This window comes from Haemaphysalis longicornis, unplaced genomic scaffold, assembly GCF_048455015.1.
Source record: "Haemaphysalis longicornis isolate Haplotype H1 unplaced genomic scaffold, Haemaphysalis longicornis Haplotype H1 scaffold_4, whole genome shotgun sequence".
Classification (NCBI taxonomy): Eukaryota; Metazoa; Arthropoda; class Arachnida; order Ixodida; family Ixodidae; genus Haemaphysalis; species Haemaphysalis longicornis.
In genome coordinates this window covers 214,182,932-214,255,020 of record NW_027526361.1, presented here as the reverse complement: position 1 = coordinate 214,255,020, position 72,089 = coordinate 214,182,932, and the positions used below count along the sequence as shown (strand labels likewise).

The 72,089-nt window shown below is 50.7% G+C and overlaps 1 protein-coding gene across 1 annotated transcript; it reads left to right on the top strand.

Annotated features, from left to right (window-relative positions):
* Positions 1 to 28,367: 28,367 nt before the first annotated feature.
* On the top strand, positions 28,368 to 60,882 carry LOC144180209 (uncharacterized). Its single transcript, XM_077708591.1, has 2 exons — positions 28,368 to 29,337; positions 60,626 to 60,882. Exons 1-2 carry the CDS (start codon positions 28,368 to 28,370, stop codon positions 60,880 to 60,882), a joined length of 1,227 nt encoding a protein of 408 aa, XP_077564717.1.
* Positions 60,883 to 72,089: the final 11,207 nt, after the last annotated feature.

Below are 72,089 nucleotides of genomic sequence, written 5' to 3'. Positions count from 1 at the left end.
CAAAATGGTGGCGCCCAGGAGAAAACCAAATTGCCTATCAGTCCGCTCCCCATGAAGATCGCGACCTGCGGCGGCACTTCGGGTGTTTCCTCGGCCTCTTAACTGGTTGTTGAGCAACGCGAGGACAACGCAATGCGGTGAGAGCAAAGCAATTTGGTGAAAGGCCAAGAAACCGGCCGCGCGGCTCCTGATCGCGCAGCTGGACGCCGGCACCAGCCTGTTCTGTCCGGCGACCCGAGCTGCCTTCTTCCTCATACCATCGAGGGAGGCGATCGCCCGCGAGCTCGCCGCCACTCCCGGAGTCTCCCAAGCGAGGGTGAATACGCCACTGAACGTAGTTCCTTCCGACGCCGAAACGAACGAGTGTGTGGCTGCCCTCCTGGCCAATCAGATGGTGGCTGGCTTTGCTGTTCGCCCCGGACGTCCCGCCAGTGGATCCACCATTCGCGGACTCGTTTTTGGCGTGGACCATGAGCTCACTGTCCAGGAGATCAAGGCCAACATCAACTGTGAGGTGGCGGTTAGTAGTGTGGCACGGAAGGCTGATGGTGCTGTGCTGCTCACGTTTGCTGCCCCTTGCCCTACACCGTTCGTGGCTGTGAACAAGTTGCTGCTGTCTGTGCGGGGATGTCGGTAGTGTATAACGCCATGTGCCCGCTGTGGTCGACTGGACAGCCTGCTGCAGGGAGTAACCGATGTGTGATCGCTGCGGTGGAGCCCACACCTGACACCAGTGCGTTTCTTTTACCCCACGCTGCACTAACTACAGCGGCCCCCCACTCACGGACCCCGCTGCCACCACTGGTTACACGAACGCAAGGTGGCCACAGCTATGGCACGCGCCCCGCAGGCAGTGAACAGAGCTGATGCCGCAGCAGCAGCCAGCAACTACCCACTGACTCCAGCAGAAGCCATGCTAGCTGGGCAGGCCCTCAACTGCCGAGATGTCCACAGCCAGTGGTGGGGCAGATGCACGCGGCCTCAGCCGCAACCGGTCAAGAGTAGCTGTTGCCCATCATGCTGGCCCTGGTGCAGAGCCTCGTGGGTGGCTTGCCTGTTGAGGGCCCCGCACGCCTGGTGGCCGCTGCCGCCATGGTACACCTGAAGCCCCCAGTCCCCAAGCATGCATAACAGACCCCGCAGAACAGGTCAGCGCCCACGCATCCTGCAGTAGACGTGCAACCACCCGGGGCCACGACATGCTGAATCAGCAGAGCACCTTCTTTGGCAGCACTACGATGTGCTGGCGCTACAGGTACCAAAGTACGTGGCAGCTCCGTGCCTGGGTACGTGTGTCTTGCCAGCGCAACCAGATGTACGCTGTGCTCCTACACCAACCATCCATGCCATGACGCCAGCCACCCACCAGGAATGCTGTCTACCTGAGGGCTTTTGCTTAACAATGCTCCAGAGGACCTGGCTCGGTCGTGGATGGCGCCATTGAATGCGCCGATGTCACAGTGCATATAGGGTCCACGGACACCACGGTTGCCAGCATCTACGTCCGCCCAACGCGGCCCTTTGGATGCCACAGCAGTGGGTGGCTGCGGACCTGCATGGGCCCAGACGTTGTCGTGGGCGGAGATTTTAACGCACGCAACCGAGCCTGGGGCAGCCCCCGCACCATTCACAGGGGAAGAGAGCTGCTGGATGAAACCACAGCCTGTGGCCTGTACGTGGCCTACAGAGCCAGCCCAACCATCACCCGCCCTGGTCCCTTGCGATCTGTTCAGCTGTCCATATTGACGTTACCTTGGTGTCGCAGCGGTGTGCCTACACCTGGAAACCGCCACCAGCAAGTGGGGGTCGGACCACTGCCCCATCCAGGTCACCCCTAGGAGCGATCGCAGGCGAGCAGACACCAGGGTCTACGCCGTGAACAACTGGAACAACTACCGCAAGGAGACGGCAAAGTGTCTGCAGGACCTAGAACCTGATTTCCTGGCAGCTGTCGTGCAGAGCACCAACAAGGCTATGGTACTACGGGAGGTACCCCTTTGCATGGCCATGCCGGACCTGGAGCTACTGAAACTACGGGCCAGGCACCAGCTGCAATGGCGGGCCATCTGGAGCCGGCATCCGGAAGACTGGACAGCGTACCGGTAGGTAGATGCCCAGTGCAGAAGGAGAGCCAAGCTGCGGCTGAGGGAGAGCTGAAATTCGCTCATAAATTTACTCGCGTAGGGATCCAGGCCTTGCTCCAGCCTGCCATTACCAACCAATGCCCTCTGCAAGACTCAGCCATATCCTTGGGCATCACAGAGTAAGCCTTGGCAGAGCGGCTAGCCGAGCAGTTCACTCCGGCTTCACCTGCCACTGCGGCCCAACTGCACGTGCTGCCGGCGATCCCGCAGGACCAACTGGAGGTGGCCATTTGCGGTGGCGACATCACACTGCGGGATCTGCGGGCTGCCTTGGATCGATAGCCCAAGTGGCGGAGCGCTACTGGCATTGACGGGGTGACATACCAGATGCTCCGGAACCTGGGCGCCACCCACTGGAACCGCTTCTGCAGCTCACCAACCTGGTGTGGAGGTAGAGCAGTCTTCCACCTTCCTAGGGGGTGGCACTTCTCTGGCCGATGCTGAAGATCGGTAAGCCATCCACTGAGCCTGCATCGTACTGGCCGGTTTCTCTGAAGTCCGCAGCGTGGAAGCTGCGGGAGAGCATGGTCCTGGTCCGCCTACAGTGGATTGCTGAACTACGGGGCGTCTTCCACGAGCAGCAGAGCGGCTTCAGAGGCCACCGCGGCCTGGCGGACAGCCTGGAGCAGGTCTGCCATGACAAGTAGGTACCTTCGTGCTGCTGCTCGTGCACATGAAGTCTGCTTTCGAGGCCGTCCCCCACACGGCCATCCTGTAGGCCCTGGAAAGCATGAGCCTTGTGGGGTGCCTCCGGACTTACCTGAGGGCATCCAAGGAGACGTCAGCTCTGGGTTTCCTCAGGGGAGTGTGCTCAGCCATTCCTTTTCAACAGCGTCCTGGCTCCACTCCAGGACTGCATCCCGGCTGCGCCTGCGGTTCCTGTGGGGATGGCAGTCTATGCGACGACATCGCCACCTTGGCACACGGACCAACGAGGCTACTCTCCAAGTTGAACGCGTGCCTCCAGGGGGTGCTGTGGGTGGTGGCCTGCAGCTGTCCGTGGCCTGCAGCTGTCCGAGTCGAAAACGCAGGCCTTTGTCTTCCTCCCGAGGGGCTACAGGGCATCTAAGGCGACACCGCCGCTCATCTCAAACGGCCAGTCTCTTCCGTGGTGCATCAGAGCCAAATATCTGGGGCTCCAGGTCGACTGCCAGTTGTCCTGGCTACCTGCTCTGAAGGCGCTCTGGCAATGCACAACGAGGGTCCTCCACGCCGTGCACACGTTGCTGCTGCGTGACCAGGGCTGCACACACACCATGACCTTGCGGGTGTTCCACGGGATGGCGTCGTCCGCTGTGCTTTTTGCTATGCTTCTCGAGTAACTCAAGCTGCACCGGTGGGAGGAGCTAGATGTGCATCAGCACCCGCCTATCCGCCTTTGCCTGGGTCATTCGAGCACATCTCTGGAGGCGACTGCATACACAGACGCAGGCTCCCCAGAAGAACTGCGAGCTGGGCGTGTTGGTACATGTTCATGGTGGGAAAAACGCTACAGTAACAAGGACAAGTGAGTACACGGGACAAAGCGCTACTAGCCACTGAAGATTTTATTACAGGAAAAACATAGATATATACAAGGAATAAACGCAACAGCCATCTCTTAAAATTTCACAAGCTACCATCTGAAAAGATCAAGGCGTACCAACAACCAAACATTTTACACATATTCAAACAGCACGTGTGGTAACAAGAAAGGCACCACACACTTTATCAACACTGATTTAAAAATGCATACTCAGTGTCAGACAGCAAGACGGATGGTTGGCTGACACATTCATTCCCTTCTTTCTTTCTACGGAAAGCTTCTATTATTTCTCTTGTTAGTCGAACTTAAACAACAGGAAAGAAGCACAGACAAGCGCTGACAAGCACAGACAAGCATTCTTTCCTAGTCCTTGTCTTTTGCGCTGTTGTTTAAGTTCAGAATGAATCAACTGGCCCCAGTAGAGACGCTAAATCTTGTTACTCGTTTTTTGTGTTTATCAACAATTAACGTATATCGCAGTTTTGGGCGGCATTTGCAGTCTCTGCAATGAACGGCTAAATGTGAATACGGTGACCCTTTTAGCGAGCTCTGATTTTCGCGAAGGCTTACGTTCAGACATCGGCCTGTCTGCCCAGGTATTTCTTTTTACACGTTAATGAAATACTGTATACTACGTCTTTTTTGCACTCCGAAACCTTCGTGCCGTGTTTCCTGCGACATCCCTTCTTCTTTGTCGCTTTCTTTTCTGTCAGCCTTTGCACCGCTGGGAAAATTTTCGCCTTGTTTTTCGCTGAAAACACCACGCGCACCCCATATCTTGACGCTGTCTTCTTTAGGCGATGAGACGTGCCATGAAGGTACGGAATCACCGCTATCTTCTCTTTGCCGGAATTTGCTTTTTTTCCCCTGCTCTGATCGGTGCTCCCTCGCCTTTTAACCTCTCGGCGATTCCTCTCGCACGCCAACAGAACACACTCATCTGGATACCCTCGGTCTTGCTGTCTGACAGGGTTGATAAAGTGTGTGGCGCCTTTCTTGTCAGCACACCTGCGGTTTGAATATGCATAAAATGTTTGATTGTTGGTGCGCCTTGATCTTTTCAGATGGTAGATTCTGAAATTTGAAGTGATGACTGTGGCGTTTATTCCTTGTATATATGTATGTTTTCCAGTAATAAAATCTTCAGCTGCTAGTAGCGCTTTGTCCCGTGTACTCACTTGTCCTTGTTATTGTAGCGCTTTTCCAACCATGAAGATGCAGGCTCCTGGCCTATCCCGATGCAGGTCCTGCATGTAGGGCTCCACACACACACCGCCTGCAGGGCACATGGGACGGTGTGGCACCCCTCCATCGCTACCGCAGCCGACACATCTCTCGGATTGGCCTGCTGCTCAGTACCTACGAGAGCAATATCGCGTTGCCGCAGCGGCCCCGCCTGGGGCGACCAGCCCAAGGCACAGAACAGGCTCTACACATCACCACCACATTGCCGTGGGTTCGTAGGAAAAAGTCGACGCCACCCCGGGCCATCTACCAAGAGGTGGCCGCCCCCTTGCTGGACGACGCTGCCTTACGTCTGCAGGTGTACACGGATGGCTGCATGGAACAGTCGATAGGCAGAGGCGGAACCGCCTGCAGGGCCCTTGAACTTTGCACCAGCCCGCTGTGCAGCCTGCCTTTCCCGGCCTCTTCCACCCACACAAAGCTGGCTGGACTCCACTTAGCCGCAGACCTCCTTCTACAGCAGCGGATCCAGGTCTGAGGGGCCATCGTCATCACTGACTCCCGGTCTGCCCTTCTCCGTCTGCGAGCTGCCGACCAGCCAGGCAGCTCCAGCGGCTACGTAGAGCGGTCGCTGGCGGCCAAGCTTCACGCCGTGGAGGCCCACGGGTGTCCACTGCGAATTCACTGGCTGCCATCGCGCGTGGACATCATGGGCAACGAGGTATCATACGCGCTGGCCAACGGTGCTTCTCACACGCCAGGGGTTCCATCCTCCCGGGACATGGTGCCATTCGACGCTGCAAGGACTGTCCTTGCCCGGGTAGTGAGGCCCTACATCCAGCTGCCCGAGTGGTCAGCGGTAAAACACCACGGGTCCTGCCCGGACGCACCAGCAGAGACGCCTGGTCGCTTCGACTTCGCCTGCGGCTTAATTGCTGCAACGTGGGAGACGGCCTGCTCTACCAGGGCCGCCGGGCATCCACCACCTGCGCCGACTGCCCAGAGCACGAGGCGCTAGAGCACTTACTGTGCTGTTGCCACCAGCATGACACCACATAGGAGGAACTCAAGGCCGCCCTCAAGCAAGTCGTTTCACTAAGCCACAAGCTGGAAGACTTCCTGTTCTCAACGGCTACGGATGCCTTCCAATTGGAGCTTTTCAAGCACCTCCTCAACCTCCTGGTTGTTACAGGACTAGTGCATCGTTTGTAGTCGTCGAGCCTTGAATGAGACGACTGAACTGTACCCCACTCACCTCCTTCTTCCCTCTCTGTCTTCCTATCATTTGAACCCTCTTTCCCTTCACTGGACTGGGTTGTGTGAGGGTGAACTCCCTGTTGAGTTCAACATTATCCCTAGTTCTTTTCTATTTCCTGCTTTTTTAAATAAATCACCACCACCCACCCTCCACTTCAGGTGTTCTGGGACCTTGTGCGTACGCAGACTTTGCCCTTGCCATTTACGCTTGCGCACAACGTATACGGTCTTGTATCGGGCCTTGTATACTTTGCTGTGAGGTTGTCTTCTCCGCAAATGCCTAACTTCGGCTTACAGTCGTGTTTGTGGTCTTCTCCCGGGTTCAGGATTCCGAAGCCGGGGCAGATAAGCTTGGTCGCATTTGGGAAAACGTCCATTCTGTGTCGCGACCGGCGACATTGGAAGCCCTTGTCAATTTCCTTCCTGCACAGTGAGCACTCCACCTGCAAGTTGCCGTACTTGACGTAATTTGGAACTTTCCTGCCGCTAAAGGCTCTGACAACAGCCAACGTTTTCCCGATTTTTTTGGCCTGCACGGCTGTTGGGTTAAACCCCTGGGCGATAAAGTTGTTTATCTCTGGGGGCAAATCCGTAAGCGGGACCCCTCTGATGACTCCTTTCACTGTCCGTTGAGGTTCCAATACGTAGGCACTAGCGCCGTGCTCGACGCCGTACACCTTGAGCTTCGACACTGCCGTGCAGCGGTGGGCGAAGCTAAGGGAGACACCATATGCCAAAACAAATGACCCAACATCGTCATATTCAGTAGAAAAAACAAACAATGAGCGATTGGACAAAAACCTTATTTCAAGAGAGCACACTGGGGTCAATGTTAGGATAGCTAATTTATACAATTTGCTGCGCTCTCTACAACGTGCACTCTCTACAACGTCTTTTTGCTAATTCTCCATAGTGGACGGGCCAATGCTTTCACCAAAGCTGACGTGGAACAGATTTTGAGTTTACTGGACGTGCTGATAGCCCCAGTCTTTCATTGGGGTGGTAGTGGAACCAGCCTCATGAAACAAAGTGGTTTTGGTAAAAGGTGCCATTTTTTCTCCAAGTACCCTGATGTGAGTCTTTTGTGGCTGGCCCGTTGCACTCAATGCAGCAAGATGAAGCTCGTGTCAGTGGCCACGTTGCTGTGGGAGCAGGTCACACTTGTTGGATGCGGAGGGATCGCTGTGTGGTGACAGCGAAAGTGTAGGAAGATGGGGGTAGAATTTGTGACCCTGGCACTCATGATCCTGGCTGTGCTGCCAAGGCAGTGGGCGAATTGAATCTAGGAATAATTTGATGTCGGTCAGCTTGCGCAACGTTTTCGAAAAACTGTCCGCGTGCGCCTTACCCCTGTCTCTCTCGTTCCATGCTATTACATCTTGGGTTGTTTACTGCTGCACCCATCTTGTGGTTATCCGGAGCCTGCCTGTGCCGGAGCGAAAAAATTCCTCCCTGGGCCGGAAACGTTTTTTGCATGGCCGGCTCCTTTCGCTCTAGGGGTTGTTGCCCTACTAACAGCTATATTTCTTCGGTTTAGGGCAGATGTTGACCGGTTGGCACCATTTTTGCTAGAGAATACAGTAATCACGAAGTTTTTGCAGGTATTTACTATGACGGACTTCGAAATGCCAGAATGTGACTGCAAATTTCTTTCTGTATTTTTTATCGCCAGTTTTGTTCTCTTCTCTCTCTATTCCTTTTTATCACAGCCATCTTTGAAGATTGCCTCCTTAGAGAATCCAATCCATCAATTTGAATTGTATGAAAAAGACGACATTGCAAAGCAATTTCTCCATGGAATGACAGTGTCGAACTATCAAACAACTAAAGAGTGGCTTAGGTTGTCCGTAAATAGGGCAGTATTAGATTTGCGGACGCTGCGTGCGCTAGCATCAAACAATCATGAACAAATCTAAAGGTACCATTCGTTGAATGGCTTTTCTTTAATAATTTATCAACCCGAAGATAAATAAAACACTTTTTAGACGAGAAAGTTCTACTCGCATGGTGACGCTTGAGAAAAATCTTTTGGAGGATCTGAAGTCACTTGCATCGCCCTGCAGAGCATGGGAAACGTCGTTATAACCTCTTATACATGATACCTAAAACGAAGGTGAACTCATGGTACCCCGAAGTACCTTACATGGAGCTCTTTACTGAGGTTGCGCGCTAGAACTCCTTTCAAACCACACGTAAGGGTAGATGAACTAGACGACTCCCAGCGTTATGTTAGATTTTGACTCCAGCCTGGTCACTGAAAATTATGTTGTAGCACCCACGTCTATTGCAGTGCAATAGATTTGTTTTGAATTGCCCGTCACTTTATCTGCTTGTTTGCGACAGCGACAAGCTCAAAACTCTCATTATTCCTCAGTTAGCTCTACAAAACGAGTGAATACGACCATTCTGAGCCATAGGATGCTTTAACAATCAATTTTGTAGTGTCGTGTGCCGAAACAATAAAAACTTGCATCAAGAGAACTTACTTGACAGCCTTGTGGGCACATGCCGCGCAAGCAGCCGTACTCCCTTATCCATACCGATGCCTTCATGTGTGCTACGGCTGTTTCAGGTGTCATACCTGCCCTACGTATGGCTTTACCAATAAACGTTACGTAGATTTACCGTGTGTGAATCACAAACGTACAAACTAGTGCTAACAGTATGGCACGCGCGCAAGCCAAGGTACCCGAATCAATCATTTTTAATGACTCTGATTGTCGGACATCAAATATTTAGTTGTAAATGTCGCGTTACGCACATCATCCACGAAATAATGACAGACTATGCTCAGGGGTGACAATAGGTGGCTTAATGTTGGTTACTGTAGCATATAGGGCATTGCGGGCGCTGACAAGGATGTTGCAGTGGCGTACTTAGCAGCGGCGGGGAATTTCTATGGTGCCATGCCAGGAGATCTGGACAATATCTAACGAAAAGATCGCAAGCACTAAAAACCACCTTCGAAAGAAAGGACCCATGGCAAACTCCAAAGAAATAAACAACTGAGTAAATTGCTGACAAAAATGGGCCCGCTAAGTATCTACCTGTAGGCGTAGAATAGTTTTTACACAGGGCACATATATTACCTGGTTAGCTTACTCAACCCTAAGTATAAGGCAGATAAGGATAATAGCACCAAGTGTTGGTATGTTAGTCAAATTTGGAGGCTACACGTTTTCACTCAGCGACAGTCAAGGGAGAGGCGAAGTCTTCCCGCAGCGCGTTTCCGACAACTACAGAACTCTTCTCATGAAGGCCTAACGGTTACAACAAGTCGCAAAGTACAGGAATACTTATAAAATACTTTGTTGTTTTGTTGGGTTCAACGCACATCATTTACGCGAAAAAGTAGAAAGAGGACAAGATCCGCATTAAATGCAAAAATTAAAATTAAGTGATGACGTGTTTCTCACAACAGCATGCTTTCGGTCTCTGCCTTCCCGGCCTGAAAGTAAACAGGTTTTGGAGGGTAACATTAGGGTTCTTCGGCTTAGATTATCGTGAAAACACACGCTTCGTCTTAACACTATGGGACAGATTCGATTGAATGAAGGTATTGGGAAAATTGTGAAATTGCCGCCCCCCTAGGATGACTAGGGAAGTGTCCGCCCCTTTTGAATCCCCTCTGCGGAAGCCTATGCTACAGTGTGTGTGGTTCCGAATATAAAACGTTTATGAACAGCAGGCGATGGCAGTGCTGGCAGGAGCCCATTGGATGTGTGGGACGAGGGCACGTGGCGTCATCTTAGGTGTGTTAGAACTACACAAGCTGCTAAGGACGCAATAAAGTGGACCTCTTTCTGTGTTGCCGCTTCTTGGTTTTCAACACATCGGTAGTGTGAGCAGCATGTACGACCCTACCGTTTAAGACCCCACCGAAGAGCGAGCCTTCTGAAGACAACGAGGGCCAGCAAAGACCCGCGGATCAAGACCAGCAAACCGGATCAGAACAACGGCGCGTATTCGACGTTCACCATAGAACGACTGCAGAAAAAAAAAACATGCGCATCGTCGAGCAGTGACAACCACAGTGATCAACGAACTGCAAACCGTGATGGACACGACACCCAATATTCAACGGTAAGCTAAATATATTATTAGACTCACAAAGCATAAAGTAGGTACACTCGCTGTTTTCGCCAAAGATTTTGAACAGGTTGTCAGGAATGGCGATTTAAATGAGAGAATCACCTCGGTAAACCCCTATGAGGAATGTATTACTGTCACTTAGTTTTATGTAAGCGCATTCTTTTGAGTGCTAAAACAAGGCAAGTGAAAGCATCAGGGGCTCCTCACGCGAATGGTGCGGTAGCACACGAACGACCTGAAGTCAGGCTTCCGTAACTACAGCAAATTATATTTTAAGGGGACTTTGCAGTGTGGAGAACCTTTTGGGACCAGTTTTATTGTACAATTCATAGAAAGAACACACTTGCAGACAAATGTATATACTCGGAGAGCTAGCCAAAAGAAAGTGCAGAAAATATTACTTGCCCACTACCAATTACAAACTAAAGCTACGAAACCGCAATTGACTTGTAACGCAACCATTCGGCAAGACGGCTCTTATACGATCACCTCGCAAAGTTCCTTAATCTCAGAAAAGAGGGGTTATCTGATTATTTAAACAGCCTGCAGAGACTGCATGAAAATGGGCAAGGTGGTGTGCCATCTCAAGAATTGTCGCGGCGTCCACAATGATAGAACTGGTCGTTTTTTGAAGAAACCACAACTCCGAGCCAGCCAGCCGCGGTTTTAGTGCAGTACAATCAACACCTTCTCATAAAATCAGTAAGAGGATCAGCAGAAAGATCATCTATTCCACATCAGGAATGTTGTAGTATGGAGCCGTGAATCTGAAGGACTGATGACGTCCAGTGATAAATGCTCTTCCTACAAGCTAAAGAAAATGAGAAAAACCGGCGACATACTTTTGAGTTATGCATTGTTGTCGACTATGCATCAGAACTGTGATACGTGCCGCCCTTGCAAAGGAAAAGATCATACGGCAGATGCCTGCACGTCTGAGCTGAACATTGACGAAAAAGACAGAATGCAAACACTTAGGAGAGCTTTTGTTGCACCAAACATTTTCATTGCGACGATTGGAGGACTGGGAAAAGATGGCATTGCATAAGCCGCACTGGACACAACCTTTCATCGTTGTATGACAAGTTGAGAATGGAAAATTCCAGATTTTCCCTAAGTTTCAATGGAACGTTTCGTCGAAAAAGGTGCAAAAGAGTGCAAAGCACTCCCTACAGTCAGTACGATAACCGACCGTTGAAATCGAAGCACATCAGTACAAAAATATGTAATATACATACATGTCCAACATACCGCCATGCATTTCAGCAAGTGGCCAATAAGCAGCTTGTCTTCGCTGCCGTTTCAACCTTCAACATCAAACCTGCCCAAGCGTAAGCATTCTCTTTGGAGCAAATTTTCACTGAACGTCCTTCACCGGTGACATGAGCGCTTAAACGGCTCACTAACTGCTCTAAACAACGGGGCCGTGTGGACTCTGTACGGGGACTGTAGCCGCGTTGTCCACAGTGTCGGAACCAAAGTAAGCACCAGCCTCCATGTGACCACTTAATCGAAAAGCAGCTGGTTAAGTGCTCTGCTGTTGGCACAGTTGGTAAAAAAAAGACAGTGAGCGCCTGTAAAACTACCAGTATCCCCAAGCGGGCATAGGTGGCATTCAGCATAGAAACTCGCGTTGGTGGTGCATCATCTCACGCTGCCTTGAATTTTCACGGCTCCCGGAAACACACGTAAACGCGGCGCGATGCCGACGCGTCGAAATCTAAAACAATACGCTGCATGTGACTTCCTTATTTCAACCAGCAGTGCGTAAGTCCATTTGGGCGAGTTGTATCTCACAATTCAGCTACGCTGAGAACCTGCACATTCACGAATGCCACCAGAAATCGCGTGTGCTGGCGTTTCCGCTCCGTTCATACCTAAATACTAGAAACACTTGTGTAGTCCTACCGTTGAAACAAATGATCATAGCACGGTATTAGCACCCGCAGTTGTTTTTCATTTCGAACACGTTTTCCTTCATGGAAAATGCGAAGTTTGTTGCGGTTGTATGAAGAAAGAATTCAGCATGCATTTGACACAGACCTACAAGTCAAAAAAAGGGAAAGGAGATTTCTGGAGCTTAAAAGTCGTCTCGCTCGTCGTAAAAACTGAGGCTACCGAGCCGCAGTCTGCAAGTGAAGACGCTCCACCCTGGGCGAAGGCAATTTTGATGTTTGAAAACTTCTAAGCCAAATGGTATGTCATAAAATGCAACCTTAAGATCAAAAACATAATAAAAAAGAACTTGTGTAAAGTTCTTTGTGCTGGAAAACGTCGCTTTGCCACCGGATTAGTTTTACCTGAATGAATTTCTACCGCATTGAAGACGCCCCTCGGCGTCCCGTAATGCAATGGCCTCCTTACCAGATTTCTGTACCAACTGAGGCATTGAAGGCAACTCGGAAGAAACTTTACAAATTTGTCAAATGATGAGTAAGTTCTCGAAGGTACACAACCTAGAATAGGGCGCAAATACCCACGAACTGGTAACAAGATTGTGCTCAAACTGTACACGAAAGACTCGCGGCGTCAATACTTCCGTGCCAAAATATTCGACAAAGCAGGAATCTCTCACTGTAGTTTCTATGTTCCTTTTGTTTCTCATTAGAGAAAAAGGCAGAGGGAGGGCTGCTCAGAGGACTCTATGCGGATATAACGCGTTGTTTCTCCTATGCAATGCTAGGCATGTCAGAGTCGTTGGTTGTGAGGGGATGGTGAATGCATCCCGGACTTCCAGATATTCGGTTTCTTTTCCTATTCGAATATGGTATTTAGGTTTGCCCACTTTAAAAAAAAAACACGCGAAAGGCTTTGTGCAACGTAGCGGTAAAAAGCGGGCTAGACGGAAGCTTAAAATGCTGACTTGCTGGTAGCTACATATATTATTACAAGTAACGCTGCACGCACAATGTGCCTTTTTTGCTTGTGCACGCTGTGATGTGGGAAACACGAGAGTGAGAGCAAAAAAAAGCCACAGGGCTGCTTACGGTAGTGTATACATGTGTTTTCGTCGAAATATTTGACCAACCGCCACCATAACCTAGTGGGTAATTCCATTAAAATCATTTTCTTTGCAACTGGTCCAACAAAGCATATACAAAATTAACGGTAGTGCTAGCGGATTGTGTTGTTGTGCCAACACTTTTTGCAACAACCGATACTTGCACCAATACCTTGTATCATCAATGTATCGGTTGGTACTCACCGATTGTGTTCGGGAGCCAGTCTGTACACTCCATCAAGGTTCAACGTTTTCTTGGTATTCTACAATGTTAGCCGGGAAAGTCACGGGATAACTTCTTTGTGCCGCAGGAACGCTGTAAATTCTGAATGTAAACTGTGAATGCCATTTTTGTGTCATAAACGCCTTTTAATTTTTATGGAGTCCACGTTCTCTTGGGCCTGTGTGGTGAGGCAAAACTTCTTCGCAGGTTCTTTCAGATATTTTGTGGCGACTGGGACTTGCCAGAGTGCCAATAATTAGACGGGGCGCTTCGTAACGGAACAAAGAAACACATATTCTTATGGAAACGCAAGAAACATCAAACCACTAAAGATTACACTCGAAAGCCAGTTACAATTCAAAGGTCTGCCAAATGTACTTAACTTTGAGAACAACTCGTTCTAAAGAGAATAAAAAAAAAGTCCCCACAAAACGTGCATGGCGTTGAGGCGCCGTACCCAGGGCGTCGTTGTTGCTGGGGACGGGGCGGGGTGTGGCGTCGCGCGGCTTTGACGACGGCTTCACATACGCGGGAGCGTCGAAGAGGAAGACGCACCGTTTTCGTCGTATACAACTCTCTGCTTGGCAGCCGCTAATTACATGGCGCCCTTTAGCAGTGGGCAGAGTGCAACCGTGAGTGAAACTTACGCGCCGGCACACTCAGGGCCGAGAAAGGGAACGACAATAGTGCTTACTATCAACTGAAAGATTTAATATTAAGATTTATTTCTTTGCATAGTACATATGTGTTTTCGGTTTTAATTAGCCTTTCAGTATATAGTAAGCGCTAATGTGGTTTCCATTTCTCGTCCCTCTGTCTGTGTGCGCTTAAGTTTCACTCATGAATCTTCGCCAAGTAGCTAGTCTCTTCATTTTGTTTCAGGGTGCAACCCTGCACTGCCGGTAGTCGACGGGCAGCCGGCGGCGGGTGTTTGCAGGGGTGGAGCCCGCCAACGTTCCGTTCCTCCACGAGTCAGGAGTCACACCTATACTCATGACTCGAGCTCAAGTCCCGAAAACCCGACGAGCTTCAAGTCTTCCTCGACCCCGCGCTCGTCGTACCTACTCCGTCAACTCCTCCCGGCGTTCTCTGTTCCCGTCGCGCGTCCCAAGCTCTTCGCGTGTGGTCGTCTCCCATTGGCTCGCGTCAGCCCACGTGTAGCTTACCAAATCTTCTTCGCGCAACCACCGTAAAAGAAATCCCCTCCCGAAATCGGCGTGGGTATGTTCCCACGACGTTGTAATCGTTGTCGTCCTTACCAGAGGAACGTCACCGCACGCATGCTCTCCCTTGGAGAAGTTTTTTGCAGAAAACACTGCACAGGGTGGTGAGGAAAATCTACTAGCAGACAATCGTGCTGCTGTATCCAGTCCAGAGCACCGTCACACACAATCGGGGAACACCAGACAAAACCACGCACCTAAAACTCTACCACGATGACATGAGTTCACCGAAACCTATAGCACTACATTAATTAACCAACACGAGAACTTACTGATGACACTTACACAGGAAATGCGCGAGTACACACAGGCAAGAAGTCAACCAAAATACAATATGGTAGGTAGTTGGTCCCTTTCCCTCCACTGTTGCGGTGCTACTCTCGGCGTCCTTTCTCGGCCCGGGGAGCTTACGACCTCCCCGACTCTGATATTACTGTTTCTTTGTAACAAAAAGGGGCTTGAGAATAGGATTGTCCGGACGACCAGTGTTAAAGTAATATTCAACCTCGGGTTCAACAGATCAGCAAACAGTTATGTTTAGCGTTGCCTGTCCAAGTTCAGAGTTGTCTGAATTACAGACCGATTGAAGCATTTGTTTCTGCTTCGCCTCGATTTCCGCAAGTGGCTCTCAAAGCTGTGAATATCGCTTTTCAATTTCTGCCGTCCCTTTAAGTGAATCAAGCTTTAGGCCTCCTTTCTCGCGCGCGCTTTCTTGCTTATCGAGCACCCACCACGACAGCTCCTCGCTGCTCAACCCTAAGGGCTTCGGAAGTTCTCTAAACCTGAGCATGAGCTGTAACTGCTAATTCCTTTTTCTCGATTCTTCTAGCTGGAGCTGCAGTCACGCAGCCTCGCGCTCTGCAGCTCTCTCTTCTCGCACCTGCGCGAGAGCGTCGCCAACTTACGCCAGCAAATCCGCGTCACGCATCCCGAGACGCTCTCCTGCTGCGAGTAAATCCTGCAAGTTCACTGTACCCTTAATCCTGAGCCGTTACCTTTAAATGTCGAAACGCCGTCGTCCTGTCGTGGACGTCAATTTTTGGGGGAAGAAGAGACTTCCTTGCAGGTTCTTTCAAGTATTTTGTGGCAGTTGAGACCTGCACATAGTGCCAATATTTAGACGAGGACGCTTGGTAACGGCACGACCAAACTTAATCAAACACAATCAAACACAATAATCATCAACCACAAAAGATTACACTCGAAAGCCAATTAGAATTGAAAGGTCTGCCAAATGTATACAACTCTGACAACCACCAGTTGCAAAGACAATACCAAGGAAAGTCCCAAACAAATGTTCAGGGCGATGAGGCGCCATCCGCAGGGCGTCGTGGGTGCTGGGGGCGAGCGGAATATGGCATTGCGGGGCGATGCCATGGCGTTGCACACACTGGAGCGTCGACGAGGAAGACGCACAGTTGTCCTCGTATACAACGTTCTGCTTGGAAGCCGCTGACGCTATCACTCCGTGAAGCAGCGGGCAGGGTGCAGCCGTGGACTGCCGATCACTGACGGGCAGCAGGCGGGGGTAGTCGCAGGGGTGTAGGACTCCAACGTTGCGCGCCTCCACGAGTCAGGAGTCACGCCTCGGCTCAAGGAGGTGAAGGCGCCAGGTACACCCCTCTCGAGCCCGGGACCCGAAAACTCAACCAGCTTCCAGTCTTCCACGTGGACTTCCACGAGTCTTCCTCGATCCTGCTCCGTCCACTCCTCCCGATGTTTTCCTCTGCCCCGGGCTCGCCTTCTGAGCTCTTCGCTTGTGGCCATCTCCTATTAGTTCATGTGAGCCTCTCGTGTGGCTTGCCATTCCTCCTTCTTTGCACAACCGCTCTATGTGCAATCCCCACACGAATGCTGCGTGGGTAGGTTCCCGCGAGGTTCTCGTCGTTGTTGTCGTAAAAACGGGAATCTCACCACACAGCCTGTTCTCACTTGAGAAGCTCAAAACTCGGAGTTTGTCGCACGCCGTTTGTGAGCAGACTCTACGGGGGCTTCAAAAGATGGGCATGCCCACTTTAGGATTCGTCCCGTCAATTAACATCAACGGACGGTCTCGCTCATGGACGTACTCACACAAGGATAAAGCGCGCACGCAAAAGTGCAGACGGACAGAGCATGCTCTCTTCGCACGAACTGCGGGTGCGCGATAAAAACCACACGTCCTACGTTAGTCCTCAAGATGAAAGTCAGCCAACAGCGTCTATACGCGGATGGTAATGGTCATAGCGTTGGCCCGCAGTCGAAAAGAATTAGCCGCTGTAATCGAACGTACGTGAAGTATGAAAACGCAGATATGCTTAACACACCAGGGGCATGTTTTCTAATTCAGCCGTTCTAGAACTTCTTATTTCTTCGCTGCCACTTAACCCGTTTTTCGACCCGCATTTTTTCATTTTCCGGCGAAGGTCCTCACGTTTTTGTAGGTTTTAATGCTGAAGACTGTCTTTTGGTATATTTCTTTCCTTCCCCTGTTTTTTTTCTCTTCGCCTACCTATCAAATGCCGTGACAAACGACGTTCTCACTCACTTGCTAGAACCAAAGAAAATACTTGACCAACTAGTTTAGCAAAAGAAATATTTATACTTTTACCTGACCGCTATTCACGCAGGGTGGAATCAGTTTGCTATTAAACGGGCCTGTAGAAACATATCAATGGTGATATGCAATATTTACAGAAATACATCTATTTACAGTAGACAAGACGTCTTTCGGCTATTGAATAATCTCCTTATGACGAAGTAATACTTACAGTGTGCGTCTGCAAAAAATGTCACCGCGCAAAGTTCACATATTCAAGAGACCAAAGGCGCCTTGAAGGGAAGGTTATTAACATATATATTTCCCGTGCCCTTCCCTTTTGGACAATTATTCGTATTTCTGGGCAAACTGAATGTTTATAGATAGTAGGAGGCGTAGTATACGCTTTGCTGGGAAGGCTTTCGCTGTTGAGAATCACACTCCTGGCTCCCTGTAACATATTTCTCTCAGCGATACAAGTGTTTACAGAGTCCGGTCAAGAAAACCAGCCGCGGTGGCTCAGTGGCTAAGGCGTTGCGCTGCTGAGCACGAGGTCGCGGGTTCGATTCCCGGCTGCGGCGGCCGCTTTTCTGATGGAGGCGAAAACCAAAACGCCCGTGCGTACGAAATTTCTCCGCACGTTATAGATCCCCAGGTGGTCAAAATTAATCCGGAGCACTCCACTACGGCGCGCCTCATCGCCTGCGTTGCGTCGGCGCGTTAAACCCTACAATCAATCAATCAGGTGAAGAAAGATTACTTTATTTGTACAGATTTCTGCTATATTTGGGGTCGGCAAAGAAATCACTTCAACTCCAGAGGTCCTTCTCGTCCAGTTGCCGAGACGGAAGGGCCGCGTGGCAACGTGCCCGATGGAAATCAAGCTGGCGGCTGTTAACAATGTGAACAGCCAGGACACATTCGTCATGAGTGTCCCCGTGTGATGACTGGTCGCCGAAATACAAATAGCCATCTAAATAAGAGATTGCAGCCCGAGGCAATAATGGTGACATCTATCGACAAGGCCTCCAGAATTGGCTGGTGAGGAGGACTCGTGTTTTTTACCCACAGCTTGCCGTGTAGAAGCGGGCTCACAACCCATAGCACCACATGTTTTGGTTCATGTGCTTGGAACGGATGTTTACGTGCTGGTTGACAACAGCGGCAGATTGTCACTATTCGAGGATACAGTCTACCAACTGTTCCAGTACGTAGAGTGAAGTTGCGCAAGTGATCATTCGCTTGAAAGTGGGTAATGGAGGTGTTGTTGAAGCGCGTGGTGCTGTGCGCTTGCACATTTCTTATGCACGCAGAAGGCGCCGGCTGCGTTTTACGTATTACCTTGCATTGGCAGTGCCCATGATTCTGGGCAGAGATTTCATAATCTGTGGTGGCCTACTGACCGACTTTGCGGGTCGTGTTTACAGATTGGGAAACGACGCAGAATTGATACCTTTTGTGGTGTCAACGCGTATCTCTACCATGTCAAGGTAAGCCGCAGTCGCAACAAAATCGGTGTTGCCTGAGCGAATAAGTAAGTTGCTTCAGGAGTGTCCTTGCAGTGAGTATGAGCGGTAGAAGGTCGATTATGTGCTGGAGGCATTTGCTAAAAGGTTGACGGAGACCCCTGGGCGGACAACCGTGCTCCAACATCGCATCGACATTGTGGACGCCCCTCCTTAGAGCTGCAATCCGCGGCGGCTCAGTATTCACAAGAAGGCAAAACTGGACGGCGCCCTCTAGGAGATGCTAAACACGGGAGGTCTGCGGCCGTCGCAGAGCGCCCACGCATCTGCGATCGTGTTGGCGCCAAAAAAGACGGCACTGCGCGTCGCTGCGAAGCCTACCGTCGTGTCAACGACGTAACTGTGAGAGACGCTCATCCTTTTCCTCGCTTCTCGCTTGGTGGTGCACGCGTGTTTGCCACTCCAGATTGCTCACGCGGCTTTTTGCAAATTCAAATGTACCCGGATCATATTCATAAAAAAGCCTTCACATGCTAATGGTGTCTTTTCGAGTGCGTACGCATGCCGTTTGGCTAAAGAACTCAACGACCTCGTTTTAAAGATTAATGGACACCATTCTTCACGATGCACGTTATAAGTACGCTATGGCGTATATCAATGACGTCGTCGGGTTTTCTCGTACCTTTATCGAGCATCTGGCTCATTTTAGGGACGTGCTTGACCGCATGAAACGCGCCGGTCTCACCATCAATCCAAAAAGATTCAACTCGTGCCAAGCAAGCTTGACCTGCTCGGCTTTGTCGTGGACAACGAAGAGCTTCGTCCTAACGATGCCAAACTGAAGGAAATTACGGACGTTAAGAGCGGCGCTTCTTGGGCATGATAGGCTTTTACGTAGCTTCTTCCCTCAACGTGCAAATCTGGCACGTCCACTCAACCAGCTCCTACGGAATGGCTTGAAATAGGAGGGGGGTGAACAGCAAGCTTTTGAAGAACTGTCTCGTTCAATCTCGGATACAGCGGCGTTAAGGATACAAGACCTTAACAACCATTTGTCTTGCTGGCTGATTGTAGCAACATCGGACTGGGAGCAGTGTTGATGCAGGACGTTGAGGCCATTCTCCGTCCGGTGGCATTTGGTAGCCCTACGCTCACTCCGGCTGAGCGCAATTACACGGTCACAGAACGTGAGTGCCTGGCAATCGTGTTTGCACTGAAGAAATTTCACATATATCTAGACGGTGCCTCTTTCACGATTCAGATAGACCACATGGCATAAACGTGGCTGCAGCGTTTACAGAACCCTGCTGGTCGTCTTGCGCGGTGGGTGCTTGCGCTTCAGCGCTACGATTTTACCATCGAGCAGAAGAAGGGTTCACAGCACCAAGTCAATGACGCGCTATCACGCGCGCCTTTGCCGTCATCGTCAGACGCAGAAGGGGTGGCGCTGGTGGCTGCAGTGGATGCTGACGCACACTGGGGCACGCTGGTAAGTAGGGCAGAACTTCACGCGGCGCAACGTACCGACGGACTCTCCCATCACATGATTGAGCATCTCGTGGTACAGGGCACTGCTCCCACCAGCAACACCGTTCAGTTTGATTCATTAGTGCTGGCGGGCGACGGTCTTTTTCCGCAGGAAGACGACGAAGCTAATTCAGGATTGAGCGCTGTTGTACCACCTAAGCTTCGGAGGGCCTTCGTCTGTTACTTTCATGATTAAGCCCTGGCTATACACCGCAGTGGCAGCAAAACGTATGAGAAGTATGTCGGTGTGTCACGCGGCCGGGAAAGAGACAGGATGTGCTGAGGTGTGCCAGGAGCAGTCACGTGCGTCAGACAGCGAAACCTCGAGCTGGTTGCCCGCCCGGATTTATGCAATATGTCGAGACTGAAACCCCTGGCAAACCGTTGCTTGCGATATCATGGGCCCTTATCCCCGCCGTCCGCGTGGTAATTGTTACTTGTCTGTGGTGATGAACCATTTTACCAATGGGGTAGAGCTACTCCCGCTACGTACCATGAATGCCCCGAATGTATGGAGGTGCCTAATGGAAGTGTTTGCGGGCTTTCTATTCCCCGCACAGCTCAATACGGATAATTGTACGTATTTCACGAGCACGTTATTTGACGACTACTGCCTAGCTGCAGTCGTGAAACACACAAGTACGACCACATATCACCCCAAGGCAAACATATCTGGGCGTGTGAATCGCAACCACAAGGCGATGCTTATTAGATGCAACTGCATCTCATTCACTCGCCTTGTCCATGCAGCGTCGTCGGCGTTGTTGTAACCCCTCCCCCTACACTATAAAAAAAAATAGCGGGGCCCGGTTTCCATCCCACGACCCTGTGGGCGGAACGCGAGGGACATGGTGCTCTTCCCGCTGCGCCACAAAACCGAGACAGAATCAAATGCTACGAATGCGCCTTATATCGTTGACTCATTCAATATACGTCAAGATGCTACTGATACAACGAATGATGGGGCAATAATTAACACTTGCAATAAAAGAAAACAAGCTCCCACTTACAGCAACAATGATGAAGTAAAGGTCGTTGCGACAGCGAAGCCCCAAGCATACCACTTAAGGAGATTGACCAAGATTGGCCAATAAAACATAATAATAATCATAAAACATAATAATCATACGCGTTCCCGACACGTTTCACGCGATTTCAGAATCAATGCAACGGAAACACCAAGTGAACCCCACGATGCGTCGCATCTACACAGGGTTCCACTCGCGGGGAGGTGGGCGCAATTTTGCGCATAAGGAGCAACTGAAACATTCGTAAGCTAGGCTGCATGAGATCGTTCAACCGGGTTCACGTTGGCTTATTTGAATTACGGTCGGCAGATGCCATTTCCTCTCGACAGGACACTTCCTGAAACGGACGCGTGTTTTGATCTGTCACGCCATGCTGTCGCCATCCGCCAACGCCTGCGTAACGCGATACAGGCTGCCCGGGAGCAGCTTGACGTTGGTCGTCTTCATCAGGTAGACCAGCACTACCGCGGCCGTCGAGATGTTCAGTTTGTGGTTGGCAACAAGGTTCTGCGGCGCACTCGTCCATTGAGCGACGCCTCACGCCAGTTTGCGGCGTTTTTAGCCTCTAAATAGGAGGGTCTTTTTACCGTAAGCGAGAAGCTGTACGCAGCAGCAGTACAGGTGAGCATGCAGGCCGGGTTCATATCGCAGACCCTAAACGGTACATGTGGACTGATGTGCTTTTGTCCGAATTGCCTCTTCTTTCTCAATGGCGTCTGCGCAACCGCAATGTTACCTTTCTAGGTCATGTTTCTATGGTATTCTTTCTAGGATTTTGTTTTGAGTTACCTTTTCTTTGCCCTGAATTTGATGCGGTATCAGTCCAACGTGATGCCCCTCTGTATTTTTCCCTAGCTACAGTTGTATTTGTTTTCGGGCGTTCAATTTTGCTTCTTTGGTGTCCAGCACCCATTTCGCATTCGCTCCGGCTGTGTCCGCAATCACCGCCGCACCGTTCGCAGTGTTCCCACTACTGCCACATCGACATGCGTGCTGTGCGTGACCTGGCGACATCCTGGGCTCCCGACTCCCTGGCCTAGGGACCGCCTTCCGGGAACGCAGCGCTTACTCTAGGCCGAGGCGGCTCCCTGGTCTCCACTGTTCCAGCTTGGGCGTGCGTGCTCTGGTCAATGAACTGGACTGCATTGTGCTCCTCTCTGCTCCTTCTGGCGCTGCGTCCTGCTGTTTGGAGGCCTTACCCCTTCATTCCGAGGCTGTCAGACAGGGCCTCATCTGTAATGGGTTTTTCCAGCAATGCCAGTGATCCAGATGCTTCTGTGACGCTAACTACGCTGGCATGATCAGGTGGCTGCACTCGCAGAGGACATCCTTAAGCTTCCACATTTCTGTCCCACAGCACTTTCGTGGACAACGTGATATTGGTGTTCCTACGTGTAATTCATCCAGTTGTTCTAGTCTTTCTCAGCATCCCTGAAGACTGTCTGAGCCTTTTATTCGGAGGAGCGGATAGTGTGGTAACCAGAAAACAGCGGCGGGGATAATCCCCGGCGATGGACATGTGCTGGGTGAAGAGGAAGATGTGGGGCGTGATTAAAACATGGAAAACTGTGCCGGACTAAGTCTGCGCAGCCGTATCGGCTAAGGGGCGGACCTTGATGGATGGGACTCCCAGAACAGGTGTGATTTGAGGGGGCACAGTGTCTCTCCACGGAACCGCGACCGGGCGCAAGAACCCCGGTTAGAGTATATATATATATATATATATATATATATATATATATATATATATATATATATATATATATATATATTTATATATAACACAGAAATAAGGGTTGGCAGTCGAGAAAACCTCGGAAAGCAAAGGGGAGGATGTGGTAGATCATTGAAACAGATTAAGAATTTGGAAAGAAAGAAAGAAAGTGAAGAAAAAATGCCCGCCAGGTGGGATCCGAACCCACGACCTCCAGAATACCGGTCTGGTGCGATAACCACTACGCTACCGGCGGGGCGATTTTCCCATACACTTTCTGGGGTATTTATGTTAGGTATGTTTGTTTCCTGTGCTTGGGGGTGGTAGCCAGCGCCATTCGGACTAATCGGGGTGAAGGGGACCTTCTTTTTTAACCCCCGGGTCGTGACTCGAGTGTCTACGACATGTCCAGAGTGGTCGACCAGCTTTGAACCCTCTTAAGCTCCCTTTGGCAACAAGACTGCCAGAACAGAGGCCCTCGCTATGCATGTAGCGAATCAGAATAGGAAATGGGGGGCTCGTTGAAAATAACTCAGAAATAAGGGTTGGCAGTCGAGAAAACCTCGTTAAGCAAAGGGGAGGATGTGGTAGATCATTGAAACAGGTTAAGAATTTGGAAAGAAAGAAAGAAAGTGAAGAAAAAATGCCCGCCAGGTGGGATCCGAACCCACGACCTCCAGAATACCGGTCTGGTGCGATAACCACTACGCTACCGGTGGGGCGATTTTCCCATACACTTTCTGGGGTATTTATGTTAGGTATGTTTGTTTCCTGTGCTATATATATATATATATATATATATATATATATATAGAAATAAGGGTTGGCAGTCGAGAAAACCTCAGAAAGCAAAGGGGAGGATGTGGTAGATCATTGAAACAGATTAAGAATTTGGAAAGAAAGAAAGAAAGTGAAGAAAAAATGCCCGCCAGGTGGGATCCGAACCGGTATTCTGGAGGTCGTGGGTTCGGATCCCACCTGGCGGGCATTTTTTCTTCACTTTCTTTCTTTCTTTCCAAATTCTTAATCTGTTTCAATGATCTACCACATCCTCCCCTTTGCTTTCTGAGGTTTTCTCGACTGCCAACCCTTATTTCTGTGTTATTTTCAACGAGCCCCTCATTTCCTATATATATATATATATATATATATATCGTGGTAGAAGTTTATGGTGATGTCAGACGCATTCTTACAGACCCGCACGATTTTTAACATTTTCGCCCATAAATCTGCCATGTATGTTCCATCCCTTTTTCAAGCTTTCATGGAGTATTAGAGCCCTAATGTGCCAAAGTAGAACCACCTAACACTAGCACTTTCACAGGTATAAACGTTTTATTTTTCGCGTCACCGGGGTGGCCGCGCAGGTTAACTAACACGCAAGTAAAGCAAAGCTTGTAAACTTCCGCGACAGAATGACCGCTCAAAGGCCCCACTTGCGTCATCACTTTGCTGCTCCGAATCTTTGACAACACAAATAAGCTCTATAGGCGCAGTATTAAGAAAGGTACATCCAAAAGCCGGGATATAATCAACCAGGCCCGTTTAAGTTTCAGAAGCTTCAAGTCTTGTCGAACGCGTTTAGATGGAGCAGTGCAAATTTTCAACTGCCCATGAGGACGTCTGCCACACGAGGTCACGGTCGTTGGGGGTGCCCTCATAAACCGTTTTTCGGCTCATCAAGGTATTATAAAGGGAAAGAAGGACTCTAATACAACTTCTGCGGCCTTTTTGTCTAGCTGAGCTCTAAACTAGCGATTTCTTTCGTAGCTATAAAGTTGAGTATCATAGTGGCTCAGCTTTCAAACGGCCAAGCGTCAGCTTTTCTTCTCACTAAGCAAGCGTGTCAGCACATTATTTGATAACCGCGATTTTAAAAAGCGAAACCGACAAAGGCTGGCTCAATGTGACTAGAAGTGCGCGAGGCAACATCGTCAGTAGGAAACTTCTCTGACTCTCTCGCTCTGTTCCCTCTGTCTTTCTATGCCCAAACGATAAAGGCATCGATTGCTGCCTGCTCTGGAAGCAACCGTCATCCCAGATACCCGAGGAGCTGGAGAACAAAGGTTCAACTATGTTAGGAGATATATTATGGAGAGAGACAGCACAAAGATCTAGCCACAAAGGTGTAGTAGTTGGACGCCGCCTCCCATGACATAACCTCCACTCTCTGCCCCAAGTCCCCAGCAGTTGTGGAGCCCCTGTCCACTCTTACGGTCAGAACAGCGATACAGCAGGGGGTGCTAAGAATGTCTGGGTCCGATCAAGCCACTTTGGCGAATTTACCATGGCAGCCTTCAACGCATGCACCCGGTCTAATAAGGAAATCTTCCCAGTATCATTAGAGGAGATCTCGAAAATTAGGTGGCATATTACAGGGTTAAGCGAGATTTCAAGGATAAGAGAAGGATTTATGGGGCTCATAAGCGGGAGTTTTCTATGTTAGGGAGTTTTCATGTTCTAAGATTAGGAAGAACAGGTAGGTGGGGGCAGGGGGGTTCCCCGAGGAGTACCAGGAAACTTCGAGGAGGCTTTGAGGATTAGCTTGAGAGTCGCGGCTGTTGTGATCAAGCTAAACAAGCGATACAGGCTACAGATATTGAGGCCTGTGGGCCAAAAACCAACTATGATGATGAAGCTGTAGAAAGCTTCTACGAGAACGTCGAATCAGCAATGAAAAAGGCAACAACACAGTTCATGACAATGAAGAGATACTTTAAAGGGAAGATCGGCAAAAAGCAAATGCGTGAAATGTCAGTAAGAAACTTCGGTATGGACAGTCACAACAGTCGAGGTGTTACAGTGGTGGGATTTCCAGCGAAACATAGACTGATGTAAATAAAGAATTTCTTCCACAATCAAATTAGGAAATAAACCTGAAAAAGACCCAATGGTACAGCAAAAAACAAAATGGACGTCGTTTTAGGTGACAACAGGGTTATCGTGCATGACGTTGAAATGCTAAGTACGATTTGGAGCAGGATTTATAGAATTGTGAAAAGCAAGGTAAGACCTAACCTCACAGGGAAAAGAAGGAATCTCATGAAAACTAAAAACCTCGCCGTAATCAGTTGCAGTCAAGTCGCAGGAGTGGAAAATGCCTATTGAAAACAAATTCTCGCGTCTGAGCCAGCACAACGAATTCAGTGTAGGCAGGATAAATGACAATCTTAATTCGGGACTCAGTGAATCAGCAGCAGCAACAGAAGGGGCCATCCGTAGGGAACAAGCTAGAAAACTAACAAAAAAACTAATAAAATAATTTCCAAAACACAAGAATATGAAAAGTTTTACCCCGCCGGAACGAATCCAATGAGCCATGCTTGAAAACAACGGAAGTAACTCTAGCCATCGGCTATGAATATTCTCGCTTTTTGAGGTGAACAGGGAAATATCACGCACAACTTGGACGAAATAATAAACGTAGCAGAACCGTTGTACAACAGTAGTGTACCAGCGATGTTAGGCCAGGGAACATAACTAAGGGTTTAATGTCAGCATTCGACGTCCCAGTAGGAACTAATGAGAAAGTAAAACTGCTCAAGAAGCCACCAAAATCTTCAGGTAATTAAAGTATCATCGCAGATCATTTGAAGGAGGGAGGAGATAATGTACTAGAAAAGCTTGCTGTACTATTGTTGGATGGCTTGAAGATAGAAAAAAGTGCTCATTACTTGGAAAAACGCCAATATTCTGACTCTTAAGAAGCCACATTCCATGAACCTCAAGAACTATAGACCAATCAGAGTACTCTCAGTTGTTTATCAGCTGTTTACCAAAGTTGTATTTAGCCACATGAGTAACAGACTGGATTCCTAACAAGCAAGATGACATGCTGGGTTTTGGAAAGTGTACTCAACCATAGATCATATTCATGTCGTCAATCAAGTGATAGAAAAATCGACACACTACACACTACACTTCAAGACCATGTCAAAGCATTTGATTGCGTTCTCACTGGATTCCTTTTAGAAATATGAGACACCAAAGAATGGAGAAAACCTACATAGGACTTCTAGAAGACATATAGAACGAATGCAGGGGTGGGATAACTCTCCGCAAGCAAATCGATGGATTTGCCATTCGAAAAGCCGTAAGACAGTGAGATACCATCTCTCAGAAACTATACACAACCTGTCTAGAGGGGTATTTAGAAAGCTTCAGTTTCAAAACATAAGGTTAACGATCAAAAAATAATTATTGAGCCATTTGAGGTTTGTGGACGACATAGCATTACTGAGTGGGACTGAACAACACCTGCAATGAGTACTTCAGAAATTACAATCAGAAATTCCTGCCATAGGTTTAAATTAGGTATTATTAAATCTAAAGTAGTGAGAAATAGCCATGCCAGAAACGCCTTTTTCAGATTAGGACACGAAATGCCAGAAAACGAAGAATGCAACTATGTTGAACAGATGGTTAGCGCTGACCCTTACAACGAGAAGAAAGTTTGGCGCAGAATTGGTATGGGTTGTTTGAGCACTCGGGAGGTACTCCAACATAGCGAAAGGTGCGCTACCTTTGCCACTAAAAAAGTAAACTACAACCAGTGCAGACTGCCGGTGATGTCGTACGGAACTCAAACATTGCGCCAGGATAAAGAACTACAAAGCAAACTTAGGTTTGGTCAATGCGCTGTCTAGCGAAATATGTTAAGAGTAGCAATCAGATAGAAAACGTGCCACCTCGATCAGAGAACCAACTCAAGTAGCAGACATCATAGTACAAATGAGAAAAAATAGATTGCCTTGGGCTGGCAATGTATCAGTAGAACCAACATCCTGTGGGTAACAGAATAACAGAATAACAGAATAACAGGATAACAGGATAACAGAATAACAAAATAACAGGGGTAACAGAATAGACACCACGGGACTGGTATAGAAAAACAGGGAGGCCTCTAACTGGATGGAGGGAGGAAATACAGAAGTTCAGAGTAAACTGGGAACTCGAGGACTGCAGGACCGGAACAGTTTGAGGTAAATGGGAGAGGTCATAGTCCTTGAGTTGATCTGAGTAGTGTGATGATGTATATAAATATATTGTAGTGCGAAAGACGAGCAAGTGGCGCGCAGCCACCATGCGAGCACTACCGAGCAACTGATAAGCTACGCGGCCACAACAACCGTCAGCAATGTCATTGTGATTGGCGTACGCCACTCAAGGAGATTGACCACTTGAATTGTGCAGATGACGACGAGGCAGCACGGTGAGCCACCGCAGCGGCATCGCCATCGGCGTGAAGCTCGTGAAGTGTACGAGATATACTGCCGGCTGGAACTCTTATCCGCTTGCCACTTCTGAGTGCCCCTCCTACTCTCCGCTTTCAAGGCAATAAACCCGCATTACATTTTGGTGGAGTGTGCGGGTTCCATCCTCGCCCTGCTCGGTAGCTTCACCCCGTGTACCCGCCAGCCTGGAGCTTCGGAGTCGCACCCTGCTTTCTACCGTTGGGTCCACCATGACTAGTGACGCCCGAAACACGACATCGCCTTCGCCACCGGCTGTCATCTGCTCCGGGGTGATCCGTGAGCGTGAGCCGGCGATGTTCACTGGCGCAGATGACCAGGACGTCGAAGATTGGCTTTCGGCCTATGAGAGGGTAAGCGCACACAATAAGTGGGACGGTGCCATGAAGCTAAATAACGTTGGTTTCAGCTTGAGGGGGCTTGCCAAAAAATGGTATCTCAACCACCCAGAGGATCGCGCAACGTGGACCGCATTCAAAACGAACTTTTCGGCAGTTTTTGACCGGCCTGCGGTTCGCAAGCTTCGCGCGGAGCAGTGTTTGAGAGAGAGAGCTCAAAAGGCCGGCGAGAACTTTACCAGCTACATCGAGGATGTGGTCGACCTTTGCAGGCGCGTGGATCCTTCCATGCCTGAGCAAGACACCATCAAACACATACTCAAGGGAATAGATGAGGACGCGTTCCAGATGCTTCTGGCGAAAAACCCTCAGAGCGTCCGAGACGTCATCAGCTTGTTGCAGAGTTATGACGAGTTGCGCAAGCAGCGTCGCCTCACTCGTCGCCGCCCAGTGGAGCGTGAGGAGCCGCTCTGTGGGCTGGCACTCGACGAAAACCCGTCGCTACTGAGCCGCATCAAGGAGTTTGTTCGTGAAGAGGTGGCTCGGCAGATCTCTCTCCTGCCTTGTACATCTCTGCCATCGTCGCCGGTACCAGATCCTTGCTTGTCGTCGCCACTCCGTCGAATTATTAGGGAAGAAGTCGCTGAAGTCTTACCGACAACGCCAGCTGTCCCCCAGACGTTGCCTGTAGCGGCGCCTCTATACGCTGAAATGGCGGCACGGCAGGCTCCGCCCACCGCTTACGTGCCCTTACGCCGCCCGCAGCCGCCGCCTTACCTTCCTCCAGCTTCCTCGGCACCGCTTCACAGCAACCCATGGCGCACGCCCGATAACCGGCCGATTTGTTATTTCTGTGGAGTTCCTGGTCACTTAGCGCGCTATTGCCGCCGTCGAGTCGCGCCGTCCGGAGACGCTTACCGAAGACCAGTCTTTGCTGCTAGCGCGTATACTCCTCCACGTTCGTCCAGCAATGCCGCTGCTGAGCCGCCATATCTCTCGCCTCCTCGCGAAGCACCCGATACCCGTCGGTCGTCCTCCCCTCGTCGCCGTTCCATTTCGCCGCTGCGCCGTCGTCCGAATGCCCAGGAGGAAAACTGATCGCCGCAGTTCCGGAGGCAAGAACTGCGGCGCCGTCGAAATACCAAAGCCCTGGCCTGTCTGTTACGAACGTGATTGAAGTAGTTATCGATGGAATCACCACATACGCCCTGGTAGACACGGGAGCAGCCATCTCTGTTATATCCGACAAACTTTGCCGCAAATTACGAAAAGTGACGACCTCAATATCCGGTTTCCGTCTCCGCACAGCTACGGCGCACCACGTCGAGCCTTCAGCCGTTTGCACAAGCCGTGTCTTTATGCAAAACGCGATGTATGTAATCGAGTTCGTCGTTCTTTCCTCGTGCTCCCACGACATTATCTTGGGGTGGGACTTCCTGTCGCGTCACCACGCTGTTATTGACTGTGCCCGCGCCGAGATCTCCTTATTTCCGCTGCGTGTTACTGAAGTGCACAAGGTAACCACTACATTCAAGCTGTGCGCCGCAGAAGACTCCACAATCCCTCCAGCGTCTGCAGTTATCGTGCCGGTAATCTGTGATATGGTGTCTGACGCAACTGTTGTGTTTACCCCCTCTAATCTGTTTATGCGTCGCCAGGGCGCCCCTCTCCCCTACACCATTCTTGAAATCGAAAATGGCGCTAGCATGATCTCCATCTGCAATACCTCCTCTTCACCCTTAACCGTGCATCGTGGCGAGTCCCTTGGACGCGTCGAAGGTATTGACGCTCGCCTCATAAACGACTTCCCGGATGCATCCCACGTTCTGTCGCTCAGCTCGCTAAGTCCGCCTCTTCCCCGTGCATCTGATTCGGCCGCCTTCGTTCCCTCCGTAGACGACAACCTCGACCCTGTCCAGCGCAACCACCTGCTTACCCTTCTTCACCGTTTCCGATCTACCTTCGACGGCCAGCAAACGTCCTTGGGCCGTACGCAGACCGTCACACATCGCATTGACACCGGTTCTCATCCACCTTTGAGGCAACGACCATAACGCGTTTCAGCCAAAGAGCGATCCGTGATCGAAACGTACGTTGATGAAATGCTTCAACGTGGTGTCATTAGGCCTTCTAACAGCCCGTGGGCTTCACCGGTCGTTCTTGTTGGCAAGAAAGATGGGTCTGCTCGTTTTTGTGTCGGTTATCGACGACTGAACAAGATCACCCGGAAAGAAGTTTACCCGTTGCCACGCATCGACGACGCATTAGAGTATCTGCAAGGCGCCGAGTTCTTCTCCTCCTTAGACCTCCGCTCGGGTTACTGGCAGGTGCCGATGGCAGACGACGACCGCCCCAAGACCGCGTTCGTGACCCCCCACGGGTTATACGAATTCAACGTGATGCCGTTCGGGTTATGTAATGCGCCTGCCACTTTTGAGCGCATGATGGACGACATTCTGCGTGGCCTCAAGTGGCAAACTTGCTTATGCTACTTGGATGACATCGTGGTATTTGCGCCCGATTTTGACACCCACCTCAGTCGCCTGGAACAAGTTCTGCAGTGCCTTACCGACGCTGGGCTACAGCTGAATGTTCAAAAATGTCATTTTGCTGCCCGCAAACTGACAATTTTAGGTCATGTTGTTTCAAAGGACGGCATTCTTCCCGACCCTGCTAAACTTCGAGCGGTTGCCGCCTTCCCGAAACCGACTACCGTGAAAGCCCTGCGCAGTTTTGTCGGACTGTGCTCCTACTTCCGACGCTTCGTGCCCAACTTTGCGTCCGTCATTGCGCCTCTTACGAAGTTACTGAGCGGAAGTCATGACCTGTCTACCTGGTCACCTGCTTGCGATGAAGCCTTTGTAACCCTACGCCGCTTACTTACGTCACCTCCCATTTAGCGTCATTTTGATCCCTCCGCGCCCACCGAGATCCATACCGACGCCAGCGGCTTAGGTCTGGGAGCAGTGCTTGCCCAAAGGAAGGCGGGATTCGACGAGTACGTCGTCGCATACGCGAGCCGCACTCGTACAAAGGCGGAATGTAATTACTCTGTTACAGAGAAAGAGTGTTTGGCCATCGTGTGGGCTATTTCAAAGTTCCGGCCTTACCTCCATGGTCGAACTTTTGATGTAGTCACAGATCACCATGCCCTTTGTTGGCTATCGTCGCTGAAGGATCCCTCCGGTCGCCTTGCACGCTGGTCCCTTCGCCTTCAGGAATATGACATCCGAGTGATATATCGGTCTGGACGCAAGCACAGCGACGCAGATGCTTTACCTCGCTCACCTTTATCCACTGATTCGTCCGAAATTACGGCCATTGATTGCATACAGGCATCTGAGCCACTTGAGGACATGGCAGGGCAGCAACGCAAGGACCCTTGGATATCTTCCATTTTTGACCTGATTTCGAACCCTACGGAACGTAGTGCCTCGCGGGCACTGCGACGTCAGGCCGTGCATTTTTCCATTCGTGACGGGCTTCTGTATCGCAGGAATTACCTCCCCGAAGGCCACAAGTGGTTGTTGGTGATCCCTCGCCACCTACGCTCTACAATCTGTGCTAACTTCCACACGAATGCGCAATTCGCCCATGCAGGAGTCTTTAAGACGTACCAGCGGTTGCGGCTGCGCTACTTTTGGCGAGGAATGTATTCCTTTGTAACGAAGTTCATCAAATCATGCCGAGAATGCCAACGTCGCAAGTCCCCGCCGCAGTCACAAACCGCCCCGTTACAGCCTTTGCCCTGCCCCGCTCGCCCTTTCGACCGAGTCGGGATAGACTTATACGGCCCTCTGCCCCTGACTGCGGCCGGCAACCGGTGGGTTATCGTCGCCGTGGATCACCTTACGCGATACGCTGAGACTGCGGCCCTACCGGCTGCCACAGCGCGCGAAGTTGCTACCTTCATTTTGCACCATTTCATCCTGCGTCATGGAGCACCACGAGAACTTCTAAGTGACCGGGGCCGTGTCTTTTTGTCAGAAGTGGTCGAGGCTCTCCTGAAAGAATGCAACGTCACCCACCGCAGCACTACAGCCTACCATCCCCAGACTAATGGATTGACGGAGAGATTTAACCGCACCCTCGGCGACATGCTCGCTAAGTGCGTGTCTTCGGACCACTCCGATTGGGACGCGATTCTCCCCTTTGTGACTTACGCGTACAACACTGCGACGCAGACTACTACAGGGTTCTCGCCGTACTTCCTCCTCTATGGCCTTGAAGCATCCTGCCCTCTCGACACCATTCTACCCTACCGACCCGACGCATCCGAATACACGCCTGTTTCTCAGCTCTGCAGCCACGCTGAGGAGTGCCGTCAGCTTGCTCGCAATTTTACTTCCGAGGACCAATTCCACCAAAAACATCGGCGTGATGGTGACAACCCACAAGTGGTTTTTTCTCCCGGCTCTCTCGTATGGCTTTGGGTACCAGCCACTACCCCTGGACTTTCTAGCAAGCTCCTTTCCAAGTTCCATGGGCCGTACCGCGTACTCGAACGAACCTACGCCGTTAATTACGTTGTGGAGCCGCTCACACCATCGTCTGATCTACGCTGCCGCGGCCGCGAAACGGTACACGTGCATCGCCTCAAGCCGTACTACGACCCTTCCGTCGTGACGTGCCCTTAGGTCGCCAGGGTGGCTCCCTTCCCGGTGGGGGGTAATTGTAGTGCGAAAGACGAGCAAGTGGCGCGCAGCCACCATGCGAGCACTACCGAGCAACTGATAAGCTACGCGGCCACAACAACCGTCAGCAATGTCATTGTGATTGGCGTACGCCACTCAAGGAGATTGACCACTTGAATTGTGCAGATGACGACGAGGCAGCACGGTGAGCCACCGCAGCGGCATCGCCATCGGCGTGAACCTCGTGAAGTGCTCGAGATATACTGCCGGCTGGAACACATATCCGCTTGCCACTTTTGAGTGCCCCTCCTACTCTCCGCTTTCAAGGCAATAAACCCGCATTACAATATATATATATATATATTGTAACGAGGGTAATGAACATACGCGATAGACGCAACATGCCATCAAGACATCGGGGTATGTGCCTCACCAGCATAGCCCATATAGGATTATGCCCAATCCACACACGGGGATATGCGCCAAAGAGGTGTCAGGGAAGACGATGAACCACAGGACGTGCCTGCGCCAGAAACGAGCTTGGTGAACGCAACGCTCAGACCTGCGTTATCCATCGGCTTCGCTCCTGCAATTAAACAACGTCAACCGGCTACCGGCCTGTCGGCTGTCTTCTCAACAAGTGGTGGAGGTCAGGAGTTTCAATCCCGCCCTGGAGCTTCGTTCCCGGACGCTACCACCCCCAATGTCCAGAGAAACCACTCAGCCTGTGATCTGCCGCGGCTCCATGCGCGAGCGGGAACCGGCCAAGTTCAGCGGTGCAGACGACAGCGACGCAGAGGACTGGCTTGCTTCCTTCGAACGCGTGAGTGCGTATAATAAGTGGGACGACAATGCCAAGCTTAGCAACGTCGCCCTCTCTCTAACGAAAGTCGCGGAAACATGGTACAACAATAATGAGTCCGATCTCCGGCCTTGGTCTCATTTCTGTAGTGAATTTATTAGAATTTTCGGCCGCCCTGCTGTACGAAAACTTCGCGCCGAACAGTGCTTACGGGCACGCGGACAGAAGGCTGGCGATACGTTCACCAGCTATATCGAAGACGTCATTGATTTATGCAAACGCGTGGACCCCTCCATGACGGAAGCTGACAAGGTCTGGAACATCTTAAAAGGCGTTGACGACGACGCTTTCCAGATGCTCTTGGCTAGAGACCCCAAAACTGTTGCGGATGTCGTCCGCTTGTGTCAGAGTTTTGACGATCTACGCAAGCAGCGAGCTCTTACTCGACAAGCCTGTGCTCGCGGGGAGTCCGTGGCGAGCGTGGCGGCTACGTACGACGAGGATTCCGCTCTGTTTTCCCGCATCAAAGACTTTATACGAGAAGAGGTGGCCCGCCAAGTTTCCCTGCTCCCCTGCACCGTAGAGCCGCCTTCTCCACTAGCGCCTACACTCCGGAATATGATACGGGACCAGGTAGCTAACGCATTGCCACCAGCCGAACACACCGCACCAGTCGCTGCCCCTACGCCCCTCTCCCCTCTCACCTACGCCCCTCTCACCTACGCTGGAGCGACAGCCAGGCCGCCACCACCGCCTGCTCCATTCTTCCAGTCCCCAGCGCCGCAACCAGCCGTGTCGTTCCAGCCGGCGGTGCGCATTCCGCCGACTCACGTACCATCACGACCACTTCCAACCCCCATCACCAGTCCTTACGATGCGAATGCGTGGCGCACACCGGACAATCGGCCCATCTGTTTCGCGTGACGGACACCCGGACATGTCGCCCGCTACTGTCGTCGTCGTGTGCTGCAGCCCGCCAACATTTTTCAAGCACCTTTTTACGCAAGCCCCCACATCCCGTCTTATGTTCCGCCGCAAACTCCACAGAATTTGCCCACCGAGTCTTCTGAACAGCCGCCGCTCACCAGCCGCCGCTCGTCCTCCCCACGTCGCCGCTCAGTTTCTCCCATGCGTCGCCGCCCGACCAGTGACGGGGAGGAAAACTAACAGCCGCAGTTCCTGAGGCAAGAGCTGCGTCACCGTCGAACTGCACAAGCCCTCAATTTTCACCAAAAAATGTTATTGACGTGATTGTAGAAGGTGCCCCTACCGTTGCGCTAATCGATACAGGAGCCGCTGTTTCTGTTATCCATGCCCGTCTCTGCCGCTCTTTACGAAAAGTGATGACGCCACTTTCTGGACTTTCATTACGAGCCGCCAATTCGCAACCCATTAAGCCGCTTGCTGCCTGCACTGCACGGGTCGTCATCAAGAACATCTCTTACATCATTGAGTTCATCGTCCTGCCATCCTCCTCCCATGACGTCATCCTGGGTTGGGACTTTCTTTCCCGCCACGACGCTATTATTGACTGTGCTCGGGCTGAAGTTGAATTTTTCACTTACGTCTTAGAGGATTACGGTGATGCCCCTACTACCAAGCTACTAATTGCTGAAAACACTGACGTTCCGCCAGGCTCCTCTGTCCTCGTTCCATTATGTTGCACCACTGTCCCAGACGCAACTGTTCTCTTTACGCCCTCAGCCATTTTCCTACGTCGGAAATGTCTTCCTTTGCCCTGTGCCATTTTAAGAACTCGTGATGGCGCAAGCACTATGTTAGTCACGAATCCGTCGGCGACTCCGTGTTCCCTTTTTAGCGGAGAAACACTTGGGTTTATGGAGATTGTGGATGCCCGGCTAGTCGTCGACGTACCTGACCATTTGCACCATGTTCAGATTGACGGACTGAGTGTTAGTTCCGGCGTACCAGAACAATTGCCATCTGCTGCTTTCCACCAGTGCATGGACGAAGACCTTGACGCAACCCAACGATCACGACTTGCTGCATTGCTTCGGAAGTTCTGTTCGTCGTTTCATCACGCGCAAAGTTCGCTGGGTCGCACGTCCGTTGTCACGCACTCCATTGATACTGGTTCGCACGCCCCGCTTCGACAGAGCCCCTATCGAGTGTCACCGACTGAGCGCCAAACTATTGAAGACAACGTGACGAATATGCTCAAGCGAGGTGTTATTCGCCCTTCCAAGAGTCCCTGGGCTTCGCCTGTGGTGCTTGTTCGGAAGAAAGATGGCTCCATTAGGTTTTGCGTAGATTATCGCCGCTTGAACACCATTACACGCAAAGACGTCTACCCGCTCCCTCGCATCGATGATGCGCTTGATTGTTTGCAAGGAGCCGAATTTTTCTCATCCCTCGACTTACGATCCGGGTACTGGCAGGTCCCAATGGCGGAGGCTGATCGCGCAAAGACGGCCTTCGTCACCCCTGATGGCTTCTACCAATTTAACGTTATGCCGTTCGGGCTATGCAATGCCCCAGCCACGTTTGAAAGAATGATGGACAGTCTTTTGCGCGGCCTCAAATGGAAGACGTGCCTTTGCTACTTGGACGATGTAGTCGTTTTCGCTCCAGATTTTGAGACGCACCTGGTTCGCCTAGAGGAAGTTTTGACGTGTCTCGCCGCGGCTGGACTGCAGCTCAATCTGAAGAAGTGTCACTTTGCCGCGCAAAAACTGACCATCCTGGGTCATGTCATTAGCAAGGAGGGCGTTCGTCCGGACGAGACCAAGCTCCGTGCCGTCGTGGAGTTCCCAAAACCGACCACCCTAAAGGCACTTAGGAGCTTTATCGGGCTGTGTTCATATTTTCGGCGGTTTATTCGCAAGTTTGCGTCCATCATTTCACCACTAACAAAGCTTCTCAGCAGCGACAACGGCACTTCGGCTTGGTCAGCATCCTGTGACGAGGCGTTTGCGACACTCCGTCGTCTGCTCACATCGCCGCCTATACTTCGACATTTTGACCCGTCTGCTCCAACAGAAGTCCACACAGATACTAGTGGTATTGGTCTTGGTGCCGTGCTCGCGCAGCGGAAATCTGGCTTTGCGGAGCACGTCGTTGCATACGCGAGCCGGACGCTGACAAAGGCTGAGTCTAACTACTCAGTCACTGAAAAAGAGTGTTTGGCCATAATATGGGCATTGGGGAAGTTTCGCCCATAATTGTATGGCCGCCGATTTGACGTCGTCACCGACCACCACGCACTGTCCTGGCCTTGCCTCCGTCAGAGATTCTTGTGGTTGCCTTGGTCGATGGGCTCTTCGGCTCCAAGAGTACGATATCGACGTCGTCTACCGTTCAGGCCGGAAGCACTCAGACGCGGATGCCCTCTCGCGCTCTCCGCTGCCGGCTGACGTGTCTCACCTCGCCACTAGCGACTGCAGCTTGTCGTCTCTCAGTGCTACTAATATGTGCGCTGAGCAGCGGAAGGACCCATGGATAGCTTCCATGATCAGCTTCCTCTCCGGTGCGTCACCTGCCCATGTATCAAGGGCCCTGCGACGGCAAGCTTCTCACTTTCAACTGCGCGACGAGCTGCTTTACCGCCGAAATTATTTCTCGGACAGTCGCAAGTGGCTTCTGGTTATTCCACGCCATTTGCGCGCAGATATATGCGCTTCATTTCATGACCAGAGGTTGGCGAACTCACTCATGAGTCCACTCACTCAGACTCATTTGGACTCAAACTCACGCGTGAGTTTGAGTTTGAGTGAGTGCGAGGCTAGTGTGACATGGTGAGTTTGAGCTTGAGTGAGTTTGAGCCGAGTGATCACGACTGAGTTTGAGTCCGATTGAGTTTGAGTCCATTTTGAGTTCTGAGTACATTTTGAATTTGAGTCCATTTTGAGTTCTGAGTACATTTTGTGTTTGAGTCCATTTTGAGTTTGAGTCCATTTTGAGTTCTGAGTACGTTTTGAGTTTGAGTCCGTTTTGAGTTCTGAGTACATTTTGAGTTTGAGTCCATTTTGAGTTCTGAGTACAATTTGAGTTTGAGTCCATTTTGAGTTTGAGTCCATTTTGAGTTCTGAGTACAATTTGAGTTTGAGCCCATTTTGAGTTCTGAGTACATTTTGAGTTTGAGTCCATTGTGAGTTTGAGTCCATTTTGAGTTCTGAGTACATTTTGAGTTTGAGTCCATTTTGAGTTCTGAGTACATTTTGAGTTTGAGTACATTTTGAGTTTGATTACATATTGAGTTTTGAGTACATTTTGAGTTCTGAGTACATAGGAGTTTTAAGTCCATTTGGAGTTTGAGTACATATGAGTGGCCTAGCAGGCAGCTATGGTTGGCTGTTAAATTTCAGGCGTCACTGTGGGCTCGGAATTCAAGTTACCTGCGGGTATGGCACCAATCGCGATCTGCATGATCGGTTGGGAGGGAGGTGGTGTCTGATTTTTTTTAGTTTCTTGTGGAATTTTCATGGCCATACGCACTTGCTGTATACCTAATTTTCGCGGCTGGGCGCGTGAGTGATAATTGACTGGTGAGGTCATAAAAAAGGGTTATCTTAACTTTTCCTCCTGACGGATCCACTAAGAGCGTGGGAAAGGGTGGTGGGAAAGCACACGGCGGCGCTGGCGTGCTGGTTGTTCGACTGCTTCTGTTAATGGCTTGATATAGTAAAGGTCACAAAGGAAGAGGTGAGAGCCGTGGGGAAATGGGGGCGGGGGCTGTCCTTTCTGCTGTTTCAAATGAATTAGCTGAGTTGACTGGGCAGCGCCCCTTAAGACAGAATAATGACCACATTAGATTGGGTGAAAAGTGAAACTGATGAGGCTAAGGCGTGTAAGGTATCAAATGAAAGGTCCGGATTAACGGAATCACGCGGGGTAAATAAAAAAAATGCTTCCTGATTGTAGTCATCAGGCAGTCATAATGAGTCATAGATTGGGTTAAAATTCAAAATGACGCTGCTAGGGCATGTGGGGAATCAAATTCAAGGTCTCGATGTGGGGAATCATTCGGGACGAACATGAGATATGGATATATCATGACGTAGTCATGGTAAGTCAAAGATTCGGTTAAAATTCAGGTTCATGACGCTAGGGCGTTTCAAATTAAAGGTCTCGATGAGGGTAATCACGTGCTTCCTGATTATTATCATGACATAGTCAAAATGGGTCATAAATTAGGTTAAAATTCACAATGATGCCACTGGGTGTCCGGGGCATCAAACTGAAGGTTCCGATAAGGAAAATCACGTGGGACAAAAATGTGGTAGGGCTATATCATGAGATAGTCATGGTTAGTCATTGATTGGTTTAACGTTCAAATTGATTCCGCTAGGATGTGATGGGTATCAAATCAATGCTCTTGATGAGCCGAATCACGTGGGAGAAATACAAAAATGCTTCCTGGTTATAACCATTAGATTGTCATGGCGAGTCTTATATTGGGGTAAAATTCGAAGTGACCCCGCTAGGGCGTGTAGGGTATCAAATTTACGGTCTTGACGAGGGGAATCACGTGGTACAAATAAAAAAAGGCTTCGTAGTTCGAATCATGAGATGGTCATTATGAGTCATAGATGGGGTTAAATTCAAGGTGAGGCCGCTGAAGCATGTGGGGCGTCAAATTGAAGGTTCCAGTTAGGGGAATCATGTCGGACACCTAAATAATGCGTCCTGGTTACAGTCATGAGAGGCATCGTTAGTTTGAGAGAGAGAGAGAAGTAAACTTTATTGATAATGTCCGGCGGAGGTAGCGGGGAGGACCACGCAGGGTCGCCCGCCACCCGACGTAGTTAAGGCGTCTTCGGGGTGTTGCCTCCCCGACTCCCGCTAGGCCGGCCCGCTGTCGACCTGTGGGGTTTATACCCCCGGTCTCCAGCCGGCTCAGCCCCACGCGTTTGCTGGCAAGAGCCACCTCGAGCCGCTGGACGGCCTGCAATTGTTCTGTCAAGTCTTGCGATAACACTGCGCGAGCTATGTCTTCCGGCAGTCGCCCGGGAGAGGCGCCCGCTTCTTCCCGATGTAGGTCACAGTCCCAGAGGATGTGGGTCAAAGTTGCTTTAGCCCTTTTGCACACACTGCACACTTCACTTTCGAACACCTCCGGGCACACGTAACGCGCAAGCGCCGGCGTGAGCACGGTATGAATTTTGTATGACCCTCCTAAGGTGTGTGGGGTATCAAATTAAAGGTCTCGTCGAGGGGGATCACGTGGCACAAATATAAAAATGCTTTCTGGTTATAATTATAAGGAAATAGCAAAGGTATATAGCAAAAGGACTCACACACACTCTCACTCTCACTCACACTCACACTCTCACTCTCACTCTCACTCACACTCACACTCTCACTCTCACTCTCACTCTCACTCACACTCACACTCACACTCTCACACTCACACTCACACTCACACTCACACTCTCACTCTCACTATCACTCTCACTCACACTCACACTCTCTCTCTCTCTCTCACTCTCACTGTCACTCTCACTCACACTCACACTCTCACTCACACTCACACTCTCACTCACACTCACACTCACACTCTCACTCTCACTCTCACTCACACTCACTCTCACACTCACACTCACACTCACACTCACACTCACACTCTCACTCACACTCACACTCTCACTCTCACCACTCTCACTCTCACTCACACTCTCACTCTCTCTCACTCTCACTCTCACTCACACTCTCACTCACACTCACACTCCCACTCTCTCTCACTATCACTCTCACTCTAACTCTCACTCACACTCTCACTCACACTCTCACTCACACTCACACTCCCACTCTCACTCTCACTCACTGACACTCACACTCTCACTCTCACTCACACTCTCACTCTCCCTCTCACTCTCACTCACACTCACACTCACACTCTCACTCTCACACTTTCACTGTCACTCACACTCTCGTCTCTCCCTCTAACACTCACACTCTCAATCTCACACTCTCAAACTCTCACTCTCACTCTCTGACTGTCTCAATCTCTGCGAGGCCATGTGAGTTCTGAATTCATTTTGAGTTCTCAGCCCATTTTGAGTTCTGAGTTCCTTTTGAGTTTTGAGTACATTTTGAGTTTTGAGTCCATTTTGAGGTTGAGTACATTTTGAGTTTTGAGTACATTTTGAGTTTTGAGTACATTTTGAGTTTGAGTACATTTTGAGTATTGAGTTCACTTTGAGTTTGAGTACATTTTGAGATTTGAGTCCATTTTGAGTTTTGAGTTCATTTTGAGTTTGAGTACATTTTGAGTTTTGAGTCCATTTTGAGTTTGAGTTCACTTTGAGTTTGAGTACATTTTGAGTTTTGAGTCCATTTTGAGTTTTGAGTTCATTTTGAGTTTGAGTACATTTCGAGTTTTGAGTCTATTTTGAGTTTGAATACACTTTGAGTTTGAGTACATTTTGAGTTTTGAGTACATTTTGAGTTTTGAGTCCAAATTGAGTTTGAGTACATTTTGAGTTTGAGTACATTTTGAGTTTTGAGTACATTTTGAGTTTTGAGTCCAAATTGAGTTTGAGTACATTTTGAGTTTTGATTACATTTTGAGTTTGAGTACATTTTGAGTTCTGAGTACATTTTGAGTTTTGAGTCCGAGTGAGTTCTGAGTTTTGAGCTCAATGTGAGTTTGAGTTTGAGTGAGCGCAGATGTGCTGCTCAGCGTTGAGTCTGAGTTTGAGTGAGTGGTGATTCGAAAAAAAAAATTGTGAGTGAGTTTGAGTGAGCCGCGCCAACTTTGCCGAGGTATGTTCATGACGACCCGAGCTGCGCCCATGCTGGCGTCATCAAGACATACGAGCGACTCCGCCTCCGTTATTATTGGCGTGGAATGTACAACTTCGTACAGAAGTACGTTCGCTCGTGCCCGGAATGCCAACGCCGCAAGTCGCCACCTGCTCGCTCGCCCGCTCCACTGCAACCACTACCCTGCCCGGAAAAACCCTTTGACCGCGTTGGGATCGATCTATACGGACCACTGCCTTCTACAGCTTCCGGTAACAGGTGGATAATTGTTGCCGTTGACCACCTGACGAGGTATGCTGAAACTGCTGCACTGCCCGCATCCACGGCTCGTGACGTCGCCACTTTCCTACTACGTCATTTTATACTTCGCCTCGGGGCGCCTCGGGAGCTCCTGAGTGATCAAAGACGGGTCTTCTTGTCGGAAGTCGTCAAAGCGCTACTCGCCGAAGGTCACATAGTTCATCGGACAAGCTCATCATACCACCCACAGACGAATGGGCTCACAAAGCGATTCAACCGCACCCTGGGCGACATGCTTTCAATGTATTTGTCATCCGACCACTCCAATTGGGACCTCGTGCTCCCATTTATAACGTACGCCCACAACACGGCCACACAGGCGACGACGGGATTTTCCCCGTTTTTCTTGCTTTACGGACATGAGCCGACATGCGCCCTGGATTCCATACTCCCTTACAACCGCGGTGCCACAGAATACACACCAGTATCACAAATGGCGCAGCACGCCGAAGAATGTCGACAACTAGCCCGTTCTTTTACAACTGCTGCCCAACAGCGCCAGAAGCATCGTCGTGACGACTCCACCGGTCCTACGACGTTTGATCCTGGTTCGCATGTGTGGCTTTGGGTGCCCAGCCCAACACCCGGTCTCTCCCAAAAATTGGTGGCCAAATCAAATATCACGGTCCATACAAGGTCATTGCCCGCAATTTGCCAGTGAACTACCTTGTTGAGCCCGTTACTCCGTCCTCGGATCTTCGCCGCCGTGGCCGTGAAACAGTCCACGTTGATAGGCTCAAGCCTTACTACGACCCGCTCGTGTCGACATCACCCTAAGTCGCCAGGTTGGCTCCTTCTGCACCGGGGGGTGATTGTAACGAGGGTAATGAACATACGCGATAGACGCAACATGCCATCAAGACATCGGGGTATGTGCCTCACCAGCATAGCCCATATAGGATTATGCCCAATCCACACACGGGGATATGCGCGAAAGAGGTGTCAGGGAAGACGATGAACCACAGGACGTGCATGCGCCAGCAACGAGCTTGGTAAACGCAACGCTCAGACCTGCGTTATCCATCGCCTTCGCTCCTGCAAATAAACAACGTCAACCGGCTACCGGCGTGTTGGCTGTCTTCTTAACAATATATATATATATATATATATACACAGGGTGTCCCAGCTATCATGCACCAAGGTTTAAAAAAAGAGTAATGGCGTAACTCGAAGAAAACCTAATGCATAATGTTTGCAGTACTGTGGAGAAGCGTAAAGCATTTTTTTCGTTAATGAGACTTAACTAATTAATTGTAATTAATTATCTAACTCTAGAAGTACTGTCCTAATCACGAAAGTGTCAATGAGGCACTTGTAGGTACCCACGAGGGGCATCTAACTGTAGTATTTTCAGCGTCGAACTAATTCCGTACTCATTTATTCTGACTGATAAAGAAAACCCGTGAAATATGAAAAATACCACGTGACGGCGCCTCCGCGCGCATTAGCGCGCACTGTAAAGCAATGCCCTCAAACAGGCTGCCTCTGAGTTAGCCAGAATGAAATAAACAAAAAAAAGAAAGAGTAAATCGCGACCGAGTTTGTGCCTTATCTGCACACGCACCCCGCGAATCTTGCTGTTGCTGCTCCTTCCATGCATGCCATTATCAAGGTGATGCGCTGTCTCTTCAGGAGGGGACAGGCGAAGCAGTTGCTTTCAATCAGCTTATTTGGGGACGCTACTTTACAATGCGTGCGGAAGTGCCGTCACGTGGTATTTTTTTATATTTCGCGGGTTTTCTTTATTAGTCAGAATAAATGAGTACGGAATTAGTTCATCGCTGAAAATACCGCAGTTAGATGCCCCTCGTGGGTACCTACAAGTGCCTCATTGACACTTCAGTGATTAGAACAGCACTTCTCAGGTTAGATAATTAATTACAATTAATTAGTTAAGCATCATTAACGAAAAAATTACTATACGCTTCTCCACAGTACTGCAAACATTACGCACTAGGTTTTGTTCGCGTAACGCCATTGCTCTTTTTTTTAATCTTGGTGCATGATAGCTGGGACACCCTGTATATTGTAAGCGCGAATCTTAAACGTCCCGTCATCAGGGCATAGCTCAGTATTATGACTGGCCAATACCGCCTTCGTGTTTCGTCGTCGTCGCTGCATTGGGTGCGTCCATCATCATCTCATCGCTCGTCGTCTTTCTCGGACGCGCGATCACCGCCATCGTGGTTGATCCTGTTCTGGCCAGGGTATCGCTCGTCGAATTAACGTCGTCCTCCAAGTCTCCTAGCATTGCCTCTCAAGTGGTGGAGCGTGCGGTTTGATCCCTTGCCCTCCATCTCTGAGTGCACCCCTGGAGCTCCGTTCGGGTCGTCGCTTACCGCAAGACACCATGCCTATGACAGCGGAACCTTCCAGCGTAACCGGCAGCCGAACCGGCGGTGCGCGTTCAGCCGCCTTCCCACCTTTCTTCGTAACCAGCTACCAGCGGGATCCGCCGATGTTCAATGGCCTTCCGGGTGAAGACGTCGAGGAGTGGCTTGATACCTTCGCACGCGTCAGCGCTTTTAACAGGTGGGACGACCACGCGAAGCTTCAAAACGTGTCGTGGTCCCTGGACAAAGCAGCCAAGACATGGTTTTTGAACAATGAGCGCCGTATCAGTGACTGGCCGGACTTCACGACGCAACTCGGTTTTGCCGCCGGCGTCAACAGGACGAGCGACGTGGCTACGACACCTACGAGCGCGATAACATGCGTTTTAGCTACGGCTTCCGCCAACAGCGGTATGCGTCGCCGCCACGTCGTTCTCCCTCTCCACCTGGCCCCGCTGACTTTCCTCGCAACTCCCGAAACGAACGACGCCGGTCACCATCACCACACCGTCGGGCTGTGTCGCCTCTGCGACCAGTCTTGCGTGATACCAGCCACGCGCTGGAAAACTAGGTCCTGCAGTTTTGGGGGGCGAAACTGCAACACAAAGGGAAAATGTAAGACCCCCGGACCGGCCATGGAACACTTTGACTGTCATTGTTGAGGGAATTCCTGTTGACGCATTGGTAGACACGGGTGCCAGCATATCTATCATTCATGAACGTTTGTGCTCTCGAATAAAAAAGGTGAGGACTCCTTATTCGGGCCCAGCTCTGCGTAGTGCGAACGGGGATATGATTCGGCCTTCAGGATATTGTACTGCGCGCATACTCATTAATGACAGTCGTCACCACGTTCAGTTTGCAGTCCTCTCTTCGTGCGTCTATCAAGTAATTCTGGGTTGGGACTTTTTACGTTCGGCATCTGCTCTCATCTCCTGTGGTCAGCCAATGATTGATATCGCAAGAACAGAGCTCGCAAGTGTCGATAGCGCGTCAGATCTACGTTTGGTGACGACCTCTGACTGTACACTTTTCCCTGGCCAAGAAGCTGTTCTTTCTGTGTCATCAGACCAAATTGTTGACGGCGACGTGTTGATTACAACAATGGGAAAATTCTTTGTTAAAGGACTGTTAATACCGCCGTGACTTGTCCGTTTTTCTCGTGGATCTGCCTATCTCGCCGCTATCAATTTGACGTCGGAGACCCTCTTGGTACCCCAACACGCCGCTATTGCTTCTGTGCCCCCCGATGATGCCATAGACGTTTGTGCTCTTGAGTCTTTTGCAACAGTGTATAATTCTGCTGATCTTAAACCACCGGCTGTCCCTATTAGGGCGAATATCAATCCCGACCTTTCAACTGAGCAAACGAACACCCCATTGACCCTACTGGAAAAGCACAAAGCTTTATTTGACACGAACTCTTCTGTTCTGGGGCAGACTTCTCTGGCCACTCATTGTATCGAAACGGATGGTTCCTGTGTCGTCCGTCGGCGCCCGTACCGCGTTTCACCTAAAGAACGTAAAATTATTCAAGAAAACGTGGACGACATGTTGAAGAGAAATATTATTCGTCCCTCGGCTAGCTCCTGGTCATCACCTGTGGTGCTAGTTCAGAAGAAAGACGGTTCCGTGAGGTTTTGTGTGGATTACAGGGCCCTCAACAAGATCACTCGCAAGGATGTTCATCCGATGCCGCGCATCGACGACGCGCTCGACACCTTGCAAGGGGCAGAATTCTTTTCTAGTCACGATCTTCGATCGGGATACTGGCAGATCCCCATGCACGAAGCTGACAAAGAGAAGACAGCTTTCGCAACACCCGATGGCCTCTAGGAATTTAATGTAATGCCATTCGGGCTTTGCAATGCTCCCGCTACATTTGAAAGAATGATAGACAATGTCCTTCGTGGCTTTAAATGGAAAACGTGTCTCTGTTACCTGGACGACATTGTTATCTTTTCGTCCTCATTTGCTGAGCACCTTCAACGCCTGAACCAAGTATTAACTTGCCTGAGCGAGGCCGGTCTCCAACTCAATGCAAAAAAATGCCACTTTGCAACCACATCCATCAAAGTATTGGGGCACGTTGTGAGCAAAGATGGCATTCGCCCCGATCCGGATAAAACGAGAGCCGTAATAAATTTTCCGCGACCCCTTCGTCAGAAATAACTTCGAAGTTTTCTTGCATTGGCTTCATACTTCCGTCGATTCATTCGGAACTTTTCTGCAATCGCTTCACCCTTAAACAAGCTCTTAGCTACTCGCACACCGTTTATCTGGTCTAACGAATGTGAATCAGCGTTCCTAGAGCTCAAAAAGGCTCTTACTTCTGCACCCGTACTTAGCCATTTTAATGACAACGCTCCGACGATACTCCACACCGACGCCAGTGGACATGGTATTGGTGCTGTGCTCCTGCAACGCAATGCAACATCTTTGGAGCAGGTGGTTGCCTACGCCAGCCGGACGTTGACGCCATCCGAGCGGAACTACGCAATAACCGAGCAGGAGTGCCTGGCTGTAGTTTGGTCCGTTCAAAAGTTTCGACCATACTTGTATGGTCGTCACTTCACCGTTGTAACGGATCACCATGCACTCTGCTGGCTATCCTCTCTCAAGAATGTAACCGGACGCCTTGGCCGCTGGATACTTAAGCTGCAAGAGTACGATTTTGACGTGGTGTACAAATCCGGCAAAAAGTACTCCGATGCCGATGCACTTTCACGCTGTCCGCTGTTATCAACACAGGAAAGTTGTCAAGCGCCACCTCCGCCAGAGCCAGCTATTACTATTGCCTCCACCGAGCCCGTCAGCTCGGCGTTACCTTCTAATCTTCTCTCCTTACAACGAGCTGACACGTACTGCCGCAAATTTATCGACCTTCTAGACGGTTCAACCCAACCTCTCAACAGCCGTTCACGTCGACAACTGAACAAATTTAAACTCATGAATGGCGGCTGCCTTTACCACGTCAACTATCACCCTACTGGCGACAAATGGGTCCCTGTGTTTCCGCGTTCCCTTCGGCAAGAGATATTACGAACTTTTCACGACGATGCTACCGCTGGTCATCTTGCCTACATAAAGACATACGATCGCATAAAAAGCCGCTTCTTTTGGCCTGGGCTTTTAACAAGTGTTGCCAAATACGTTTCATCCTCGAGTCCAGCTGGGACGCTACAACCCCTTCCCTGTCCTTCGACTCCATCCGAAGTTGTAGGGATCGATCTGTACGGACCCCTTCCAGCCACCCCAGCCGGTAATCGGTGGGTTGTCACCGCGGTTGACCACCTGACCCGCTATGCCGAAACAGCGGCTATTCGCACGGGTTGCGCTTCAGAGGTTGCGGAATTCTTCTTGCAAGCAATCTTCCTGCGCCATGGTCCACCTCGCGTTCTGCTTAGTGACCGCGGAAGAGCGTTTCTTTCTACTCTTCTTTCCGAAGTTCTTCGTGCCGCTGAAACCATTCACAAGACTACGTCCAGTTACCACCCGCAGACAAATGGCATCACTGAGCGCTTCCACCGTACTCTTTCCGACATGATTTCCTTTTACATTCGACCGGACCACACCAACTGGGACACCATCTTACCTTTTGTCACCTACGCCTACAACACCGCTGTACAACAAACCACAGGATTCTCTCCTTTCTTCCTTGTCTACGGCCGTTCCCCTTCTTCGGTACTTGACACATCGTTCCTTTCTGCACCCGGATCTTCTACTGCAAGCCTGCCCGACCAGTTTGTTTCCCGACTTGCGCACTGCCGCAGCCTTGCCCGTAAGAACACAGCAGCCTGCCAAAACAGCCGCAAGTCCCGCTACGATAAGAGCCATCGTTCTGTCTCCTACTAACCTGGGGAAGAAGTCCTACTGTGCACCCCTCTTCGTGCCCCTGGGTTATGCGAGAAGTTCCTTCCCCGCTTCATTGGCCCCTACACAATCCTCGCGCAGACCTCACCAGTTAACTACCGCGTAACCCCTATTTGCGGTGTCATTGACCGCCGGTGCCGTGGAACTGAGATCGTTCATGTTTCCCGAATCAAGCCTTTTATTCGACGGGCTTCCTCTACCTGACTGTGACGGCCAGGATGGCCGCTTCCGCGGAGGGGGGATAATATTGTAAGCGCGAATCTTAAACGTCCCGTCATCAGGCCATAGCTCAGTATTATGACTGGCCAATACCACCTTCGTGTTTCGTCGTCGTCGCTGCATTGGGTGCGTCCATCATCATCTCATCGCTCGTCGTCTTTCTCGGACGCGCGATCACCGCCATCGTGGTTGATCCTGCTCTATCCAGGGTACCGCTCGTCGAATTAACGTCGTCCTCCAAGTCTCCTAGCATTGCCTCTCAATGTATATATATATATATATATATATATATATATATATATATATATATATATAGCAGAACAGAAAGATATGGGACGAGGGACTCGGTAAAGATACATATCAAGGTTGCAGTCGTCATTGCCAGTGCTATTCGGCTTTTTTCAAAATATTTAATAGGGCCGAATGACGTGTCTTTGTCACGTTTCTTTAATACATTGATAAATAAGCGAAAATATAGGTCGAGAAAAAATCCGCCGTTCTTCCGCTCCCGGAAAAACGGCGGATTTTTCCTCGACCTATATTTTCGCGTATTTATCAATGTATTAAAGAAACCTGACAAACACACGTCATTCGGCCCTATTAAATATTTCGAAAAAAGCCGAATAGCACTGGCAATGACGCCTGCAACCTTGATATATATATATATTGTCACAAAGACAAGGACGATGCAGTTGTCTTGAATGAGAAACACGTTTATTGGAACGAACTTGTGCTCCCCTAACAACTCAAAAGAATACAGAGGCGGCGAAGCAGCGGTCAACGAAGTTCCTTGCACAGGTGAGTGTCGTCGAATCGAATGCCCCGGCGTCCGCACAGCAGGCTTTTTATCTTTCGGCGCGCGTGGTTCTCAAAACGTCGATTCGCATCGAGAACATAGTAGATCCAAGAAGATTTTTCTGGGCTGCTCACGTTAGATCAGAATGCTCTCCCTATCACAACAGATAACACATGCGGCACAGAAAGAAAGAATGGAACACGCGCTTCCCTTGGCACAGAGATAACACAGACCGGCGCAGCCCGGCGGTAAAAGCAAAACACAAATAAACAAACCCAATGAATGGTTCGCGGCATTACCCCCCTCTAAGAGTGCATCGACCCGATGCTACATAAGCGACAGTCCGAACAAATGAAAATAAAAGTTCGTCATCGTCCATAGAAAGTTTTTAAGCGAACCACGTGGACGACTTCGGGTCGCGTGCGTCGTCGTGATGTGCCGGAATCACCACTGGGTATCACTTCGCAGGTTAATTGGCCAACACGTCTTAGAATCTGGTAGGGTCCGAAATACCGTCGCAGAAGCTTTTCACTGAGTCCGCGTCGTCGAATGGGAGTCCAAACCCACACACGATCCCCGGGTTCGTACTCGGCGTCTCGGCGTGCAGGTTGTAGCGGCCGGCATCCACCGACTGCTGGTCCGTTATACGAACTCGAGCGAGCTGGCGGGCCTCCTCCGCACGTAGAAGGTATCCTCAGACGTCGGCGTTGACGTCGTCGTCTTCTACATGCGGAAGCATGGCGTCGAGCATCGTAGTTGGCCGTCTTCCGTAGACAAGCTCGAACGGTGTCATCTGCGTAGTTTCCTGCGTCGCTGTATTGTACGCAAACGTGACATACGGGAGGACTTCGTCCCGAGTCTTATGTTCAACGTCGACGTACATGGACAGCATATCTGCAATCGTTTTGTTCAGACGTTCCGTTAGTCCGTTTGTTTGGGGAGGGTACGCCGTCGTTCTTCGGTGATCCGTGTTTCTGTAGCGTAAGATTCCTTGCATCAGCTCCGCGGTAAAGGCCGTTCCGCGGTTCGTGATTAGGACTTCCGGGGCTCCATGTCGCAGCACCACTTGGCTTATAAAGAACTTCGCCACTTCTTGTGCAGTCCCCCTCGGAAGAGCGGCGGTCTCTGCGTAGCGCGTCATGTAGTCTGTCGCTGCGACAATCCACTTGTTCTGTGATCGTGACGTAGGGAACACGCCTAAAAGGTCCATTCCAATCTGTTGAAATGGTCTCGATGGGACGGCGATCGGTTGCAGAAGTCCGGCGGGTCTTGTCGGCGGCGTTTTTCGTCGCTGGCAGTCACGGCAGCTCCGGGCGTAGTGGGTGACGTCAGAGGGACGGCCGGGCCAGTAGTAGCTCGCCTTGATTTTTCAAATAGTGCGGGCTGTACCCAGATGTCCGGAAGACGGGTCGTCGTGGCACGCTTCCAAAATTTCGTCACGAAGGTACGCGGGGATGACGAGAAGGAAATTCGCTCTTGTTCCGGGGCTGAAATTCTTCTTCACGAGGGCGGAGTTTCTCAGGCTGAATGCTGGTAAGCTGCGTTTGAAGGTCCTAGGAACGGCAACGTTGAATCCCTCGAGGTACTCGATTATGACGCGTAAGTCGGGGTGGGCACGCTGCTGGGCGGCTAGGTCGCTCTCCGTCACGATCCCGAAGAACGCGCTGTCTTCATCAGAGTCTTGTGGTGGTGGGTTGACGGGGGTGCGGGACAGGCAGTCGGCGTCGGAGTGTTTCCTGCCGGATTTATAAACGACTGTAACGTCGAACTCCTGCAGGCGCAAGCTCTACCGCCCAAGACGGCCAGAGGAATCCTTCAAATTGGCGAGCCAACACAGCGCATGGTGGTCTGTTACAACCTTGAATGGCCTTCCATACACGTATGGGCGAAATTTTGGAAATCGCCCATATAATAACCAGGCACTCCTTCTCAGAGGCAGAATAGTTTTTCTCCTCCTTCAACAGACCACGGCTAGCGTAGGCGATTACCCTTTCGCAGCCGCTTTGCTTTTGGACAAGGACGGCACCCAAGCCTATATCACTGGCGTCCGTGTGCATTTCCGTTTCGGCATTTTCGTCGAAATGAGCAAGCACGGGCGGGCATTGCAGGCGTTTTTGCAGATCGCAGAATGCTTTTTCTTGGTCGTTTTCAAGGCTGGAAGGGCTACTATCTTTCGTCAAGCCCGTGAGTGGCTCTGCAATGCGTGCGAAGTTTGCGACGAAGCGCCGGTAGTATGCGCACAGCCCGAGAAATCTTCGCACGCCCTTCTTGTCTTTCGGCTTAGGGAAGTTCGCAATGGCTGAAGTTTTTGCCGGGTCAGGTAGGACTCCCGCGGCGTTGACGACGTGGCCCAAGAACTTGAGTTCCCCGTATGCGAAACGGCACTTTTCAGGCTTCAGCGTGAACCCCGACGTACGAATGGCCTCGAGTACAGACTCCAACCTTGCAAGGTGTTCGTCGAAAGTCCGGGCGAATACCACTACGTCGTCGAGGTATACGAGGCAGGTGTGCCCCTTAAGGCCAGCTAGCACACTGTCTATGACTCTTTGAAACGTCGCTGGTGCTGTGCACAGCCCAAACGGCATCACCTTGAACTCGTATAGGCCGTCTGGGGTTATAAATGCAGTCTTCCCTCGGTGTCTCTCGTCCACTTTAATTTGCCAGTAGCCGGTCTTCAGGTTCATCGATGAGAAGTACTTCGCGTGACAGAGGTGGACGAGCGCGTCGTCGATTCGGGGGAGGGGGTACACGTCCGTTTTCGTGATTTTGTTCAGTGGCCGGTAGTCAACGCAAAACCTTAATGTACCGTCTTTTTTCTTTACGAGTACGACGGGCGCAGCCCAGGGGCTTTTCGATGGCTGTATAATGTAGACGCTGAGCATGTCGTCGACTTGAGTCTGGATAGCTTCCCTTTCGTCTGAAGAGACGCAGTACGGTGACTGTAGGGTAGGTCGGGCTCCATCTTCGGTTATTATTCGGTGCTTCGCTAGAGGGGTCTGACGTTGTTTTGCGCTCGACGAAAAACATTCGCTATAGCGGCGCAGCAAAGCCAATAATTTGTTGCGTTGTTCTGGCGATAGCGCCGGATTCACGTCGAAATGCTGCGAGAGCTTAAAGGTTTCTACGGGTGTGCGTTCAAAGTCGGCGACCGCGATCACGTCACTTGCTTCTTGCGTTTCTTCGAGGAATGCAATTGCCGCGCCCTTGTTTAAATGCTGGTACTCCTCGGTGAAATTAGTAACCAAAATGTGGGATTGGTGTTTCTTGAAGCGCGCAATGCCGCTTGCGACAGACCCACCACGGTCGAGAAGCACCCTTTGATCAGTGTCCACGATAGCGTCGACGTCAGGAGCAGCATCTTCACAGTAGACTGCGACCATCAAGCTTGCGCGGGGTGGCAGGGTGACATGATCATCGGCAATCCTTACAGCACCACGTCGTTCGGGGTTCGGTTCCGGCGTCATGGAGTGATGGGGGGAAAAAGTTATTGACTTAGTCTGCAGATCGAATATTGCACCGATGTCCATCAAAAAGTCCATTCCAAGAAAAACGTCGCGGGAGCAGTTAGGCAGAACGCCGCAGGGTACGTCGTGCCGTCTATGGTGACGTGCGATGTGCACGTTCCACTTGGCGTCACGACGTGGCCTCCTGCTGTGCGTATGTGCGGACCGTCCCATCTGGTCATAGCTTTCTTCAATTTAGACGCAAATGGTCCGCTCATTACCGAATAGTCAACTCTCGTGTCTACGAGAGCGACTACGTCAAAGACCTCGATGGACACCTTGACGTCAGATGGAGTCTTCCTCGAATTCAGGGTTTGTCGGGGCGTCGTATCTGTGATTGTACGTGTTGACGGTCGGGCACTGTGCATCGTCGTTGTCGTCGTCTTCTCAGCGGACGTCTCGTTCAGGTCGGGTACGCGTCGCGCCGTGTAGCTGTCGTCGTGTTCTGGAGTCTCGTCAGGGTTAGGTCGGGTGGTCGGGATGAGGGCATGTCGTGAATCACTGTCTTCACCGCGTCCTTGCGTCGTTGGAGGGTTTCCAGTTTTTCGCCGTAGAGCAACTTCACCTCCAGAAGTTCAAGCTTTTAGTTTCCCCCGCGTGGGCTGGGGGACCTCCCACGTGCGAAATCAGCATTGCTATGGCGGGTAGGCGACTGGTATAGGTAGGGCGACGGCGATCGGTGTGAGCGGGCTGGTCCTCGGTTGGTGTTGGGCAGGTATTCGTCGATCTCGGTAGGCCGCTGGCCGTGTCGGGGGCGTGGGGCGTCGACGGAGAAACCACGCAGTCCGAGTCTCCTGTACGGGCAGCGACGATAGATGTGATCGGCCTCTCCGCAATGGTAGCACACGGGCGGACGATGATCTGGCGTTCGCCAAATGTCAGTCTTCCTCGGCGTCTGGGTTTGGGCTGTGTACGGCGGTACGGTCGACGGCGGCGACAGTGAGGACGGCGGCGAGAGTGGACGGCGGTACGGTGGAGCTTCTTGTAGACGGGTTGGAGCAGGGCGGGGTCGACGAACAGCCGCGGAGTAGGTCATCGCCTATGGCTCGCGGGGTGCCTCGGATGGCATAGAAGTGCCCAAAGCGTGTTGGACCTCTTCGCGGATGACGTCAGTCAGGGAAGCCACTTGAGGTTGCGGCGTCGTCGGAAAAAGCTTCCGAAGATCCTCCCTGACCACTGCACGGATGGTCTCACGCAGTGTGTTGGAGCTTGTAGCCAGGGCACCGATTGTCCCGGAAACCAGCACGTTGACCGGGCGATCGTACTGCCTCGTTCGAACTTCTAGCGGCTTCTCCATCGCGGCTGCCTCAGACGAAAATTTGACCACCGTCTTGGGAGGATTGCGGACAAGGCAAGCAAAAAGCTCCTGCTTTACCCCTCGCATGAGAAACCTTAGTTTCTTTTCTTCTGTCATCTCCGGATCCGCACGTCGAAACAACCTCTTCATCTCCTCAACAAAGATCACTACCCCTTCGTTGGGGTGCTGCGTTCGAGTTTCAAGTAAAAGCCCTGCGCGTTCTTTTCTGACCACGGTAGTGAAGGTCTTAGTGAACTCGCTTTTGAACTGAGCCCAGTTTGTCATGGAGCTCTCGTGGTTCTCGAACCAAGTGCGAGCCGAATCTTCCAAGTAAAAGAAAACGTGCCGGAACGTTTCTGCGTCGTCCCACCTGTTGAATTTCCGGACGCGCTCCAGTTTCTCCAGCCATTCTTTTGGGTCTTCGGCGGGGGCTCCTCGGAATGATGGCGGTTCCCGTGGCTGCTGCAGAACGACAGGAGGAGTGGCTTGGTTGAGCATGGTGCTGGTTGCGACGTCTTTCTTCTTCGTCTTCTCCGGTAGTAGACCGGACTCGGGTGGTAAATCTTGCAGGCGGAGGCTGGCTCTTGTTGGACTGGCTTGGCGGCTTCCCGAGGTTGTAGTGGGCATGAAGGGTGCGCACCCAGCACCTCAACCAGATGTCACGAAGACAAGGACGATGCAGTTGTTTTGAATGAGAAACACGTTTATTGGAGCAACTTGTGCTCCCCTAACAACTCAAAAGAATACAGAGGCGGCGAAGCAGCGGTCAACGAAGTGACTTGCACAGGCGAGTGTCATCGAATCGAATGCCCCGGCGTCCGCACTGCAGGCTTTTTATCTTTCGGCGCGCGTGGTTCTCGAAACGTCGATTCACATCGAGAACATAGTAGATCCAAGAAGATTATTCTGGGCTACTCACGTTAGATCGGAATGCTCTCCCTATCACAACCGATAACACATGCGGCCCAGAAAGAAAGAATTGAACACGCGCTTCCCTTGGCGCAGAGATAACACAGACCGGCGCAGCCGGACGGTAAAAGCAAAACACAAATAAACAAAGCCAATGTATGGTTCGCGGAAATATATATATATATATATATATATATATATATATATATATATATGTAGATAAATAAATAACGTTAGTAGAGACAGAGACACACGAGAAGGACATTGAAAATAAAAATAAAAGTTTCTGACGTTTCAGGGAGAGGACTCCCTTTCTTCAGAGTACAAAATAAGTTCGTTTCAGAGCTATATATATATATACAGAAAATGTAGCAAGGGCGAGGGCAACGTGAAAGGTGGGAGAGTTTGTACAAATGAATCATGGTTGGTGGGTAGCAAAAGAATGACGAGAGAGCGGGAAAATAAATTATAAAAATGATAATAAGCACACACAGTCACGCGGTACGAACATGGGAACCAAACACAGAGAGAGAAAAAAAATAATAATAAAAAAATAAATAAATAACAAGGTAATTTTTCTCCCCTGTGGCAACGGGGGTCAAAGAGGGGTCAAAACAAGATATGCCCATGCACGTGTTTGACATGGGTGAAAAAGATTAGTCACGCGGAACAGAGACGTTCCGAAGAAGATATACACCCGTTCTAAGAATCCGGGTAAAGTCATTGAAACAAGAAACACGTGGCTTCTGTTGGTGGGAGGCAAGGGTCGCTGCCAAGAGCAGTAGGGCAGGCAGTTTCGACAGGAATGAGTGTACATTGGCATACAAATAGTGGGGAAAACAAATTAACAAGGTAATTTTCCCCTCCCTCGTGGCAACGGGGGTGAAAGAGGGGTCAAAATAAGATATGCCCATGCACGTGTTTGACATGGGCAAAAAGATTAGTCAGGCGGAACAAGGAAAAGAAGATACGCAAATGCACACAAAGGATGAAGATCTGCCCTTACACACCCGTTCTAAGAATCCGGGTAAGGTCATTGAAACATGAGACACATGGCTTCCGTTGGGGGGAGGCAAAATTCACGCCAAAAAGCAGTAGGACAGGTAGTTTCGACTCGAAATGAGTGTACATTGGTATGAAAAAAAGAAAAAAGAAAAAAGGTCAAGGTGAAACAAGGCATGAAAAGAAAGAAAACAGGCAGGTGCACGCGCATGACGCGGCAGCAGGTCGTATTCATCTGGGCGGCGCATGGTGCCAGTTCAGGGTATGCCGAGGCGGTCAGCAATGGATATTAGAAAACAACAATACAAAAAAGAAAGAGGACACGAAAGCAATCACACACGCTCGCGTTCACAAATTAATTACAAGGTGAGAATAACAAAGCTAAAAATGGTACTGCAGCCTTCTACCCAGAACACAATGTCAAGACTTGTTCATCAAATTAGGTTCAGTGAAGCCATTGTGCTAAAAAACGTCGTGCTAGCACGAAACTATACCCAATTACGGGAGCTCGCCAACTAATGGGAGCGTATTATTGAGGGAAAGAAATGAACGGCATAGCTCTAGCCTGAGAAATGCAGCCGAAATTTTAATCGGAGGAAAGACACGTTAATTTCCCATAACTTTCATTTATGCCAAACGACGCTGATTTAAACTTATAGATAAGGTAGGACTCACGAACCTCGCGATCGTGATGCGTTTTAAAACTAGATTCAAGAATTGTGGCCTTCAGTTGTTCAAAATAATGACCAGGAGTGTTAACATGCTTTGATAGAGGCAAAGAAGGGCAGGTTTTTGCATGAGAGCGGTGATTGTTAAACCTCAAACGAAAGGGTGCTTCAGTTTGGCCAATGTATTGTTTGCCGCAAAGGGTGCATTCCAGCAGGTATACGACGTTGGCGGAATCACAGTTAAAGTTCCCTTTTACATTAACATAATAGTTTGAAGCTGTGCTGGCGGCGCGCTGTGTGGTAGTCATTTGTGGGCATACCTTACACCGTGGTTTGTTACAGGGCAGGCAACCAGTAGTCTGTGGTCGGCTGATGCTGGATTTAGTGAGAACGCCACCCAAATTTTTGCTGCGTCTATAAACAACACGTGGCGGCTCGAGGAATATTCTTTTTAGGCGCTCACTTTGAGCAAGGATATTGTGATGTTTCCTTAGTATGGATGCAACTTTCGGAGAAGAGGCCGAATGGGTCAACACGAGGTTTGTTTGTTGATTGGGTTTTGGAGCTGTTTTTCAAAGAATGTCGGTGCGGTTCAATTAGTTAGCTTGTGTAATCGCGTCATCGATCACCTGCTCTGGGTATTTTTGATTCAAGAGCGCGGTTTTAAGTTCTCTGCAGTTTGAATCGAAATCCGCCTGGCTTGTGCAGATTCGCCTAAAACGGTGAGATTGGCTATAAGGTATTGCAGTCTTGCAGTGCCAGACATGACTGCTGTGGAAGTGTAAATACTGGCGCGTGTCCGTAGGTTTCCTGTAGAGATTAGTCTGAAACCTGCCCTGAGAAACTGTGACATTAACATCCAGGAAATTTATGCTGTGCGCAGAGTAGGAATGAGAGAGGGAGATGGTAGGATGCGCAAGGTTAAAAGCCTCAATAAACGCAAGTAGTTCCGTTTCACAGTGCTGCCAAATCATGAATATATCATCTATATACCTTTTGTAGTACAATGGCTTCAAATTTTGGGTTTCGAGGAAGTTTGACTCTAGACATCCCATAAAGATGTTCGCGTAGTTGGGCCCGATTTTGGTTCCCATTGACGTTCCGCTGACTTGCACGTAATTGACACCATCAAACTCAAAATTAATAAGTTCAAGTATAAGGTGAAGGAAGGTTTCAAGGGTGAGAGAATCGATAGGTTTGTCACCCGCGGACCCCTCATACGCACATGATACAGCGGTGATTCCATCGGCATGCGGAATGTTAGTGTATAGCGACACGACATCTAGGGTAACAAGTAAACAGTTAGGAATTTCCATCTTGATGATATCCGAGAGAAAATCATTTGTATCCTTAATGAAGGATGGAAAGCTGGGGGGAATGTCGCGAATGAGAGAGTCGACATAGCGCGAGAGGTTTTCGGCCAGAGACAATGGGGCGACCTGGGTTGTTATTTTATGAATCTTAGGAAAAAGGTAGAATCTACCGGCTACTGGGCTTAAGGGGATAAGAGAACGAGCAGTTGTTTCAGTTATTTCCTGATTTTGAACAAGCTCAGTGAGTTTTTCTTTGACAATTCGCTTATAATCATTAGTGGGATCGCTAGGGAGTACTTTGTAGAACGCAGATTCTGATAGTTGTCTATGAGCCTCGTTGACATAGTCAGCTTTGTCGAGGATCACGATGGCGCCTCCTTTATCGGCCGGTTTAATTACTTTTTCGCCCATGTCAAACACGTGGATGGGCATATCTTGTTTTGACCCCTCTTTGACCCCCGTTGCCACGGGGGAGGAAAATTACCTTGTTATTTATTTATTTTTTTATTATTTTTTTTTCTCTCTCTGTGTTTGGTTCCCATGTTCGTACCGCGTGACTGTGTGTGCTTATTATCATTTTTATAATTTATTTTCCCGCTCTCTCGTCATTCTTTTGCTACCCACCAACCATGATTCATTTGTATAAACTCTCCCTCCTTTCACCTTGCCCTCGCCCTTGCTACATTTTCTGTATATATATATAGCTCTGAAACAAACTTATTTTGTACTCTGAAGAAAGGGAGTCCTCTCCCTGAAACGTCAGTAAACTTTTATTTTTATTTTCAATGTCCTTCTCGTGTGTCTCTGTCTCTACTAACGTTATTTTTTCGCGCTCTGTGTGAGTTTTTGATTCCAGACTATATTGCCACGACCCATCGATTCAGCGACCGCCTAGAAAGGAGCTCTACACTGAAGACTATCACTGCCGCCAATCCCACCACAGCGCGTGGGGGATCCCACCGCCAATCCCACCACATGCGCGTGTTCTGGCGCATGGAAGTGAAAGAAGACGAAACTCGTTTTTGTGTGTGTCCCGCTCGGTACTGGCATCGCCATTAGCTTTGTGATTTAAGCCTAATTCTGGCATTAAACTAATTGATTACGAGTAGCGAACCCCTACATAACGCTACATTTTTGGTGGAGGGTGCGGGTTGTCACCCCGGATGCGACAAGACGACAGCGTTGCTGGAGACGAAGCGCCTCGCACGGAGCTGACTCCTGTTCACCAACGCAGCAGTCGTCGACTCCAAGGTGCTTCACCCGAATTCGGACTGCTGCCGGCGACAACCAGGGCAGCGAAAACACACATCATGACCTCAACTACGACGCAGACCGACTATGCCTTCTCAGGTCAGTTTGTCATCCATCAGCCGCGAACGCCGCCAATATTTAACGGCAATGTCTTTGAGGACGCAGAAGACTGGCTTGACCTCTATGAGCGCGTCGCGAGCTTTCATGGAGGGGATGCACTGATGAAACGGCGACTAGTGTATTTTTCGCTCGACCACCACGCGAGGACGTGGTTCGAGAACCACGAAAGGGAGTTCCCAACCTGGTACGAATTTCGCACTCGGTTTCTGGCTGCCTATGCCAGAGGCGACCGCAGGGAAAGGCCGAAGCTGCGCTATACACAAGAAATCAGCGCCCCAATGAGAGCGTGACCATGTATTACGAAGACATGTCCCGCCTTTCCGGGCGTGCTGACCCGAACATGGCCGAGGACAAGAAGCTCCGTCACCTTATGCGAGGCAGACAGGAGCTGTTTGCCGGGCTAGTGCGCAACCCTCCCCGTAGCGTTCTCGAGTTCATCAATGAAGCGTCGACCATGGAAAGGACGCTGGAGCAGCGCTCCAGACAGTACGATTGCAGTCAAAGCTGCACGTCGGTGAACGTACTCTCCGCTGCCTTGGCCACCAGCCCAGACGCATTGCGTGAGCTCACTCGTTCGGTAGTTCGAGAAGAACTTCGCCGACCGCAGCTGCCACTGGCGTCGCAGACATATGACTCGCTATCACAAGTAGTTCGAGAGGAAGTGCGGCAAGCGGTTCAGGAACCAGCTGAACTCGACATGCCGGCATCTCGCAGCTCCGCTACATACGCCGCCGCTCTCCAGCAAACCTCCCCGTACGCCGCTCCGAACGTCGCCGTCGCAACGCCTTCTCCGTACGCCACTCGGAACTTCGCCGCCCCAACGCCTTCTGCCACCTATGCCGCGTCTGGTGACGGCGCCATGGCCCCTCGCCAGCCGGGATATCGACGCACCCCGGCGACCATTCGGAAGACGGATTTGTGGCGTGCACCGGATAGCCGGCCACTGTGTTTTCATTGTGGTGAAGCCAGCCATCTGTACAGGTCCTGCCCGTACCGCCGTGCCGGTCTCCGCGGTTTTCATCCCAACGAACCCTGCCCGCGAAAAGGTGAACGGCCACCTGAAATTCAGGAGTACCTGCTTGCACAGCATAATTGGTCGACGTCTAGTCGTGAGGAAACAAGGCCGTCGTCGTCACCTTATCGTTACCGGTCGCCAAGCCCTCGTCTCCCCTCCAGCTCACCCGGGCGCCGCTCGCAGAGCCCGCGTCGGGAAAACTGAGGCCAGTGGCCTCTGGAGGTGGGGTCGCTGAACGGGAAGCCGGTGAAGATCCTCCACGATGCTCTCGACGACGTACCGCTATAGAACCGACGCAGACAGAAACCGACCGAAAACGAGCCACATCGAATCTTGCCGTGACTATTGACGGTTATGACGTTATCGCGCTAGTGGACACAGGTGCCGACTACTCGGTAATCAGCAGCAACCTGGTCGAGGAGCCCAAGAAGGTTCTCACGCACTGGAACGGACCCCACATTCGCACCGCGGGTGGTCATCTGATCGCGCCTACAGGTCGTTGCACAGCTAGGGTCGGCATCCGTGGCTACACCTACGTCGCTGACTTCATCGTACTTCAAGAGTGTTCCAGGGATGTAATACTAGGCATCGACTTCCTACAAGCAAACGGCGCCGTCATTGACCTGTAAACATCTACAGTGACATTCTCGACAGCAGGAGCCATCGCTACAAACGACGCAGAAGGGGAAGTCCGCGTCCTCCGCGTAGTCGACGACAACGTAGTGGTGCCAGCCCGCAGTAGTGTCGTCGTCTTCGTGAAAGGGGACGTGCCCAAATGTTGCGAACGATTAGTGGAAGGCAAGACGAACTTGCTTTTAGAAAAAGAAATCTGTGTTGCAAGGAGCCTTGTCCACCTGTGTGACGGCTGCACAAGTGTTGTGCTAACAAACTTTGGAAACAGGCTCCAACACGTCGCAAGAGGAACCGCCATCGCCTCGCTGTACGAGTTTGTTCAGTTGACAGAACTGCATGCAGAAGAGACATACCGGACCGATGTATCGGCCCCGAACGACGTCGTGGGATTAATTAACATCAACCCAGACCTCACGCCAGAACAGAAAAAGCAGCTGACAGACCTCCTCGGGGATTTCCGTGAGTGTTTTTCAACTGCTTCAAAGGTCGGACAAACCCCTGTTGCCAAGCACCGCATCATTGTAGACGAAGCAACAAAGCCGGTATGCCAACACCCATACCGCGTATCTTACAAGGAGCGTGAAACCATCCAGAATCAAGTAAAAGAAATGCTACAAGACGATGTCATCCAACCATCGAAAAGTCCGTGGGCATCCCCTGTGGTGCTAGTCTAGAAGAAAGACAAAACTTTGCGCTTCTGTGTCGATTACAGGAAACTGAATCGTGTTACAAAAAAAGACGTCTATCCGCTCCCGCACATAGACGATGCCTTGGACCGGTTGCGCACTGCCAAATATTTCTCGCCCTTAGATCTTAAAAGCGGATACTGGCAGATCGAGGTTGACGAGAGAGACCGCAAGAAGACCGTGTTTGTCACAACCGGTGGGCTATACGAGTTCAAAGTCCTCCCATTCGGTCTATGCTCAGCACCCGCTACGTTCCAGCGAATGATGGATTCTGTCTTGGCCGGTCTCAAGTGGCACTCATGCCTCGTTTACCTTGACGATGCCATAGTGTTCTCCGCAACATTCGAAGAACATCTACACAGGTTGCGACTGGTGCTCGAAGCCATCAAATCGGCTAAATTAATTATAAAACCTGAAAAATGCAACTTTGGCTACAAGCAGCTGCGGTTTCTACGACATGTTATTAGCTCCGAAGAAGTCTCCCCAGATCCTGAAAAGACGGCAGCTGTTGCAGGTTTTCCGAGACCAGCTGATAAAAAGGCCGTTAGGCGCTTTCTGGGCCTTGCTGCGTATTACAGGCGTTTCGTCGAAAATTTCTCGGATATTGAGGAACCACTGACACGACTGACCAAGGATGACGTCCCATTTGCGTGGCAAGAGGAACAAGAAGTGGCCTTCAATGACCTGCGAGACCGTTTACAAACAGCGCCAATACTTGCCCATTTCGACGAAAATGCGGATACGGAAATCCACACGGACGCCAGTAACGTCAAACTCGGCGCCGTCCTCGTTCAATGGCAAGATGGAGCTGAAAGAGTTCTAGCCTACGCCAGTCGAACTCTTTCGAAAGCGGAATCGAATTACTCCACGACTAAAAAGGAGTGTCTTGTCGTCGTCTGGGCCATCATCAAGTTCTGACCGTATCTTTATGGCAGGCCGTTTAAAGTTGTCAGCGATCACCACTCGTTGTGCTGGCTTGCAAATCTGAAGGTCCCATCTGGACGCCTCGCTCGATGGAGCCTCCGGTTGCAAGACTATGACATGACAGTAGTGTACAAGTACGGACGTAAGCACAGTGACGCTGACTGCTTGTCCCGGGCGAAATTTTGTACGCCTGTCACGACGAAACCTCGGCAGGGCATCTGGGTGTTAGCCATACTCTAGCGAGGATTCGTCAGAAGTACTATTGGCCCAAATTGTTGCACACAGTTCAGCACTATGTAAAGACCTGCCGCCACTGCCAGAGAAGGAAGACTCCAACTCTGAAACCGGCAGGGCTACTTTAACCGATCAAGCCACCTAATGCGCCTTTTCAACAAGTCGGCATGGACTTGCTCGGGCCAATTCCAACGTCGACGAAGGGTAATCGATGGATCGTTGTCGCGACTGACTACCTCACACGGTATGCGGAGACAGCGGCTGTCGTACGAGCAACCTCGGCTGAGGTAGCACAGTTTTTTGCGCACAACGTCGTTTTGAGGGATGGGGCACCACAGGTCGTCATAACAGACAGAGGTACAGCTTTCACGGCGGACCTCATGCAGTCCGTTATGGTGCTGACGCACACCACCCACAGGCGGACTACTGCATACCATCCGCAGACCAACGGCTTGACGGAGAGACTAAACAGGACCCTCGCCGACATGCTTTCCATGTATGCAGACGTGGAGCACAAAACCTGGGACGAAATTTTGCCATACGCCACGTTCGCCTACAACACGGCAGTTCAGGAGACCACAGCAATTACTCCTTTCCAATTAGTTTACGGCCGCACCGTTACTACTACCTTAGATTCCATGCTACCGGTTCATGAAGATGAAGAGAGCATCGACATTAATAACTTCGTGCAAAAAGGAAGCACGCCAGCTAGCACGCCAGCGGGTCCAACGTCAGCAGTGCGCCGACGCAGCTCGCTACAATCAGCACAGGCGGTTGGTGTTTTACGAGCCTGGAGACGCTGTCTGGGTTTGGACAGCAGTGCGCGCGCGCGGACGTTCAGAAAAACTACTGCGTCGGTACTTTGGCCCATATAAGGTCGTGCGCCGCCTAAGTGACGTCAATTACGAAGTTATACAGGACAGTAGCGCTTCTTCCTCGCGACGCAGGACAACTTCCGAGGTCGTACACGTCGTGCGAATGAAGCCTTACTATGACAGAAACTGACCTCACCCTCATCAACAAGAGCGAGAAATTTTGGCTGACGCCAAAACTGTCGTGTTACCAGTTTGACGGCAACCAGCTGCGCCATCTCGTTTTGCTATGATCGTCTACAGCCACAGCCTAGCATCGAGACGATGCTATCTTAGAAGAGGGGGCAATTTCACGACCCATCGATTCAGCGACAGCCTAGAAAGGAGCTCTACACTGAAGACTATCACTGCCGCCAATCCCACCACAGCACGAAACCAGATGCGCGTGTTCTGGCGCATGGAACTGAAAGAAGACGAAACTGGTTTTTGTGTGTGTCCCGCTCGGTACTGGCATCGCCATTAGCTGTGTGATTTAAGCCTAATTCTGGCATTAAACTAATTGCTTACGAGTAGCAAACCCCTACATAACGGTACAATATATATATATATATATATATATATATATATATATATATATATATATATATATATATATATATATATATATATATATATATAGATATATATATATATATATAGTAAGGAAATGAGGGGCTCGTTGAGAAAATACAGAAAGATATGTCGGCAGTCTACAACGCCAAAGGAGGCAGGGGTGGGGTTAGGCTCGTTTTTTTACTAAAGTTAATGAAGTTAACATTTTTTTAATATACAGAAGAAAGAAAGAAAGAAAAACGCGCCAAGAGTGGGGACCGAACCCACGCCTTTCGATTAGATCTCGAATGCCTTACCAATTCGGCTATCTGGGCGACTGTGTTCTTCACTTTCTGGGCTATTTATATTTACTAGAAGTGTATCTGACCCTTGAGGGTGGTAGCCGGCGCCACTCAGACAAAAAAGACCCTAACCACACCCCTATGCCTCCTTTGGCGTTGTAGACTGCCGACCTATCTTTCTATATATATGTGGGATAACATAACTTTAATGTTTCCGCACTGAAGGTTCTACAACAACTGCCCCCGAATCGGGGCACACACACAGTTTTCTTGCTTCTTTCGGGCGAGAGTGTTCTTATCGCCGGGGGCCGTGTTTAGAGGTATCGACGCGACGCGCAGGCGCAGAAGCGGCGCCGAACCGTTTCGCCACACCACCCCCCCACGCAGATAGGAGCCGTCGCGGTTGAAGAGGTTTGGGGACCCGCACCTGGCGTCCAAAGCGGGTGGTGTAGGGTGTGGGCCTAGGCGTTGCGGGCTGTTGTAGGCGAATTACGGGAGGCGTGCGGGAGTTGGTGGTCTCCTGGGAAAGGATGTATGATGGCTTTAGGCGGTCGATGGAAACGCGAACGTCCTTTCCACTGATTTGCAGGGTGAATGTTTTGTCGTCGCGACGAATGACTTTATATGGTCCAGAGTAAGGCGGTTGGAAAGGTGCGCGTACAGTGTCGTCGCGGAGGAAGGCATGCGAGCATATTGCCAAGTCCTTAAACACGAACGGGGTCGGCTTGGTGTGGCGTGCCGCTGGTGACGGGCGCAGCGCGCCCATTGTGCGACGGAGCCGAGCGACGAAGTCTGCAAGGTCCCAGCTGGTTACGTCACTAGTCGGAGCGGAGAGGAGTTCTCCAGGTAGGCGAAGCGGCTCCCCGTAGACAAGTTCCGCGGGAGTGGCTTGAATGTCCGGCTTGAAAGTTGCGCGCAGACCAAGAGCGACGGCGGGGAGAGCTTCGAGCCAGGTTGAGTGAGGGTGACACATGATGGCTGCCTTGAACTGCCGGTGAAACCGTTCAATCATCCCGTTGGCGCCAGGGTGGTAGCTAGTTGCCCGTGAACGTTCGAACCCGGTGGAGAGCCTGAGGAGCCTGAAGAGTTGTGATTCGAATTGCCTTCCTTGATCGGGTGTGACTCGACGAGGAGTGCCTAAGCGTGAAATCCAGCCGGAGAAGAAGGCTGATGCGACGTCTTCTGCGGTGATCCTTTCGAGCGGCCACACCTCGGGTCAACGAGTGTAACGATCAATGGCGGTGAGGCAATAACGGTTAGGGCCGGCTGGTGGGAGGGGTCCAATGATGTCGATGTGGACGTGCTGAAACCGTTCCCGCGGGAGAGGGAATTCTCCGAGTGGCGCGGTGACGTGCCGGGTGATTTTGGCGCGCTGACATTGAATGCACGTGCGTGCCCAGGTGCGTCAGTCCGGTTGCATTGAGGGCCACGCGTACCGGTCAGTCACAAGGCGTGTAGAAGCTCGGATGCCGGGATGACTGAGGTTGTGTAACTGGTTCAAGATGCTTTGTAGATGCAAAGCAAGGACGTATGGTCTCACTCGTCCTGTTGATATGACACAGTAGACAGCGTCCGTCGACCCAGGGATGGTAACTTTTTGAAGTTAAAGAGAGGAGCCATTCTCGAGGAGCTGCTGGAGTTCGGTGTCCGTTTTCTAAGCTTCGGCGAGGGCGTCGGTCGTAACGGTTGGTAACTCGACTGCCGAGACGCGGGAAAGTGCGTCGGCGACCACTTTTTCCTTTCCGCTGATGTGTTGGATATCTGTGGTGAACTGAGCGATGAAGGACAGTTGGTTCTGCTGGACCGGTGGAAGCTTTTCGCGGCGTTGGGAGAAGGCGTAAGTGATAGGTTTATGGTCGGTGTATATGCTGCAGTGCTGTGCCTCGAGGATGTGGCGAAAGTGTTGGACTGCTTCGTAGATGGCAAGAAGCTCTCTGTAGTAGGCTGGCCAGGTCGTCTCCGCAGGGGGCGAGGTTGCATCGACGATGCTGCCGGAAGGTGGGGGCGGCTTCGGGGAAGAGAGTTTGTTCGAGAAGAACGCCAAGGGGCGCCCGTTGTTTCCCACGCGTTGCATGAGAGAGGCTCCGACGGTGGTGCTAAAGGCATCTGTGAAAAGACCCAGGGGCGCCTCTGGCTTGGGATGGGATAGCAGCGTAGCGTTGCAGAGGGCAGTTTTGCAGTCTTCGAACGATTGCGTTAAGGCTAGGGTCCAAGTTACAGGATGGTTGCCGCGTTGGCCGGCCAACGCATCATGGAGAGGGGCCTGATATGTGGCCGCTTTAGGCACGAAGCGCCTGTAAAAGTTGAACATGCCCAGGAAACGGCGGAGGTCTTTCGCCGTGGCAGGCAGCGCGTCGTTTTGAAGGGCCAGGATGCGGTCAGGCAAGGGTCTAGTTCCTTCTGAAGAGATTTCATGGCCAAGAAACGTGACGACGGGGGCGCCGAGTGTGCTCTTCTGAACGTTTATGACTAAGCCGTGTTCGTCGAGACGCTGGAACAGTTGACGAAGGTGTTGGCGATGTTCCGTTTCGTTGCGGGAGAAGACCAAGATGTCGCCTAGGTAGACGAAACAGAAGTCCAGGCTGCGGACGACGTCGTCGATGAAGCGTTGAAAGGATTGTCCCGCGTTGCGGAGACCAAAACTCATGAAAGGGAATTCGAATAGGCCGAAGGGCGGGATAATTGCGGTCTTTGGGACGTCATCCGGGTTGACAGGAATTTGTGTGTAGGCCTTTACAAGGTCCACCACTGAGAAGATAGTGCTGCCGTGTAAGCGGTGAGCAAAGTCTGGTATATGACGGACGGGGTACCTGTCGGGGACGGTGCGGGTGTTGAGGGCGCGATAATCTCCGCAGGGGCGCCAGCCATTGGTCTTCTTTGGTACCAGATGAAGCGGTGAGGCGTAAGGTCCCTCTGAGCGGCGGGCAGTACCTTCGCGGAGCATGGCTTCGAATTCGGCCTGTGCGATTCGTAGGCGGTCCGGGGCTAGGCGACGGGTGCGGCATGAGACCGGGGGGCCGGGCGTAGTGCGGATGTAGTGCACGGTTGAGTGGCGCACCTCTCGCAGACGTCCGCTAGGTCGAGTCAGGTGGGGAAATTCTGCGATGTCAGCATGGTACGGCGACTGGTTGCCAATGGTGAGTGCCTTGACGTTAGGCTGTTGGGTGGTCGCACGTTGGCCCGGCGTGGAGAGGCCTGTTGTAGCGTCGATAAGTCGGTCATATCGGCAGTCAGGTAGAAGATTGTAGTACGCCAAGAAGTCGGACCTTATGATCGGCTCTGCGACGTCGGCGATGACGAAATTCCATGGGAAATCCCGACACAGGTTTTTGAAGTTGATGTTAAGGCGGAGCGAGCCGTAGGTCTTGATGCTCGAACGGTTCGCCGCACTGAGCTCAAAGGACGTGCAAGGACGCTTGTCATGCAGGAAGGTTCGGGGAAAGCCACAGATGTCGGTGCCGCAGTCGACGAGGAACCGCCGCTTAGTGACTTGGTCGGTGACAAATATGCGACGACCTCTGAGTTGGCAGCTCGCGGACGTCTCTACGGGCTGCCGTTGAAGTTTCCCGGACGTCCAGCTGAACAAGGTGGTTGACATTTCTGGGCTTCGTCCCAGAATGGTAGTAGCAGGGGCGATGGTAGTAGCAGGGGCCGTTATTTCTGTGCGATGAAGCGGCATTGTTGTCTAGACTTTGGGGGCGTTTTTGTGGACGCAGCTTCGGGCTTTGATCCAGGCGCCTTTGAATCGAGTCCAGCTGACGGGTGATTTCGTCGATACGTCGCGCGAGCTCGCTGCTGGACTGTCGGGTGTAAACGGCGTTGACGGTGAGATACGATGCTGGCAAAGAAATCTCGACGACTTGGTCGGCGATGTGAGAGAGCTGGTCCAGCGGCAGATTCGGCTGCACCTGGAGAATGGCCTGCGCATGTGAGGGTAGACGCTGAAGCCAGATGATACGGAGGAGGGAGTCGTCGACCGGTGTGCTGCTGAAGAGGTCACGCATGTAACGCAGGAGCTGCGATTGCTTGCGGTCACCGAGTTCTTCGTGATGGAGTACGTGACGCACCTTCTCGTCTTGTGAGGGTGAAAACCGGCGGATCAGTTCCCACTTCAGGTGTAGGTATCGGTCATCAGCCGCGGGATTTGCAAGGATATCGCGAACCTCAGTCGCGTAGCGAGAGTCTAGATGGGCGACGACGTAGTCGTCGCGCGTCCGGTCCTGGGTGATGCGTACCGTGGAAAACTGTGCCTCGACTTGAGCGAACCACAACTCAGGCGCCTCTGCCCACAACAGTGGACGTTTGACGGCGACGCGGCAGACGTCCGTGTCGGTGGCGGCCGCAGAAATGGAGGCGCCCGAGGTGGCAGGGACCGCTGGAGCGAAGTTTTGGGGGGCGTGGCCCAAGCGGGGCGGTGCACGGTCGTCGGACGAGAGTGCTTCATTTTGATTGCGCTGCTGCTGTTCCCGGAGCTGCTGCTCTTGGTTCTGGATCACTTGCTGTTGGGCCTGCAGTTGTTGTTGCAGTTGTACTTGTTGTTGAAGGGCAGCAAGGGTTTCCTCGTCGGCCATGGCGGTGCGGTACATTCGTTTTCCGGGTCACCAGATGTGGGATAACATAACTTTAATGTTTCCGCACTGAAGTTTCTACAACAACTGCCCCCGAATCGGGGGCAGAAAAATAATACTCTTACAAAAAGTGGGCATCTCCATTCGCAATATTCCTGCCTGCCCATCCCCAATGCTGATACTTGAATACAATTTCTGTGCTTTGCTCCTCCCCCCCCCTTTTTTTATGTCTTTCTCCAAGCCGATTTCGACATACCACGCGCACGCGCCTTCCTCGACATTCGGCATTTCGTCTTACTACCTGCTTTACACACAAACGCAAAAAGGAAAAAGGGGAAAAAAAGAAAAAGAAGAAAGAAAACAGAAAAGAAGGCCTTGAATGTACCGCAAAGCTCCGCGTGAGTTGCACCCGCGCATACCCCTTTATTCTTCTGTGAACACTGACCTCCGCCGTCGGAATTCTTCAAACTGTACGGGCTGTTGCTGTTTACGAGTTTTCTCTCTTGCACACAGTTCAGTAACCTTGTAATTGCACCCCCAAGACGCCCCTCTCGTCCCCGACCTTCCCGGAAGCCTCCTTTGAGGTCGCCCGGCCGTACCGCAGCCCAGCTTAAGCCGTTCCCCCTGTTTTTTCCGACTCTAGCGTAGTCTTCACTCTTTCTCTACTGCGGGGTCCTCTCACAATAACCACACCTCCCTTTCTCTCTCACTATTTCGCTCCTTTCAACCGACTGTTGACCTACTCTGCTGTCCTCCTTCCGGCCCCACTTTTAATAATCTCCCCCCTTTCTCTCCAACTCAATCTGTATCTATAAAACAGTGTGCCAGAGATGAACCCTGATGCCTTGAAAAAGACAAGTCTCCTTGTCGAAACGTTGGCAGAGGTCTGAGGCCGCTACCTTCTCCAAACTAATATTTATACATATATATATATATATATATATATATATATATATAGGGAGTAGTAGAACTTTGAAGATGGTAGAGAACACAATAAAGAAAAACTTCGAACAAGGTAAAAGCACGATTGTGGCCTTCAGCAAAGAGAACTTGCTTTCCTCAGGGCAATCTCTCTGCCTGCGACATATATATATATATATATATATATATATATATATATGTATGTATGTATAGTCGTGAAGTAGAGTCCTTAGTTGCTGCAGGAATACGCACAAAGTAGAAGTACGCTCTTCGGAGAATTTATTTCCAACGTTTCCACCTGAGACAGGTCTTCCTCAGGAATGAAAGGTTTGGGTAAAATCGTACGGACTCGGAGTGGGGGAGGCGCCCCGAAACACAAGCCACATGGGAAACAAACACACAAACGACCACACACACCATACAGACCTTATTCTGCCAAAAGCAGGCGAAAAAGAGCCTAAAAAATGGAAGGAACAGGGAGGAACAAGGTGGAAAGGAGGAGGCAAGAAAGAGGCAAGGAGGAACACACTGCATGAACGCGGGTTGTGGGGATAACAGAAAATGCGACGAGTTCACGGGTGGCGAAAGGCCCAAAAACATCCGGTGTCTCCGGGAGGGAAAAACTACAAAGTACACGCCGCCACGAGCAGTGAGTTTACATGCGCGTCACCGGTAACAAGGATTAACTAGTGACCGTCTTCAGCGGCATGGTCAAGAATGCAAGCGGGGCCAATTACTGCATCTGAAGCGCAGGCAGCCTCCACGACTTTGGGGGGTCCCACAAAAGCCAATGGGGGAGCCCATTTGAGGCGTCCCCTTCTCCGCCTAAGCCTCCATTTGTACACGGCGTCGCGTCGTGTCGCGCCAGGTAAATGTACGGCCTGTTAACTGTTAGTAGTCGGCTGTCGCCGGCACGCGTGGAGCCCTGGGCCTAATTCACGAAAATATGTCGGAGCGCGGCAATTTTTAAAAACATGAAAACAAGAAGAGTGAGGCGACCACCGGTATGTGCCGTGTCTCCGGGGCAACCAAAAAAAAAAGAAAAAAAAAGAAAAATAGGAAAACAATGAAAAAGAGAAGCAAAGCAAAACATTAGCGAAAAGACAGGATAGACGGTTGGAATTAAAAGCTTCAACATTCCATTTCACATTTCTCAAGGATAAAATGGGTATGACATATGGTCACATAAACAACCAATGGGTACCATCTGGTTAATAATGAGGCGTGTTATGCTTGCTGAACGTTGAGAGATAGAAATGAGAGAGAAAAAAATAAAAATAAAAAATAGCCGGGGGCGGAAAGGGAAGTGTTGGTAAGGGGTCGGGAGCGGACGACATAATTATAGTGACCGCGGAACATAGCGGTCGGTTGTTGGTGTTGCAATGTACAACCTCACACCTGGAGCAGCAGGCTGCCTGTAAACCTCAGACCATGCAATGCCCTGCGCGGGAAAGGCCGATCCACACGAAGGGCTTAATGTGAGCATAGCAAAAGGACAACAATACTACAAGGTCTCGTATGTTGGGTATGCAGCGTACGAATTACAGTCGTAGTTCCAGGACTCTCATTAAGACCCTCCTTCAGGGTATTAAATTTGTAGATTAAGTAAGACTCACATTGTTCTGGCTCCCTACAGCTAGAAAAACTGCTCTGTAGAAGCGTGGCTTTACTGTCATCGAAAGAGTGATTTTGAATCGCTAGGCGTCTGGACAAGGGAAGGTTTGGGAGTGCCTTGGTTTGATAGCGGTCATTGTTAAACCGCATTCGAAAAGGTCCATCCGTCGGTCCTATGTACTGCATATTACATTCGCCACACTTCAATAGGTAAACCAAATTGGACGAGTCACAATCAAATGACCCACGTATAGAATATCGGAAGTCCGAATGTGTGCTAATTGCCACCCTCGCGGTCTGCACGTGTTTACACACCAAACATCTGTTTTTGAACACGGTCGGGAGCCTGATTGCTGGGCGTCCCTGTCTTTGGCGTGGACAAGATAGTCCCCTATGCTTTTTTCGCCCTGTATATTACACGCGGTGGATCACTGAAAATTTTGGAAAGTCGCTCGCTCTGCTGGAGAATGTTGAAGTGTTTTTTTTTTATTCTATTCACGTTTGGCGGGCTACTAGTAAAAGTTAAGACAAAATTAGCGCGGGAATTATTC

Bases quoted from the DNA above. Each gene is read 5' to 3' on its own strand.
- LOC144180209 (XM_077708591.1), top strand. From the start codon at position 28,368: ATGACTAGTGACGCCCGAAACACGACATCGCCTTCGCCACCGGCTGTC. The intron at 29,338-60,625 runs GTTATTTCTGTG...TTATCGCGCTAG, and splicing joins GCCCGATAACCGGCCGATTT to TGGACACAGGTGCCGACTAC.